This window comes from Salvelinus alpinus, chromosome 17 (genome assembly GCF_045679555.1).
Source record: "Salvelinus alpinus chromosome 17, SLU_Salpinus.1, whole genome shotgun sequence".
Classification (NCBI taxonomy): Eukaryota; Metazoa; Chordata; class Actinopteri; order Salmoniformes; family Salmonidae; genus Salvelinus; species Salvelinus alpinus.
In genome coordinates, this window is record NC_092102.1 from 28246278 (window position 1) to 28307225 (window position 60948).

Consider the following 60948-nt stretch of genomic DNA (forward strand, 5'->3'; position numbering starts at 1 on the left):
CAATGAAACAAATGTGTTTTTAAGGACAATAAATAGGTTTGGCTGTATCAGGTCAGGATAAGGGTCAGTGCATTTAGGGAATGGAGCAACAGGCGGAGCAACATGGCCAGTGAGTGGTACACAGCATGTAGTGGTGTATGATTCCATGCTTGACAGTAGGTCACTGTTCACACACACACCCCCCCTTCTTCTGTTATCTTTACCAGATTATGAAGCAAAAATCCTCCAATCAGCCTATCAGCAACTCCCCATTACTGTGATGCCAAATCAAATACTTCCCTTTAACGCTCACAGCTCTATCACATGATGACAAATCAACACAAGGCTATAGGAAACACGATTTGTTCAATGTTCCTAAATATTAAAAGTAGGTGAAATGGAATTGCAGAAAATGTCTAAATTGTAGAATTAACATGGGAGAATGGAGCCAGGCCCAGTCAATCAGAATGAGTTTTTCCCTACAAAAAAACTTTATTACAGACTGAAATACTCCTCAGTTTCATCAGCTGTCTGGGTGACTGGTCTCAGACTATCCCACAGGTGAAGTAGCCAGATGTGGAGGTCCTGGGCTGGCATGAATACACATGGTCTGTGGTTCTGAGGCCGGTTGGACACACTGCCAAATATTCTAAAACAACGTTGGAGGCGGCTTATGGTAGATAAATTAACATTAAATTATCTGGCAACAGCTCTGGTGGACATTCCTGAAGTAGGCATGCCAATTGTGCTCCCTCAACTTGCAACATGTGTGGCATTGTGTTGTGTGACAAAACTGCACATTTTAGAGTGGCCTTTTATTTTCCCCAGCACAAGGTGCACCTTTGTAATGGTAATGCTGTTTAATCAGCTTCTTGATATGCCACACCTGTCAGGTAGATGAATTATCTTGGCAAAGGAGAAATACTCACTAATAGGGATGTAAGCAAATTAATGCACAACATTTGAGAGAACTAAGCTTTTGGTGCATATGGAAGATTTCTTTTATTTCAGCTCATGAAATATGGGACCAACACTTTACATGTTGGGTTTATATTTTTATTCAGTATAGATTACTTTTTCTCATCCAAAATTCTGTCAAGACATTGACTTCAAAATATTTCATCCATCGGAGGCTATACAAAAATGGATTATTGTAACGTTCGTCGTCTGAAGATGAGGAATCATCGGACCAAAGCGCAGCGCGGTAAGTGTTCATGTTATATTTTTATTAAAACAGAACACTAAACAAAAATAACAAAGAGAATGAATGAAAACGAAACAGTCCTGTAAGGTGCAGCAACACAAAACAGAAAACAACTACCCACAAAACACAGGTGGGAAAAGGCTACCTAAGTATGGTTCTCAATCAGAGACAAAGATAGACAGCTGCCTCTGATTGAGAACCACACCCGGCCAAACACATAGAAATAGAAAACATAGAACAAAAACATAAAATGCCCACCACAACTCACGCCCTGACCAAACCAAAATAGAGACATAAAAAAGGAACTAAGGTCAGGGCGTGACAATTATATTCTATTAGCAGATTTAGGTAAGAACAATATGACCCCCAGACAAATACATCTCAGTGGCACTAATGCCTAAATACTTGCGATTAGAATACATATTGCTCAGCATTGTCCCAGGCTACCAGCCATATCTTTTATGCTGTAGTCGGATAAAAAGTTTGTGTAAAGCTGCAGATAGGATACACATAATATAATACATTTTACAAATAGGCTCTAGCTAGGTCATAACTATCCTGCTATACCGTGATTACGCAGTATGCGCATGCCTAATTTCAGTCATCAGCTTCATACGTGCAGTACCCTACTGTAATCAGATTATACCACAATCACACCATCTACCGCGCTATGGTCTATATCAACCGAGACAGCTGTATATATGTAGCCATGAAATATTTATTGCAAAAACACAACTACTTACACACAATACACGCTGTAACACAATACAATATTACTCCTCCAAGATCTTTAAATTATTTTTACTAACCCCCAAACAATCAAAGTCTAGCTCATCAACAATATCATTCCCCTAGGAATACTTAAACATAAAAACACTTTCTACCAAAAAACTCTGGCTTGTTACCACCCACAGCATTTTCTAAAAGATATGATATGAAAAAGCTGTAAGAGATTAAATGAATCCCCGGGAAGGGCCATTACCTGTTCTTGGCTTGGCCCCCTGACCAGCCTGGTGGCTTCTGTGGGGCCAAGGATGGGGGTCTTGACCCCGTCTGTGGTGGACATGGTCCTCTGGTCCTACGGACCTGGTAGTGGAGGGAAGTTGAGGGGCTGAAGGGCCGGTGGTGGTACAGCAGCAGGGAGAGACAGAGGCAGCTGATCCTGGCTGGATCCCACAGGGTCTGTGTGTGTTTGTGTGTCAGAGCTCCCATTCATCCCCTACCACCTCTGTCATCAACTGACACTGCAGGCCGCTGTGCAAACAGCCTATTGGACCGCACTGTTCAAACCAATCATTCACTAAGCAAATTAAATGGGATAATGCCGCTTTTAATAAACGTAGTAGACATCTCACCTCTTTCTAAGGTGTGCTAATGTTTTGTCTATAGTGATTACATAAACTCAGCAAAAAAAGAAATGTCCCTTTTTCAGGACTCTGTCTTTCAAAGATAATTCGTAAAAATCCAAATAACTTCACAGATCTTCATTGTAAAGGGTTTAAACACTGTTTCCCATGCTTGTTCAATGAACCATAAACAATTAATGAACATGCACCTGTGGAACGGTCGTTAAGACGCCAACAGCTTACAGACAGTAGGCAATTAAGGTCACAGTTATGAAAACTTAGGACACTAAAGAGGCCTTTCTAATGACTCTGAAAAACACCAAAGAAAAATGCCCAGGGTTCCTGCTCATCTGCGTGAACGTGCCTTAGGCATGCTGCAAGGAGGCATGAGGACTGCAGATGGGGTCAGGGCAATAAATTGCAATGTCCGTACTGTGAGGACAGTACTGCGCTAAGACAGCGCTACAGGGAGACAGGACGGACAGCTGATCGTCCTCGCAGTGGCAGACCACGTGTAATAACACCTGCACAGGATCGGTACATCCGAACATCACACCTGCGGGACAGGTACAGGATGGCAACAACAACTGCCCGAATTACACCAGGAATGCACAATCCCTACATCAGTGCTCAGACTGTCCACAATAGGCTGAGAGAGGCTGGACAGAGGGCTTGTAGGCCTGTTGTAATGCAGGTCCTCACCAGACATCACTGGCAACAACGTCGCCTATGGGCACAAACCCACCGTTGCTGGACCAGACAGGACTGGCAAAAAGTGCTCTTCACTGACGAGTCTCGGTTTTGTCTCACCAGGGGTGATAGTCAGATTTGCGTTTATCGTCGAAGGAATGAGCGTTACACCGAGGCCTGTACTCTGGAGCGGGATCGATTTGGAGGTGGAGGGTCCGTCATGACCTGGGGCGGTGTGTCACAGCATCATCGGACTGAGCTTGTTGTCAATGCAGGCAATCTCAACGCTGTGCATTACAGGGAAGACATCCTCCTCCCGGTACCCTTCCTGCAGGCTCATCCTGACATGACCCTCCAGCATGACAATGCCACTAGCCATACTGCTCGTTCTGTGCGTGATTTCCTGCAATACAGAAATGTCAGTGTTCTGCCATGGCCAGCGAAGAGCCCGGATCTCAATCCCATTGAGCACATCTGGGACCTGTTGGATCGCAGGGTGAGGGCTAGGGCCATTCCACACAGAAATGTCCGGGAACTTGCAGGTGCCTTGGTTGAAGAGTGGGGTAACATCTCACAGCAAGAACTGGCAAATCTGGTGCAGTCCATGAGGAGGAGATGCACTGCAGTACTTAATGCAGCTGGTGGCCACACCAGATACTGACTGTTACTTTTGATTTTGACCCCCCCTTTGTTCAGGGACACATTATTCCATTTCTGTTAGTCACATGTCTGTGGAACTTGTTCAGTTTATGTCTCAGTTGTTGAATCTTGTTATATTTATACAAATATTTACACATGTTAAGTTTGCTGAAAATAAACACAGTTGACAGTGAGAGGACATTTTCTTTTTTGCTGAGTTTATTTATGAAAACGTTCCTGTTCCCAGTCTGTAGTTAAAAAAAGATATTGAGCTAGCCAAAGTATTATGTTTGATCTCAATCTCTAGTATCAATGTGCATAATTGATTCAATTTGATCATAATAATTATTCACTTTACTGTTCCATTGCTGGGCCTTTTAGCAACAGTATAAAAATATCATAATTTGATCTGTTTCTGTCAATGTATCAGATTGACTAAACCTGTGCTTCTGAACCCTTCTCACTAGATGAGGCTGAGACACATCAACACTACAGCATGATTCACAATACATTTACATTTACATTTAAGTCATTTAGCAGAGCGACTTACAAATTGGTGCATTCACCTTATGATATCCAGTGGAACAACCACTTTACAATAGTGCATCTAACTCTTTTAAGGGGGAGGGGGGGGGGGGGGGGGGGTAGAAGGATTACTTTATCCTATCCTAGGTATTCCTTAAAGAGGTGGGGTTTCAGGTGTCTCCGGAAGGTGGTGATTGACTCCGCTGACCTGGCGTCGTGAGGGAGTTTGTTCCACCATTGGGGTGCCAGAGCAGCGAACAGTTTTGACTGGGCTGAGCGGGAACTGCACTTCCTCACAGGTAGGGAGGCGAGCAGGCCAGAGGTGGATGAACGCAGTGCCCTTGTTTGGGTGTAGGGCCTGATCAGAGCCTGAAGGTACGGAGGTGCCGTTCCCCTCACAGCTCCGTAGGCAAGCACCATGGTCTTGTAGCGGATGCGAGCTACAACTGGAAGCCAGTGGAGAGAGCGGAGGAGCGGGGTGACGTGAGAGAACTTGGGAAGGTTGAACACCAGACGGGCTGCGGCGTTCTGGATGAGTTGTAGGGGTTTAATGGCACAGGCAGGGAGCCCAGCCAACAGCGAGTTGCAGTAATCCAGACGGGAGATGACAAGTGCCTGGATTAGGACCTGCGCCGCTTCCTGTGTGAGGCAGGGTCGTACTCTGCGAATGTTGTAGAGCATGAACCTACAGGAACGGGTCACCGCCTTGATGTTAGTTGAGAACGACAGGGTGTTGTTCAGGATCACGCCAAGGTTCTTAGCACTCTGGGAGGAGTGCTAAGAACCTTGGCGTCTGATGGTTCACAGTATCAGTAGGATCTGATGGTTCACAGTATCAAAGGCAGCCGATAGGTCTAGAAGGATGAGAGCAGAGGAGAGAGAGTTAGCTTTAGCAGTGCGGAGCGCCTCCGTGACACAGAGAAGAGCAGTCTCAGTTGAATGACCAGTCTTGAAACCTGACTGATTTGGATCAAGAAGGTCATTCTGAGAGAGATAGCAGGAGAGCTGGCCAAGGACGGCACGTTCAAGAGTTTTGGAGAGAAAAGAAAGAAGGGATATTGGTCTGTAGTTGTTGACATCGGAGGGATCGAGTGTAGGTTTTTTCAGAAGGGGTGCAACTCTCGCTCTCTTGAAGACGGAAGGGACGTAGCCAGCGGTCAAGGATGAGTTGATGAGCGAGGTGAGGTAAGGGAGAAGGTCTCCGGAAATGGTCTGGAGAAGAGAGGAGGGGATAGGGTCAAGCGGGCAGGTTGTTGGGCGGCCGGCCGTCACAAGACGCGAGATTTCATCTGGAGAGAAAGGGGAGAAAGAGGTCAAAGCACAGGGTAGGGCAGTGTGAGCAGAACCAGCGGTGTCGTTTGACTTAGCAAACGAGGATCGGATGTCGTCGACCTTCTTTTCAAAATGGTTGACGAAGTCATCCGCAGAGAGGGAGGGGGGGGGGGGGGGAGGATTCAGGAGGGAGGAGAAGGTGGCAAAGAGCTTCCTAGGGTTAGAGGCAGATGCTTGGAATTTAGAGTGGTAGAAAGTGGCTTTAGCAGCAGAGACAGAAGAGGAGAATGTAGAGAGGAGGGAGTGAAAGGATGCCAGGTCCGCAGGGAGGCGAGTTTTCCTCCATTTCCGCTCGGCTGCCCGGAGCCCTGTTCTGTGAGCTCGCAATGAGTCGTCGAGCCACGGAGCAGGAGGGGAGGACCGAGCCGGCCTTGAGGATAGGGGACATAGAGAGTCAAAGGATGCAGAAAGGGAGGAGAGGAGGGTTGAGGAGGCAGAATCAGGAGATAGGTTGGAGAAGGTTTGAGCAGAGGGAAGAGATGATAGGATGGAAGAGGAGAGAGTAGCGGGGGAGAGAGAGCGAAGGTTGGGACGGCGCGATACCATCCGAGTAGGGGCAGTGTTGGATGAGAGCGAGAGGGAAAAGGATACAAGGTAGTGGTCGGAGACTTGGAGGGGAGTTGCAATGAGATTAGTGGAAGAACAGCATCTAGTAAAGATGAGGTCAAGCGTATTGCCTGCCTTGTGAGTAGGGGGGGAAGGTGAGAGGGTGAGGTCAAAAGAGGAGATGAGTGGAAAGAAGGAGGCCGAGAGGAATGAGTCAAAGGTAGACGTGGGGAGGTTAAAGTCACCCAGAACTGTGAGAGGTGAGCCATCCTCAGGAAAGGAACTTATCAAGGCGTCAAGCTCATTGATGAACTCTCCAAGGGAACCTGGGGGGCGATAAATGATAAGGATGTTAAGCTTGAAAGGGCTGGTAACTGTGACAGCATGGAATTCAAAGGAGGCGATAGACAGATGGGTCAGGGGAGAAAGAGAGAATGTCCACTTGGGAGAGATGAGGATCCCAGTGCCACCACCCCGCTGACCAGAAGCTCTCGGGGTGTGCGAGAACACGTGGGCAGACGAGGAGAGAGCAGTAGGAGTAGCAGTGTTATCTGTGGTAATCAATACAATGAAAACTTTACAAACAACTCCTGAATATGGGAACACAGATAGAAAACCACTCAAATGAAATGTACATTTTAGGTATATTGCAATATATGTATTCTTACACAGATTATTTTGTTAGCAATTTAATTTTAATTCTCCCAGTAAAACTGACATATATTTTCATTTACATTTTAGGCATGTAGTAGACACTCTTATCCAGAACGACTTAGCGCATTCATCTGAGACAAGCACATATTGTAACGGATTTCCTCTTCGTCTGAGGAGGAGTAGCAAGGATCGGACCAATGTGCAGCGTGGTAAGTGTCCATAATGAGATATTTAATAACTCAACAGAACACTGAACAAAATAACAAAAGTACAAACAAACAACCGAAACAGTCCCGTATGGTACTAACACAGGAAACAACCACCCACAAAACACAATAGAAAACAGGCAACCTAAATATGGCTCCCAATCAGAGACAACGACTGACACCTGCCTCTGATTGAGATCCATACTAGGCCAAACACATAGAAATATAACAACAGAACAAAACATAGAAAAACAACATAGAATTCCCACCCCAACTCACGCCCTGACCAACTAAAATAAAGACATAAAAAAGGAACTAAGGTCAGAACGTGACACATATCACTGTCATAGTAAGTACATTTTTCCTCAATACTGTAAAGCAGGGGTTTTAAACTTTTCTTGCCCAGGAACCCCCGCTCAGGCAAACCGGTGACCCAGGGATCTCCATCATATGTTAGCAAAAAACTTTTTCAGATGTCTTGTCTTATCAGATTAATTAGAATGGCAAGAATAATATTAAAGCAAATTTCCTGAAATTCTACACATCTTGCCATGCGGCGGAGTGAACATTTGGCAATTTTATAGCTAATTCCCTGCAATTCTACACATTTTGAAGGTCCCCAAGAATACAGCGGCCTCCATCATTCTTAAATGGAAGAAGTTTGGAACCACCAAGACTCTTCCTAGAGCTGGCCACCCGGCCAAACTGAGCAATCGTGGGAGAAGGGCCTTGGTCAGGAAGGTGACCAAGAACACGATGGTCAGTCTGACAGAGCTCTAGAGTTCCTCTGTGGAGATGCGAGAAACCTTCCAGAAGGACAACCATCTCTGCAGCACTCCACCAATCAGGCCTTAATGGTAGAGTGGCCAGACGGAAGCCACTCCTCAGTAAAAGGCACATGACAGCCCACCTGAAGTTTGCCAAAAGGCACCTTAAGACTCTCAGACCATGAGAAACAAGATTCTTTGGTCTGATGAAATCAAGATTGAACTCTTTGGCCTGAATGCCAAGCGTCACGTCTGGAGGAAACCTGGCACCATACCTACGGTGAAGCATGGTGGTGGCAGCAACATGCTGTGGGGATGTTTTTCAGTGGCAGGGACTGGGAGACTAGTCAGTAATGAGGGAAAGATTAACGGAGCAAAGTACAGAGAGATCCTTGATGAAAACCTGCTCCAGAGTGCTCAGGACCTCAGACTGGGCCGAATGTTCACCATCCAACAGGACAACAACCCTAAGCACACAGCCAAGACAATGCAGGAGTGGCTTCGGGACAAGACAACGCAGGAGTGGCCCAGTCAGAGCCCGTACTTGAGCCTGACCGAACATCTCTGGAGAGACCTGAAAATAGCCGTGCAGCAACATTCCCCATCAAACCTGATAGAGCTTGAGAGGATCTGCAGAGAGAATTGGAGAAACTCCCCAAATACAGGTGTGCCAAGCTTGTAGCGTCATACCCAAGAAGACTCGAGGCTGTAATCGCTGCCAAAGGTGCTTCAACAAAGTACTAAGTAAAGGGTCTGAATACTTATGTAAATGTGATATTTTTATTTATTTATATATATATATATATATAAAGTTGCACAAATTTCTAAAATCCTGTTTTTGCTTAGTCATTATGGGGTATTGTGTGTAGATTAATGAGGGGAAAAAACGATTTAATACATTTTAGAATAAGGCTGTAACCTAACAAAATATGCAAAAAGTCAAGGGGTCTGAATACTTTCTGAAGTACACATACACATACATACACATACACATACACACACACACACACACACAATTATGTCGTACTATATTTGTAAGGACTTCTTGGGGACCAACAAATGATTCCCATTCAAAATCCTATTTTCCCTAACCCTCAACCTAACCTCAACCTGTAACCCTAAACCTAACCCTAATTCTTGTGAGGACTTCTGGTACTCACAAGTATCGTAAAACGTGAACAATTTTTAGGTCCTTCTTCTGACACCGCCTTGTATAGAGGTCATGGAAGGCAGGGAGCTCAGCCCCAGTGATGTACTGGGCCATATTCACCACCCTCTGTAGCGCCGTGCGGTCGAAAGCCAAGCAGCTGCTATACCAAGCTCTGATATAGCCAGTCAAGATGCTCTCAGTGGTGCAGCTGTAGAACGTTTTGAGGATATGCGGGCACATGACAAATCTTTTTTTGTCTCCTGAGGGGGAAGAGTCATTGTCGTGCTCGCTTCACAACTGTGTTGGTGTGTTTGGTCCATGATAGATTCATAGTGATCTGGGCCCCGAGAAATTTGAAGCTCTCAACCCACTCCACTACAGCCACGTCAATGTGAATGATTGCGTGTTTGGCCCTCCATTTCCTGTAGTCCACGATCAGCTCCTTTGTCTTGCTGACATTGAGAGAGAGGTTGTTGTCCTGGCACGTGTCGCTGACCTCCTCCCTGTAGGCTGTTTCATTGTCGTTGGTGATCAGGCCAACCGCTGTTGTGTCTTAAGAAAACATAATGATGGTGTTGGAGTTGTGCCCGGCCACACAGTTATGGGTGAACGAGGAGTACAGGAGGGGACTAAGCTCGCACCCTTGAGAAGCCCTGTGTTGAGGGTCAACATGGCGGATGTGTTGTTGCCTACCCTACAGCCCGTCAGGAAGTCCAGGATCGAGTTGCAGAGGGAGGTGTTTAATCCCAAGGTCCGTAGCTTGTTGATGAGCTTGGAGGGCCCTATGGTGTTGAACGCTGAGCTGTAGTCAATGAACAGCATTCTCACGTAGGTGATCCGTTTGTCCAGGTGGGAAAGGGCAGTGGAGTGCAATAGAGATTGCATTATCTGTGGATCTGTTGGGGTGGTATATGAATTGGAGTGGGTCCAGGGTGTCTGGGATGATGGCAATGATGTGTGCCATGACTAGCCTTTCAAAGCATTTCATGGCTGCAGATGTGGGTGTTGCGGAGCAATAGTCATTTAGACTGGTTACCTTGGTGTTCTTGGGCACAGGGACTGTGGTTATCTGCTTGAAACATATAGGTATTACAGACTGGGCCAGAGAGAGTTTGAAAATGTCAGTGAAGACACTTGCCAGCTGGTCAACGCATGCTCAAAATAATGGAGCTGGAGGGAATAGCAGACATTTTACGGGCTCCTGACCAATTGGGCTATTTATTTATTTATTTTTATTTTTTATTTTGCGCTGATCTTAAGTTTTTCTATACATCGGCAGGAAAGAACAGCAGCATCGGGTAAGCTCAGTGGTGGTGGTGTGTGTCTCTTTGTTAACAACAGTTGGTGTGCGATCTCGAGGTTTTGCTCCCCTGACTCAGAATACCTCATGATAAGCAGTAGACCATACTATTTGCCAAGAGATCTTTCATCTATATTAGTCGGAGCTGTCTATTTACCACCACAAACTGATGCTGCCACTAAGACCACACTCAACGAGCTGTATAGGGCCATAAGCAAACAAGAAAATGCTCACCCAGAGGCAGCACTCCAAGCGGCCGGTGATTTTAATGCAGGAAAACTGAAATACGTCGTACCTCATTTCTACCAGCATGTCACCTGTGCAACTGGACATGAATTAGTGAAATAAATGTACGGTATGTCTAATTAAAGCAGAGGTCTCCCAGCTGATCAGCACATGCTCTGAGTACGTGTCTAGGTAATCCGTCTGGCCCTGCAGTCTTGTGAGTGTTAACCTGTTTAAATGTCTTACATCGGTGAAAAAACTGTAGTTCACCTTTACTCCGCACAAAGAGAAGAATAAAAAGCTCCCCCTCCATTTGGCAGATCTGACCATAAAGCTCTATCCTCCTGATTCCTACTTACAAGCAAAAACTCAAACAGGAATTACCAGTGACACGCTCATATATGCATATATGGTAGTTATTTCGCTAGCACAGACTGGAATATGTTCCGGTATTCATCCGATGGCATTGAGGAGTTCACTACATCAGTCAACGGCTTCATTAATAAGTGCATCGACAACGTTGTCCCTGCGGTGATTGTACGTACAGTACATATCCAGAAGCCATGGATTACAGGAAACATCCGCACTGAGCTAAAAGCTAGAGATGCCGCTTTCAAGAAGCGGGACACTAATCCGGACGCTTATAGGAAATCCCGCTACTCCCTTTGACGAACCACCTAAGAGGCAAAGCGTCAATACATGGATTACAAAGGGAAAACCAGCTGCGAGCTGCCCAGTGACGCGAGCCTACCAGCTGAGCTAAATGCCTTCTATTCTTGCTTCGAGGCAGGCAACACTGAACCATGCATGAGAGCACCAGCTGTTCCGGATGACTGTGTGATCACACTCTCCGTAGCCAATATGAGTAAGACCTTTAAACATTCACAAGGCTGCAGGGCCAGACAGATTACTCAGAGCATGTGCTAACCAGCTGGGAGACCTCTGCTTTTGTGGAGGGTTCATTAGATGTACCATACGTTTATTTCACAAATTCATGTCCATGGCCTCTGTTTCACTGCGTGTGTTTGTATGTGTGTGATGTACAAGGATACAACCGTGTGTTTGTAGGTGCCGTACGGCATGCACAACGTGTGTGTGTAAGCATCTGTGTGTGTGTACTCATGCAGGTGGATGTATTTGTCACACATCAGTAGATGTTCTGCCTGACGCACTCCTATTTGGCAGCCGTATGGTTGCACCCCCCGCTATGCAGTCGCCGTGGATTGTGAGAAATGGAGGCGGAGGGCGCCATGCCAAATGAGGCCCAGGGCCCGGTGGCCGCTAGCGCCAGGAGCAGCAGTACGACTCCCAGTAACACCAGTGTCACCACCAGCCTGGTCACCACGAGCAGCACTGGGAGGCCAACACTACCCTACATCTCTGTCTATACTGGGATCCCAGACAGACAGACTCTTCAGGTACACTAGTAGCCTACGCATGTTTTTTTCTATCTCTCAAAATCCTGTGCAGTATGGTGGTAGTTCAACCTTTGTCTGGTAGTTGCTGTTGTTTTCTTCACCATTGCAGCTTGTGAATTTGGATGTTTTGTTGCATCACAACATCAACAAAAATAGGATTGTGGAATAAAGTGACTTTTCAAACATGTAATGCTGCCAATGTCTTCAGAAAGCAATACTGTTGTAATAGGTGGTGGAGTTTGTAAAATGTTATGAAATGGTTTTGAAATGGATTTGATCCTCAGCCCTGCTCAGTGGTGCAGATCAATCTGAATTTGCCAGGTCTTTAGTAGCCATCTAGTAGCCAGTTTAAGACCTAAGTCTTAAGATCAGGGGTTGGAAGCGAACTAATTTTCCATTCGTTTCGTTCTGAAAAGAACGCTTATTTTTTGCGTTCTGTTCCGACCAGCAAAATAAAGTTCGAATCCCAAACAATTACCGGTTTATATAGTATATAGTATATATATTTTAAACCTCTGAAATCATTATTGTTTTTGCATTAAGCTCAACATTAAATTACTTCACCAATCATGCAGTGCTGATAGAGCAGCTTGCTATGGAGCGGGCAAAGTATAGCTCAGTGAGTTGTTTAGTTGGGTGATGGAAAGACAAGTGTAGGGCATGAGATGCAACAGAAATTTTTCTGGTGTGGAGAAGAGCGAGAGATGGTGGAGGAGGAGGGTTGGCTTGAAGCGCTGGGAATCTTGTGATGACATACATTATCTGAATTAGGCCCACAGAATTATACCTACGGAGGAGCGGCTTCTTTGGAAGAACTTTGAATGTCTTTGACTTCAGAGTTGGCTTAACGCTGGTCCAGAGCTAGCTAGCAAGCTAAGAAGCATGTGTGTACAAAGCGGCACCAGAATTAAAAACACGTCTTACGTTTTTGTAGTTAATAAATCCAATGTGAAATGTGCTAACTATAGTATCCATAATTAGCACTGAAAAAGTTAATCCATCCTTCTCTAATTAAAAATCTCTTTCCCTATCTTCTGAATCACATTTGTAATGTCAGTAGGTTACAGCTATGCTTTGGAGGGGAGGGGCAGGTAGCATACATGCACACACACTGGCAAAGATTTGCAGCTGTCAGGCAGACGCTGGAAGAGGTTTCTGATTGACAAAGGGAGGGCTTTGCATAGGCGCTTTGTTATATTTTATGTGGGACTGGAAAAAAAAGCGAGGAACGTACAAGAACGTTATTAAGCAGCGCTTGGAACCGGTTTAGGGAACAGAACTAAAAACTGGAAAAGAAAGACTTTTTTCAAGGAATAGAATCAGAACCGTTAAAAAAAAGAACATGGGAACAGGTTAAGATAATAATAATAATCATCATCATCATCATCATCATCATCATCCTTATCATAATAGCTTTGTGTACAGCGCTTTTCAGGTAAAAGTGCTTCACATAATAAAACAATAAAACATATATAAAAGTACTACAAAAAAACTAACAGGAGGAGGAAGGAGAACTAAAAGGAGAACTAAAATCATACATTGAAATCGTACATTAAAAGCATCTTTCTAAAAGTGTGTCTTCATCAGGGATTTTAAAAGAGGCACTGAAGCTGCAATCCTGATATCCTCTGGTAGACCATTCCAAAGTCTAGGGGCCCTAATTGCAAATTCACAGTCTACTTTAGTTTTCAACCTAGACTTTGGAATGGTCAACCTTTCCCTGCCAGAAGATCTCAGGCTGCGTCCTGGCTCGTAGAGAGATAAAAATCTGAGATATAGGATGGGGCTAAACCAAGCCTTAAACGTGATTAGTACAATTTTAAAATCTATTTTAAACATGACTGGTAGCCAGTGGAGAGAAGCTAAAATAGGTGTGATATGGTTACATTTTATGGTGCCTGTTAAAAGCCTAGCTGCAGCTTTTTTTTAACTAACTGTAGATGATTGAGTGATTTCTGACTGAGACATGTATGCAAAGAGTTACCGTAATCTAAGTGTGAGCAAATAAAAGCATGTATAACTTTCTCCAGATCAGTGACTGAAATAAAATACTTGACTTTAGCTATATATACAGTACCAGTCAATGGTTTGGACACAACTACTCATTCAAAGGTTTTTCTTTATTCTTACTATTTTCTACGTTGTAGAATAATAGTGAAGACATCAAAACTATGAAATAACACATATGGAATAATGTAGTAACCAAAAAAGTGTTAAACAAATCAAAATATATTTTAGATTTGAGATTCTTCTCCACCCTTTACCTTGACAGCTTTGCACCCTCTTGGCATTCTCTCAACCAGCTTCATGAGGAATGCTTTTCCAACCGTCCTGAAGGAGTTCCCACATATACTCAGCACTTGTTGGTTGCTTTTCCTTCACTCTGCGGTCCAACTCATCCCAAACCATCTCAACTGGGTTGAGGTCGGGTGATTGTGGAGGCCAGGTCATCTGATGCTGCTCTCCTTCTTGGTCAAATAGCCCTTACACAGCCTGGAGGTGTGTTGGATCATTGTTCTGTTGAAAAACTAATGATAGTCCCACTAACCGCAAACCAGATGGGATGGCGTATCGCTGCAAAATGCTGTGGTAGCCATGCTGGTTTGTGTGCCTTGAATTCAAAATAAATCACTGACGGTGCCACTAGCAAAGCACCCCACACCATCACACCTCCTCCTCCTTGCTTCACGGTGGGAACCACACTTATGGAGCTCATCCGTTCACCTACTCTGCATCTCACAAAGAACCAAAAATCGCAAATTTGGACTCATCAGGCCAAAGGACAGATTTCCACCAGTCTAATGTCCATTGCTTGGGTTTCTTGAACCAAGCAAGTCTCTTCTTCTTATTGGTGTCCTTTAGTATTCTTTGCAGCAATTCGACCATGAAGACATGATTTACGCAGTGTCCTCTGAACACTTGATGTTAAGATGTGTCTGTTTCTTGAATTCTATGAATTATTTATTTGGGCTGCAATCTGAGGTGCAGTTAACACAAATTAACTTATTCTCTGCAGCAAAGGTAACTCTGGGTCTTACCTTCCTGCGGCGATCCTCATGAGAGCCAGTTTCATCATAGCGCTTGATGGTTTTTGCAACTGCACTTGAAATATGAAAAGTTCTTGAAATTTTCCGAATTGAATTAATGTCTTAAAGTAACGATGGACTGTCATTTCTCTTTGCTTATTTGAGCTGTTCTTGCCATATTATGGACTTGGTCTTTTACCAAATAAGGATATCTTCTGTATAACACATAATTCTTTTTTTTACTACATGATTCCATATGTGTTTTTCCATAGTTTTGATATCATCACTATTATTCTACAATGTAGAAATAGTAAAAATAAATAAAAACCCTTGAATGAGTAGGTGTGTCTAAACTTTTGACTGGTACTGTATGTATATATATAAACTCAACTGCATTTATTTTCAGCAAACTTATCCAAGATGGCATAGCAGTGGGGATGTCTGTTTTGATTGTCTTGTCCCGTCCCTTGTATACATCGTTTTTCTAAGTATATACTTCGTAATTATTTGTATTATTTTTTAAATCTCATTTTCCATCTACGGACTGAACATACTCTCCTGCTAGCCAGCTAACTAGCTACTAGCTAGTAGTCAGTTAGCCGCTGCTAGCGGTCATCACCGTTAACCCGGACTGGCTGCCTCAGCCCAGGCAACTCCTGCCAGCCTGCACAGCGCGATATCTACCCAGAGCACATCGGACTGCTTTTCTCTACCACATCTCCGGATTCCTACTGCAATGTCTGAATCTTTACTCCGTCTAATGTCTCTGTCCCGAAGCAAGCACCAGTTAGGCTGGAGCTAGCCTCGAACTAGGCCCATCTCCTGGCTAGCCGAAGAGATTCCATCAAGCAATCCCTGAGCTTCAATTACCTCTTTTGCCAATTGGCCTGGACCCTTTGCTGCCGCCACGGAGCCCCGCCGATCCATCATGACTGGTCTACCAACGTAACCGTCCGAGGGGGTTTCTGTCCCGAAGCAAGCACCAGTTAGCCTGGAGCTAGCCTGGAGCTAGGCCCTTCTCCCGGCTAGCCGAAGAATTACACCAGATAATTCCTGGCCGTCAATACCTCTTCTGCCAATTGGCCTGGGCCCTTTGCTGCCGAAACGGAGCACCGCCGATCCATCACGACTGGTCTGCCAACGTAACCGTCCGAGGGGGTTTCAACAGACTCTCCTGTTGCGACCTTCCCCTGAGGCCCATCTGCTAGCCTGCTGCTAGCCCCGGGCCTGCTAGCTGTCTGAATCGCCGTGTCTCCAGCCCGCCTAGCTACTCACTAGACCCCATGATCACTCAGCTACATATGCCTTGTCCATTGCTGTTTTGGTTAGTGATTATTGTCTTGTTTCACTGTAGAGCCTCCAGCCCCGCTCAATATGCCTTAGCTAACCCTTTTGTTCCAGCTCCCACATATGCATTGACCTCACCTGGTTTAAATGGTGTCTCTAGAGACAATACATCGCTCATCGTCTGAGATCCCCAAAGAATGGAAAGCTGCTGCGATCATCCCCCTCTTCAAAGGGGGAGACACTCTAGACCCAAACTGTTACAGACCTATATCTATCCTACCCTGCCTTTCTAAGGTCTTCGAAAGCCAAGTTAACAAACAGATCACCGACCATTTAGAATCCCACCGTAACTTCTCCGCTATGCAATCTGGTTTCCGAGCTGGTCATGGGTGCACCTCAGCCACGCTCAAGGTCCTAAACGATATCATAACCGCCATCGATAAGAGACAATACTGTGCAGCTGTATTCATCGACCTGGCCAAGGCTTTCAACTCTGTCAATCACCACATTCTTATCGGCAGACTCAATAGCCTTGGCTTCTCAAATGACTGCCTCGCCTGGCTCACCAACTACTTCTCAGACAGAGTTCAGTGTGTCAAATCGGATAGCCTGTTGTCCGGACTTCTGGCAGTCTCTATGGGGGTGCCACAGGGTTCAATTCTCGGGCCGACTCTTTTCTCTGTATACATCAATGATGTCGCTCTTGCTGTTGATGATTCTCTGATCCACCTCTACGCAGATGACACCATTCTGTATACATCTGGCCCTTCTTTGGACACCACTTAACCTCCAGACGAGCTTCAATGCCATACAACTCTTCTTCCGTGTCCTCCAACTGCTCTTAAATGCAAGTAAAACTAAATGCATGCTCTTCAACCGATCGCTGCCCGCACCTGCCAGCCCGCCCAGCATCACTACTCTGGACGGTTCTGACTTAGAATATGTGGACAACTACAAATACCTAGGAGTCTGGTTAGACTGTAAACTCTCCTTCCAGACTCATATTAAGCATCTCCAATCCAAAATTAAATCTAGAATCTGCTTCCTATCTCGCAACAAGGCCTCCTTCACTCATGCCGCCAAACATACCCTCGTAAAACTGACTATCCTAAAATAGCCCCCAACACTCTACTAAGCAAACTGGATGCAGTCTATCACAGTGCCATGCATTTTATTACCAAAGCCCCACCACTGCGACCTGTATGCTCTCGTTGGCTGGCCCTCACTACATATCCGTCGCCAAACCCACTGGCTCCAGGTCATCTATAAGTCTTTGCTAGCTAAAGTCCCGCCTTATCTCAGCTCACTGGTCACCATAGCAACACCCACCCGTAGCACGTGCTCCAGCAGGTATATTGCACTGGTCATCCCCAAAGCCAACACTTCCTTTGGCTGCCTTTCCTTCCAGTTCTCTGCTGCCTATGACTGGAACGAATTGCAAAAATCACTGAAGCTGGAGTCTTATAACTCCCTCTCTAACTTTAAGCATCAGCTGTACCTGTACACAGCCAATCTGTAAATAGCACACCCGACTACCTCATCCCCATATTATTACTTACCCACTTGCTCTTTTGCACCCCAGTATCTCTACTTGCACATCTATCACTCCAGTATTAATGCTAAATTGTAATTATTTTTGACTCTCGGGCCTATTTATTGCCTACCTCCCGACTCTTCTACATTTGCACAGACTTTACATAGATTTCTCACCTTTTTTATTTTGTGTTATTGACTGTACGTTTGTTTCTGTGTAACTCTGTGTTGTTGTTTTTGTCGCACTGCTTTGCTTTATCTTGGCCAGGTCGCAGTTGTAAAAGAGAACTTGTTCTCAACTGGCCTACCTGGTAAATAAAGGTGAAATAAAATTAATTAATTAATTAAAAAACTTAACATGTGTGAATATTTGTATGAACATAACATGATTCAACAACTGAGACATAAACTGAACAAGTTCCACAGACATGACTAACAGAAAAGGAATAATGTGTCCCTGAACAAAGGGGGGGTCAAAAGTAACAGTCAGTATCTGGTGTGGCCACCAGCTGCATTAAGTACTGCAGTGCATCTCCTCCTCATGGACTGCACCAGATTTGCCAGTTCTTGCTGTGAGATGTTACCCCACTCTTCCACCAAGGCACCTGGAAGTTCCAGGACATTTCAGGGGGGAATGGCCCTAGCCCTCACCCACCGATCCAACAGGACCCAGATGTGCTCAATGGGATTGAGATCCGGGCTCTTCGCTGGCCATGGCAGACATTCCTCTCTTGTAGGAAATCACGCACAGAACGAGCAGTATGGCTGGTGACACTGTCATGCTGGAGGGTCATGTCAGGATGAGCCTGCAGGAAGGGTACCACATGAGGGAGGAGGATGTCTTCCCTGTAATGCACAGCGTTGAGATTGCCTGCAATGACAACAAGCTCAGTCCGATGATGCTGTGACACACCGCCCCAGACCATGACGGACCTTCCACCTCCAAATCGATCCCGCTGCAGAGTATAGGCCTCGATGTAACGCTCATTCCTTCGACAATAAACGCAAAGAGGACAAGTACATTAGAGTGTCTAGTTTGAGAAACAGACGCCTCACAAGTCCTCAACTGCTTCATTAAATAGTACCTGCAAAACACCAGTCTCAATGTCAACAGTGAAAAGGTGACTCCGGGATGCTGGCCTTCTAGGCAGAGTTCCTCTGTCCAGTGTCTGTGTTCTTTTTCCCATCTTAATCTTTTCTTTTTATTGGCGAGTCTGAGATATGTATTTTTCTTTGCAACTCTGCCTAGAAGGACAGCATCCCAGAGTCACCTCTTCACAGTTGACATTGAGACTGGTGTTTTGCAGGTACTATTTAATGAAGCTGCCAGTTGAGGACTCATATCTCTATGTTTATTATCCATCTTTCATATAATTTTGTTATTTAGCAGACGCTCTTATCCAGTGCGACTTACAGGAGCAATTAGGGTTAAGTGCCTTGCTCAAGGGGCCATCAACAGATTTTCCATCTAGTCGGCTCTGGGATTTGAACTAGTGACCTATTGTTTACTGGCCCAATGCTCTTAATCCCTAAGCTATCTGCCACACTGTTCCTCTTTCCCAACTAGAACTGACTTTGCTGATAACTTCTTTATTGAGGAGTAATGTACTTACTACGACTGTGATATGTGCTAAATGTAATGTAAAATCCTGCCTCCATATTTATTTTGCTCCTTCTCCCTCTCTTTCGTTTTTTCTTTCTCTCCCCTCATTCTTTATCTGTCATTATTTCTTTCTGTTTATCTCGCTCTCTCTTTCTATCCCTCTCTCTTTGCAGGTGATGCAACAGGCGCATCATAGACAGCCCAGTACTTGCAGCAGATGTACGCAGTCCAGCAGCAACACTTCATGTTACAGACAGCAGCCCTCCAACAGCAGCAGCAACTGAGCAACGCTCAGCTCCAAAGTCTAGTCGCTGTGCAGCAGGTGTTTGTGTGTGTGTCTGTCTGTATTTGTTGGAGCGTTAGTTGTTAAGAAGTTAATTAGAAATCGGGTGCATATTAATGACCTTAATAATAGGGGGTGCCCTTTGAGCCAAACAAACCTATTCAAAAACAAATCAAATCAAATTGTATTTGTCACATACACATGGTTAGCAGATGTTAATGCGAGTGTAGCGAAACAGTGTCATTTATAGCATTTATGGTTTTAAGGGACATTTCAAAACAAGGCATAGGTGGTGTGCGCTTGCTAGCTGACAGACTGCCAAAAATACTTCTCCGCGCTGCCTTCCTTCCCTCCATTTTTACCTGCGATGGCGATGCTTCCTGTGGGCTAATGTGGGGCTAATGTGTGGATGGATGGAGAGTCCTCTGTGCCTCTCTCTCTCTCTCTCTCTGAGAATGCCCCAGGCTTCCTGAGCTTTGACAGTGATGAATGTATGTATACCTGGGAGACTACAAGGCATATACCAGTGTCAAGGGACCCACAGCACACAGCATACGTCATATACAGTACCTTGTCAGAAAGAACGGGTTTTGTTTTGTTTGGGGAAATGAGGGAAGGTCCAGAAACAGGAATACAAAGGTCGGCCATTTCCTAAACACACAGAGATGATAGCTCTCGCAGTATGTCCAAGTAAACACATCAGTTGAATGGAGTCAATGTCCTTGCCTGTGTCTCTGTCTCTGTCTCGCTATCCTGGCGTTCAAGGCATCGACTTTTGTTTAGAAATCTGTGAAAAATGACAGTGACATAGAAATGGACCTCAATTGGATGACATTGAATTGAGAGTATATCTTAATAGCACAGGAGACTGCTGAGGGAGGACGGCTCATACTAATGGCTGGAATGGAGTAAATGGAATGGTATCAACCACATGGAAAACATGTGTTTGATGTGTGCGATACCATTCCAGTTATTTAATTCCAGCCATTTCTATGAGGTCGTCCTCCCCATTAACATTTTACTGCAGTGGGCTAAATTAGGGTCACAGTTTCTTGGTAGTATTAAACAAATCTACTTTGAAACAAAAGTATACATCTCACACACATGGTTATGGGCTTAAAAAAAGAGGAAACCTTTACCATGTCGGATATAGAGTTGAAATGTATTACATTTAGCATTTGCATCTCAACATTACACTTTATATATATCACAGAAGACTGAAATCTAACAAAATCGTTTGATTTTCAGCACTTCTTTTATTTGTATGTTTATTAATTATGAAATTATGAAAAATATGAATAACGTTACAGACATGAGGCCACTAGAGGGCAATATGGTCATTTGACTGAAGGAAAGGGCTACGGTGCCGCCGGCCGCCTGTGCCCAGTAGGGATGGTTAATAGTTAACCTCTCTGATCAGTGGTCAGTGAATCGCGTATCTATCCTCCTAACAACATTGATTAAAACAATGAACAGTCCAGCATTGACAGTAGTCATTATAGCAGTAACACTTCACAGCGGTATAATGCTTTATAACTTGCTATAAGCATGTATGAGCCCCATTATGGGGGATTCCAAGATGGCGTAGCAGTCGGACGTGTGTTTTGTCTTGTCCCGTGTAAATAATCGTTTTCCTCGTTTTTTCCGTTTATATTTTAATCTCACTTTCCATCTACGGACTGAATATACTCTCCTGCAACCCCCAACACCCAATGTGGTACGGATCTGCTATTTTTATACTTTAGAACCGGAACCCCCATCAGAAGCTAGCCAGCTAACTAACTACTAGCTAGTTATCAGTTAGTCACTGCTAGTGGTCTTTACCGTTAACTCGGACACCAGCCAGCCTCAGCTTGGTCAATACATGCCAGTCTGCACAGCGCGATATCAACCCAGAGAATATCGGACTGCTTTTTCTCTACCAAATCTCCAGATTACTACCGCAAGCTCTGGACCTTTACACCGGATCAGATAGCTAGCTGCAATCTGAGTGGCTACTCCTGGCTAACGTCTCTGTCCCGAAGCAAGCAACAGTTAGCCTTGAGCTAGCCTCGAGCTAGGCCAATCTCCCGGCTAGCCGAAGAGGTCCTCCGGCTAATTCTTGTGCTACAATACATATTTTGCCAATTGGCCTGGACCTTTTTTTGCCGACACAGAGCCCTGCCAATCCATCACAACTGGTCTAAATCAGCTACAAGCTAATTTAGCCATTTTTTGCCGCTGCTAGCAGCTTTTACCTTCTGCACAGACACCAGCCCTGTTATTAGCCTGGATATTACTCACCAATTTACCAGCATCGGACTGTCTCTCGACAACAACGCCGGATTCCTGCCGTAATCCCTGAGCCACTACTTCTGATCCTAACAGCTAGCTTGCAGCTAGCGCAGCTAGCGCCACTGCCACGAAGCTAGCACCAGTTAGCAAACACAATTCTACAATTCACAACCTCTCTTTCGCCATCGCCATCCGGCTTGGATTCTCTGTCGACACGACCACGTCTGGTCTGCAGACGAATACCCCACCCGCTGTGCCCTCAACCGGCCTCCGTCTGAGCAGACCCCCTCCGTCTGAGCAGACCACCCCCCGGGCTACTAACTTTAAACGCCGCGTGCTAGCTTAGTGGAGGCCTCCCTGCTCCATCTACGGCTGCCCCCTGGACACTATGATCACTTGGCTACATAGCTGATGCCTGCTTGACTGTCCATTAATTCACGGTACTCCATTCTGTTTATTTGTGTTTTATCTGTCGGCTCTGTGCTTTAACTCAGGATCTGTGTATAGTTAATCCGACCCTCTCTGCCTAGTCGTCGCCATTTTTACCTGTTGTTGCTGTGTTAGACTAGCACCCTGTTATTGCTGCTGTTATCTTACCTGTTGTTTTAGCTAGCTCTCCCAATCAAGACCTGCAATCACTTTATGCCTTATTGTATGTCTCTCTCAAATATCAATATGCCTTGCATACTGTTGTTCAGGCTAGTTATCATTATCATTGTTTTGGTTTGCAATGGACCCCGTAGTTCCACTCTCCGTACCTCTGATACCTCCTTTGTCCCACCCCCCACACATGCGGTGACCTCACCCATTGAGACCAGCATGTCCAGAGATACAACCTCTCTTATCATCACCCAGTGCCTGGGCTTGCCTCCGCTGTACCCGTGCCCCACCATACCCCTGTCTGCACATTATGCCCAGAATCTATTCTACCACGCCCATAAATCTGCTCCTTTTATTCTTTGTCCCCAACGCTCTAGGCGACCAGTTTTGATAGCCTTTAGCCGCACCCTCATCCTACTACTCCTCTGTTCCTCGGGTGATGTGGAGGTAAACCCAGGCCCTGCATGTCCCCAGTCACCCTCATTTGTTGACTTCTGTGATCGAAAAAGCCTTGGCCTCATGCATGTCAACATCAGAAGCCTCCTCCCTAAGTTTGCCTTACTCACCGCTTTAGCACACTCTGCCAACCCTGATGTCCTTGCCGTGTCCGAATCCTGGCTTAGGAAGGCCACCAAAAATTCTGGGATTTCCATACCCAACTATAACACTTTCCGTCAAGATAGAACTGCCAAAGGGGGAGGAGTTGCAATCTACTGCAGAGATAGCCTGCAAAGTTCTGTCATACTTTCCAGGTCTATGCCCAAACAGTTCGAACTTCTAATTAAAAAAATTAATCTCTCCAGAAATAAGTCTCTCACTGTTGCCGCCTGCTACCGACCCCCCTCAGCTCCCAGCTGTGCCCTGGACACCATCTGTGAATTGATCGCTCCCCATCTAGCTTCAGAGTTTGTTCTGTTAGGTGACCTAAACTGGGATATGCTTAACACCCCGGCAGTCCTACAATCCAAGCTTGATGCCCTCAATCTCACACAAATCATCAAGGAACCCACCAGGTACAACCCTAAATCCGTAAACATGGGCACCCTAATAGACATTATCCTGACCAACCTGCCCTCCAAATACACCTCTGCTGTCTTCAATCAAGATCTCAGCGATCACTGCCTCATTGCCTGTATCCGCCACGGGTCCGCGGTCAAACGACCACCCCTCATCACTGTCAAACGCTCCCTAAAACACTTCTGCGAGCAGGCCTTTCTAATCGACCTGGCCCGGGTACCCTGGAAGGATATTGACCTCATCCCGTCAGTTGAGGATGCCTGGTCATTCTTTAAAAGTTACTTCCTCACCATATTAGACAAGCATGCTCCGTTCAAAAAATGCAGAACCAAGAACAGATATAGCCCTTGGTTCACTCCAGACCTGACTGCCCTCGACCAGCACAAAAACATCCTGTGGCGAACTGCAATAGCATCGAAGAGCCCCCGCGATATGCAACTGTTCAGGGAAGTCAGGAACCAATACACGCAGTCAGTCAGGAAAGCAAAGGCCAGCTTTTTCAAGCAGAAATTTGCATCCTGTAGCTCTAACTCCAAAAAGTTCTGGGATACTGTAAAGTCCATGGAAAACAAGAGCACCTCCTCCCAGCTGCCCACTGCACTGAGGCTAGGTAACACGGTCACCACTGATAAGTCCGTGATAATCGAAAACTTCAACAAACATTTCTCAATGGCTGGCCATGCCTTCCTCCTGGCGACTCCAACCTTGGCCAACAGCCCCGCCCCCCCCGCTGCTACTCGCCCAAGCCTCCCCAGCTTCTCCTTTACCCATATCCAGATAGCAGATGTTCTGAAAGAGCTGGAAAACCTGGACCCATACAAATCAGCTGGGCTTGACAATCTGGACCCCCTATTTCTGAAACTGTCCGCCGCCATTGTCGCACCCCCTATTACCAGCCTGTTCAACCTCTCCTTCGTATCATCTGAGATCCCCAAGGATTGGAAAGCTGCCGCGGTCATCCCCCTCTTCAAAGGGGGAGACACCCTGGACCCAAACTGTTACAGACCTATATCCATCCTGCCCTGCCTATCTAAGGTCTTCGAAAGCCAAGTCAACAAACAGATCACTGACCATCTCGAATCCCACCGTACCTTCTCCGCTGTGCAATCCGGTTTCCGAGCCGGTCACGGGTGCACCTCAGCCACGCTCAAGGTACTAAACGATATCATAACCGCCATCGATAAAAGACATTACTGTGCAGCCGTCTTCATCGACCTGGCCAAGGCTTTCGACTCTGTCAATCACCATATTCTTATCGGCAGACTCAGTAGCCTCGGTTTTTCTAATGACTGCCTTGCCTGGTTCACCAACTACTTTGCAGACAGAGTTCAGTGTGTCAAATCGGAGGGCATGTTGTCCGGTCCTCTGGCAGTCTCTATGGGGGTGCCACAGGGTTCAATTCTCGGGCCGACTCTTTTCTCTGTATACATCAATGATGTTGCTCTTGCTGCGGGCGATTCCCTGATCCACCTCTACGCAGACGACACCATTCTATATACTTCCGGCCCTTCCTTGGACACTGTGCTATCTAACCTCCAAACGAGCTTCAATGCCATACAACACTCCTTCCGTGGCCTCCAACTGCTCTTAAACGCTAGTAAAACCAAATGCATGCTTTTCAACCGTTCGCTGCCTGCACCCGCACGCCCGACTAGCATCACCACCCTGGACGGTTCCGACCTAGAATATGTGGACATCTATAAGTACCTAGGTGTCTGGCTAGACTGCAAACTCTCCTTCCAGACTCATATCAAACATCTCCAATCCAAAATCAAATCAAGAATCGGCTTTCTATTCCGCAACAAAGCCTCCTTCACTCACGCCGCCAAACTTACCCTAGTAAAACTGACTATCCTACCGATCCTCGACTTCGGCGATGTCATCTACAAAATAGCTTCCAATACTCTACTCAGCAAACTGGATGCAGTTTATCACAGTGCCATTCGTTTTGTTACTAAAGCACCTTATACGACCCACCACTGCGACCTGTATGCCCTAGTCGGCTGGCCCTCGCTACATGTTCGTCGTCAGACCCACTGGCTCCAGGTCATCTACAAGGCTATGCTAGGTAAAGTGCCGCCTTATCTCAGTTCACTGGTCACGATGGCTACACCCACCCGCAGCACGCGCTCCAGCAGGTGTATCTCACTGATCATCCCTAAAGCCAAAACCTCATTTGGACGCCTTTCCTTCCAGTTCTCTGCTGCCTGCGACTGGAACGAATTGCAAAAATCTCTGAAGTTGGAGACTTTTATCTCCCTCAACAACTTTAAAAATCTGCTATCCGAGCAGCTAACCGATCGCTGCAGCTGTACATAGTCCATCTGTAAACTACCCACCCAATTTACCTACCTCACCCCCCATACTGCTTTTATTTATTTACTTTTCTGCTCTTTTGCACACCAGTATCTCTTCTTGCACATGATCATCTGATGATTTATCACTCCAGTGTTAATCTGCTAAATTGTAATTATTCGATTTATTGCCTACCTCATGCCTTTTGCACACATTGTATATAGATTCTCTTTTTTTCTACCATGTTATTGACTTGTTTATTGTTTACTCCATGTGTAACTCTGTGTTGTCTGTTCACACTGCTATGCTTTATCTTGGCCAGGTCGCAGTTGCAAATGAGAACTTGTTCTCAACTAGCCTACCTGGTTAAATAAAGGTGAAAAAAAAAAAAAAAAAAATTACAGCTATAGCTAAAGAGAACTAGTGGTTGCTCACAACTAGCCAAGTTAAGACTCCCGTATAGTTTCCCCCAACATAACATGAATTGGTTCTCCATCAGTATGAGGCCTGGCTGGTCAACATGGGCTCTTGATGGCTGACGTGTTAGTCCCTCCCTGGTGGCACACTCATCTTACATCTTATGAAGGTCTTTACACTCCATTAGAGAAGCGTGGGCTACACTTGGAGGCTAACACTGTCCATTACTCTGGCCTGTATTGGATTTTCCCTACGTAGTGGCAAATATAAGTAATAAAGTAAGTAGAGCCATTCAGAGCCAGAATAGTCCATAGAGCATTAGCCCGTGTCCTGTTTCTGTGGCCTGAGGCAGCTTACAAGTACACTCTCTGGACAGGACGCTAATCTATAGCATGGCCTACTTATAAGGGACAACATCAATGAATGTTTAGTATATTGCAGGGTGGCACAAAGTATCTATTGATGGATTTGATATTGGAACCATTTCATTTCCTACATTTCCCAGGCTACCATAGTGGCAGGACGACAGCGCTACAATCTGAATGGGAACCCTTCTTATATATAGGGCATGTTCATGAGGGGGCAATCTTACAAAACGTTCATCACATTAACATATTGTGCTGAAGAAATATGTTTGGAATTGTGTTAGTATAGTCATAACAGTACACTTCCTTCCTTCTCTCCCAGGTAAACCTGGCCACGCCTCCAGCAGCAGCCCAGCTAATCAGCAGAGCCCAAAATGTTAGCTCTGTCCCCACATGTATCCTCCAGCAGGCCATGCTCCTGGGCAATGCCTCCAGTACCGCCCTCACCACCAGCCAAGCTCAGATGTATCTGCGGACTCAGATGGTAAGGAAATGGCACACATGCACACACACTCCACATTTCTCATTCCTATTTCACCTAGGTCAATAGTCATCTCCTCTCCACATGACTAGATGGGCACCCTTCATCTGAATAGTGATGGAAAGTTTGGATATGGCTTTATTTTCTGAAAACTTTCCTTCCTCTGTCTACTCCATCTAGTTTATGTTTCCATATGATTCAATATGATGTTTTCCTTCATGTGGCCAGGGTATAGAACTGTGGCACAGCAGAGGCTAATTTAGGTGGAAAACAAAACTCAAGACTTGAGTGTCAGTCATATTTTTCCTGGTAGAAATACTGAGGTTCCTCGTATGATTTTTGGAGTAAGGTTTTTTTTTGACAACGTTGCGATCTGAAACCATCAAGCGCCACTGAGTTGCTATCCATCTTAGATCAGAGTAACACAATAGGTACAATGCTGCACATGACTGGCTTTTTTCAAAATCAAATTGCTGCCATGGAAGAAAATGCCTTAGCCATGTAGTACATGGAGTGCGAGATCCAGTTGAAAGAGCTTTGTTACTGTTGTTATTTTTTGTCTTAGCACAGTGGGATAACACAACCTTGGCTGAGGGCTTAGCTGGTCCTGATTTGGAGCAGTGTTAGTGCCAATATTTGTTGTTCTTTGTCCCCCCAGCTCATCTTCACCCCAACTGCAGCTGTTGCCACTATCCAATCAGAGGCCTCCGTACAGTTCGCCATCAACCAACAGTCTAATAGTGCACAGGTAGTATTCACCCCACAACATGCACATCCATGTGCACTCACAACCTCAATGAGCACACATACTGTATGCACAGACACAGGCACACACATTATCACACAACACACATCCTCACCACACACATACCATGGACACTATATTGTCATTCTAAATCCCCTGATTCCCACAGGTGCAGAACCTTGCCATCTGTAGCCAGCAGGAGGCTCCCTCCTCCTCCTCTCAGCTCCAGGGCCTGTATCTCAAACAGATGTCTGGAGAGGCCCAGCTCTCCCTGGCTGCCCAGCTCAGGAGTCTCACCCTGGGGCCACAGGGAGCCCAGCTGGGGCCCCTGTAGGCCCCTTCAGAGGGCGGGCAGAAGGGTGAGGGCCACATGGAGCTGAGTGCCCACCTGGTGAGCGTGAGACGCATTTTGACGGCTGTCAGCAGTCAACCCAGGTAGATAACATTCAAAGCACCCTGGTCATGACTTCCATGCTCAAACGCATTATTAGGTTAGCATAACAGAGAAGCATAGGTTTTCATAAACATGATAACTGTAGTGCATGTAGCTGCAGCCAGAGCTGCTATTTCTGTGCCATGCTGAACATATTTGGAGAAGTGTTAAGCAACATGAGTGTCCACATTCAAAAGAGAATCATTCTGCTGTTGATTTTTTACTTTTGTGATATAGACATCGAATTTCACACCCAGTTAGGGCAAGTCTAAAGACGTGTTCTTTCATCATTTTGTCAAAAGGCACTTTCATAACCTCGTCTCCGCTATAGGGCCTTTTGAGTTCTACAGTATTTCCTAACCACATCACCAGGGAGTCACAGGGCTGTCTGTCAGACCTATCCAAAGGCTTTTCTGTAAATGTAGGCCAGCACTTCATTAGACAGACAGCCCTATCCACGTGAACCCACTAACAGAGGAAATGGGTTATTATTACAGGACTTAAAGGGGAAATGGCCTAATCAGACAGAAAGCCTCAGCCAGACCCCAGTAACAGCTCCTATACTGAGCAAAGATGGCAGAGATGAGTCTTAAAAGTATCTTAATGGCAAGAGTAATAACAGCTTCAAAACACAGCAGCAGCAGCAGTACACTCAGCATAATTTGAATATGAAGAGTTCCTTGACTATAACTAGATTTCCAATAGTCCATCAACATCAACATTCAACCTCTACTGCCTGTGTGCAGTATGCAACACTATGTGCAGACAGTGATCCAATTCCATCCTTCAATCTTGGTATTGGTAGAATTCTTTAGAAATGTTGACAGTTCTGTGCTGAACCTCTCCGCTCAATTTTTTCCTCATGAGGATCTAATTAGAAGTTGGGATAAAGGGGATCTCCCAAACACTGTCTTACACAATCACCTCCTTCCTGCAGCAGTATAGCTTTAAGAAGCTCTAAGCAGAACCAGACTGTTTCCGTAGTGAAGCCAAAGGTGAGGAGGACAAGCTTGCAGCGGAGGCCTGACCCATGGGTCTCCACAACCGAGCTAAGGTACTCCTAATCAGCTACTCCCAGATGGGGGTTGGCTGAGTGCACGCCACTCAGCGCAACACATCTTCCTCTCTGCCACCATGTGCGCACAGGAATCCCCCCCCCCCCCCTATCTCAGGGACCAAAATCAATAGATCAGAGGCAGGATCCTCTGTTTTCGATAAAAATGCATGCCACGATAGTTGCGCTACTGTTTTGCTAAAAATCGTTTGGTGGTATTTCCTTTTGATTTAGTTTGGTGGGTTATTTTGACAGGCTCAATTGGTTCATGTACGGAACATTGTGTGCTGGATTCTATTATTTATTGATATGTTTAAAACCAAAAGTAGACTGCGGTCTGGACCCAAAGTCGCAATATTGAATTGGATGCAAAACAGCCTGCCTGCAGCTAGACAGTGGTATGTGAATATTGGTCTGAAGGTGTTCACTTAAAGGTGTACTCTCAAACTTTTGGATACTTTCAGCCAGTTGTTTTGAAAGTGGTGCTCACAAGGAAAAAATGGTCCACAAAAATTGTAAAATTGTGTACTTTGTTATCCATTACGTATGATATGCTACAATTCGTATGATACATTATGAATCCAATTCGTACGATATGTTACGAACTTAAAGGGGAATTTCACTCTGGGGGAATCTGGCCTTGTTTTCATCATGTCTGGGGCATTTATTTGTAGGACAGTGAAATGTGTTACACACATAATTGCCCAAGAGGAAGGTATGTCTGGGCTTCGTGCACTGATGATGGCTTCAGGTGTATTGATGGGGGGGAGGGGATGAGATCTAAAAATAAATGTAGTCCTGCTTTATGGCATTTCGCGAAGGCTCTATGTTATACTAATTGCACTATACTTTTTTGTGCATGTAGATATGATTGTCCTTGTTCGATAGAGCCATTGGACGTCTTTCAGCGATATTCTGATTCATTGCTAAATATACAAGCAGACCATTTTTCCCCCAGTCTCTGAAAGCCTACAACTTGTGTTGGGCGGTGCTTCGTGGTCTGGCCCCCATCCCTCCCCCAAGGCGGGCCTTTTTGAAAAGGAGGCGGACACTAACAACAAAATCGTTTGGGCAAAACTGAAAGAACTGACCAGACGCAATGGCTTCAAGTGGTTCCTCTTATCAATACGAATTCGACCATGGAGCATTTTTTTATAGGGATGCACGATATATTGGTGAACATATCGGAATCGGACGATATTAGCTAAAAATGACAACATCGGTATCGGCCGATGTCTAGTTTAACGCCGTTGTGAAAAACCGATGTCAAAGCTGACATGCATACATATATAACGTAGGTACATGACGTTATGACGCCACGTAAAATTTTGCGCTGCACCTGCAACACAGTATTCCTAACCTAGCCCACAATGTCTGCTGTGTGGATCGAGCAGTCAACAAGTCGAGCAGTCATATGAAAGAGTAAGAACATTTCAGTGAGACAACAAAGACAAAATCCATTAATGCCAAGATAATGGAATTCATTGCCCTTGACAATCAACCGTTCTGTCGTGGGTAATGGCTTTCGCGACTGGTTAAGCACCGGTACACACTAGATACCAAGTGCGCTATTGTTCAGATTTTGCCCTGCCGGAGTTACAGTAATAGCTCACTGCTATTAGCTTCACGACATACTATGGAACGCCATTTGGGTCTTTGTGTATCGAAAAAGATACATGTCAAATAACACTATTTGACGTGTTAAATTCGCTTTTAATTTGACACATCAAATAACAGTTATATGATAGATTGTTGGGTGTTTTGAATTTGCATGTGCAAGCCAAGCCCCACCACTACTATCAGTAGCACTGTCAAAGCTGTACAAAAAAGTCTGCAAACAAGCAAACACCGGCCACAAACAATGTGTTTACAATACCGCGTTGGTAATGAAGCATTATTTGTTTGACCACAACTTCTGGGGTAGCTAGCTAGCTTTAGCTTGGTACCTAGCTAGCACCAATACAACCAATCTGAAAACAATGACCAGTAGAAACTGCAGTCATTTTCACTAATCTTAGCAATGATTTAGGAATCCTTTTGAGTAAGTATTAGCTAGGTAGCCACTTGTTGTTTGCCAATTGAAATGTAACTTTAGTTCATGAAAAATAAATAGCTAGGCAGCTACTTAACCCTGTTGTCCAAAGCTAACGTTATAAGCAGCCAGCTAGCTTCATCTGGCTAGTGAGGAGTGACCTGACCGGGTTATGTGTTGTGAAGCTAGCCACAATAAGGATTAGGCACAATAGTGGAATTGCGGTTTGCCTTCAAAATAAAAGTACCTCTTTGAAAGTGATGCAGAAGGTTACAATTGGTGGAATCATGCCATATTTAGACTAGATAATGTTAAACAAGGTTGGAATGTGAAGCAATGAAATGGGGTATCAGTATACTCGGTGACACCCACAGAACACAACTGTGAAAAGCTTGCGCAAATATTAGCGTTGTAACTCTTATTGCGGGACTGTGACTGTGTGAAATCACCTCCCCAGTCAGCCTATTGTGTGTATTGACATTCATATTGCACTGTACAGCTTTACCTAAGGATTGGGAATCAATGAAATGGGGTAACAGTCTACTCAAAACCCAATATATTTTTTTCCCAACGTCCTCCTCAGAGTTATCAGGCTTTAAAACATCCACGCAGTATTGTTTTTCCTCTGGAATACTGTTCAATATACAGAGTAGGTTGACAATAAATGTGGCTCAATTCACAGTTGTTTCAGAGTCCCGCAATAAGAGCAACGATGCTAATGATCTCTGGGTGTCACTGAGTAGACTGATACCCTATGTCATTGATCCAAAATCCATAGGTAAGGCTGTACAGTGAAATAAGTATGCCCCCAATGCAATTCTAAAGTATAATACATCCAGTGTGATTTCAACAGATTTTTGTCAAATTAACAAATGATTGCCTTTTGTTGATTTTTATATAACAACATTCCAACTTCGTTTAGCATGATCTATTCAATTATGTGAGTGGTGATCCTAACTGACCTAAGACAGGGAATTTTTATTAGGATTAAATGTCAGGAATTGTGAAAAACTGAGTTTAAATGTATTTGGCTAAGGTGTATGTAAACTTCCGACTTCAACTGTATATCAAATCAGTTCTCTAGGTTTAATTATTACGTGATTAAACTAATCATGTAAACATTAACTAGGAAGTCGGGGCACCACGGAAAATGTTGATTACAAAGTTATAATTTTCCGAGTGTAACTCTTCAGATATTTTAATATCTGATCAATTAGTCTTCTATTAATGAATTCTGAATCGTTACCCTATTAGTCTCATTCCAAACGTCAGAAAATTCATGGTTATCTGCACAAACCTTAGTTTCCATAATGAATCAACAAAATACAAATTGGCTTAATTATTTATTTACTAACTAACTAAATAATCACACAGAATTACATAACAAACAAACAGTAGGTATTGGTTACGAACAATGATAGAAAAGTCCCTAGTGGGTTAAGCTGATATGACGGCTTGGTAGTCAAAGGAAAGGGGTGGGGACTGAGAAAGAGCGGAAAAAAACAAATGGATTCATTGCACACAGTCTCTAATTATATTAATTGAAATGCTAATCCTTTGCACATGAACGGCCGCTCATTCGAGAATAATTGCAATGTATCTATATTTACGCTTGTATCTCGTTGTTGTCTTCTCTGTTGGAATCCTCGATCATCCTGTAGGGTTCATCAGAGTCTCTGGTTAACTTTCCCAGAAGTCACAATAGCTTTCGTGGTTGTAGGTGGTTGGAATGGATACTTCAGAGTACCAATCGGAAATGTTCCAATAGATAGATGCTTCGGCGGTTGTCGGTATTCTTGTTCTAGATTTACGTAATTTCTAGCTGCAGACTAGTAATTTACGTCTAAGATTTGCTCTTATTCTGTAGCGATCGATAGTCTCAGAGTTTATCCATTCCAAACTGTATGGTCTGTATGGTCTCCGATCTTGTAGTTTTAAACCATTTCACACGTAGCTTCAGCTACATGTTTTCTAGTCTAATGTGAATTTCATCAGGAGTGGGTTTTATACACTTCAGTAGAAAAGGCCGGTTCCATGACGCCTCCGTAATAAAATCAAATCAAAGTTTATTTGTCACTTGCGCCGAATACAACAGGTGTAGACCTTACAGTGAAATGCTTATTTACAGGCTCTAACCAATAGTGCGAAAAAAAGGTGTGTGTGTGTGTGTGTGTGTGTGTGTGTGTGTGTGTGTGTGTGTGTGTGTGTGTGTGTGTGTGTGTGTGTGTGTGTGTGTGTGTGTGTGTGTGTGTGTGTGTGTGTGTGTGTGTGTAGGTAAGTAAAGAAATAAAACAACAGTAAAAAGACATTTGAAAATAAGAGTAGCAAGGCTTTATACAGTCACCGGTTAGTCAGGCTTATTGAGGTAGTATGTACATGTAGGTATGGTTAAAGCAGTGCTTCTCAATTATTTTCTGTTACGGAAGGAGTAAACATTTCGCGCCTCCCAACTCTGCCGCGACTGTAAATAGTATAATTTGTCTATAAAATTGTTATAAGTACACCTCTGCATAACATTGTATCCTTATTAACATTAAAGAAAACAAAAAAAAGAAAAAAGAAAGAAATATAGATCAACTTACAACAAAGAATAACTTTATTAACATTGTTTTTTAGTCTGTAACAGAAAAGACTTAAAGAGCATCAATTTGCCTGAAATTTAAAAAAAAATTCAATCCTTATTTAAACTGTAAACATTTTTTGACCATTTGATACTGAAAAATTAAATATAATCAATAAATAATAATAAATTCAAATTGATCAGCAACATTAACTCAGGAGCACAATATATGAAACACTTTGACCTATAAAACAAAAATGAATAAAACAATTTGTGCTGATTTTTTAAAATCAAAATGAGGAAGTCAGGATTAATGGCTGCAATGAGCACGTTTTGCAGAGCACAGCTTTTCGAAGCGGGGTTTGAAGCATGATACTGCAACTCTCAGCTCCTGCTCAATGTTTAGCTGGGACCTGTACTTGGTCTTCAGTGCAGCAACAGCAGAGAAGCCAGTCTCACAAAGATAAGATGTTGCAAAAGGAAGAAGAATACCCATGGCCCTCTGCTCTAAGAGTGGATACTGCCTCTACACTCAGCCAGAATTCACTCAGTGTCTGTGATGTGAACCTCAGTCTCAATGTGGAGTCAGACGTCATATCAATGAACTGGTTCTCCTCTGCAGACCTGAAACCAGTTGGAGCTGGTGCATTGAAAGGATCTCTCACCCAGTCATATTGGGAACTGTTTTCAGGGAAGTACTTTTTAAAGAATCCCATCAGTGATGAAATATGCTCCTTAATATATGGAATCACCGAGGTGGCATCATAGTCAGTAGTGTCAACAAATTCATGCAGGTTCTCGAATGAATCAGTATTTCCTTCATCAAGTCGCCTGCCCCACATTGCAAGCTTTCGAGTGAAAGAGCTGATCTTGTCTGTGACCTGAGGGAGGTGTTTATCTTTCCCTTGAAGCTGTAGATTTAGTTAATTTAGCTTTCCAAATATGTCACTCAGGTAGGCCAGTTTTGCCAGGAAGTTCTCATCACTAAATTTTTCTGCGAGGTCATACTTGTGCTCCTGCTCCGAAAACATTCTTATCTGCTCTCTGAGCTCAAAAACTCTGGACAAGACGTTTCCTCGTGACAGCCACCTTGCTTCACTGTGAAACAGCACAGCTTGATGTTCAGCTCCCATCTCCTCACAGATAGCAGAGAAGACTCTTGTTTTTAGTGGTCTGGTCTTTATAAAATTGACTACACCTACAATGTCAGTCATAACCTCACTTAATTCAGAGGAAAGGTTCCTTGATGCCATTGCTTCTCTGTGTATAACACAGTGTGTCCACTCAGCATTATGTGAGGCCTTCTTGATGAGTGCCCAAAGTCCTTTTCTCATCCCTGCCATGGTCTGTGCACCATCACTGCAAACACCAATGCAGTTCTCCCACTTTAGCCCATTCTCAGTCAGGAAGCAGCCCAGCATTTTGAATAGCTCTTCAGCTGGGGCTCTGTCTCTGACATATTTACAAAAAAGTAGATCCTCACACAGGGAGTTTGTCATGTCAAAACGTACATAAGCGATAAACAAACAGTCTTTGTTGCTGTCAGTTGCTTCATATAACTGTAAGGCAAAACGTTTCTCTTTGAGTTTATCTACCAGCTGTTCTTTAAGATCGTTAGCAATGTCATTTATACGTCTGGCGACAGTGTCATTGGACAGAGGGATAGTTTTTATTTTTGCAGCACTTGCGTCATCCAGCATGACAGAGACCATGTCTAATGCTGCAGGCAGTATCAGCTCCTCTGCTATGGAGTGTGGTTTTTTGCACTGAGCAATTTGGTAAGCCACCTTATATGATGCTAACAGTGCTCGCTGGTTTACTGAAGTAGCATTCACAAAGCGGGACGATTGTTGGCAATATTCGGCACGTTTTCGCTGAAAAAACTCAAGCGACTTATCAGCGTGATTGGGGTGTAATGTCTTTAAGTGACGCCTTAATTTATTTGGCTTCAGGCTGTCCGCTGCCAACATTTTTAGACACAGTAAACATACCGGTCTTTCCTCGTCTCCCACCGTAGTCACAGAGAAGCCAAGCGCTACGTACGCGTCGTCATATTTCATCGTCTTAGCTTTCGGGAGACTTACGTTTGTCTCATTATCTCCGTCTCTCCGCCTTTCTTTTCATCCCTGTTAAATATTTTTCCATGGTGTCTCTTAAGGGTTTGTTATCTGCACTTCATATCTCCTGCTCTGTGCTGTGTGCTCTTGTTCGGTGCAAAAGAAACCTACTCCGGCAAAACAAAAGCATGTTCCCCGGGGTCATGCGGCAAAAAAAAAAGCATGTTCCCCGGGGTCACACGCCCCCAGGGGGGCGCGCCCCACTATTTGAGAAGGACTGGGTTAAAGTGACTATGCATATATGATGAACAGAGAGTAGTAGCGTAAAAAGAGGGGTTGGCGGGTGGTGGGACACAATGCAGATAGCCCGGTTAGCCAATGTGCGGGAGCACTGGTTGGTCGGACCAATTGAGGTAGTATGTGCATTAATGTATAGTTAGTGACTGCATATAAGATAAACAGAGAGTAGCAGCAGCGTAAAAGAGGGGTTGGGGGGGGGGGGGGCACACAATGCAAATAGTCCGGGTAACCATATGGTTACCTGTTCAGGAGTCTTATGGCTTGGGGGTAAAAACTGTTGAGAAGCTTTTTTGTCCTAGACTTGGCACTCCGGTACCGCTTGCCATGCGGTAGTAGAGAGAACAGTCTATGACTGGGGTGGCTGGGGTCTTTGACAATTTTTAGTTTCCTGGCTTTGTCATGCCATCTTCACGACTGTCTTGGTGTGTTTGGACAACTCTAGTTTGTTGTTGATGTGGACACCAAGGAATTTGAAGCTCTCAACCTGATGTCTACGCTCACGTGGGCGTGGCCATTGATTTGGTTAACCGTATATGAAACCCCATACTCTCATTTAGAACGTTAACATCACATTACATCTTTTCACAAATAGCTTCATGTTTAATCACATATGTTTCACAATATTTAGATGTAAACCTAACAGCTGGGAAATGTACACTTGAAGAGATGCAGTTATGTGTGTTTCCTGTCCTTCATGAGATCACCAAATGAAACACACTCGTCATAACTGTCCCCTATGTGTCCACGGACCATTCTCAAAAGTAGAAATATTGTTTAATTCTCCCATTTTGGGGTTTAGGAGTTTGGCCAAGAGAGGGTCTTTGTTCTCTTAGACTCTCTCAATGCTGCATGCCAGTTTCTACCAGGTATTTATGACCTGTCGTAAAGTCATAAAACTGTGGAGCGAGAGAGCGAGAGAGGGGGGGGCTATGATCCTCCCCCCAGGGCACGTCATGACAGTGTGTTAACTATTTAACTGTAATAGAATGCTTAAAAGGATGCAAAAAAAAAATTATATCGGTTATCGGTATCAGGTTTTTTTTTTTTTTTTTGGCAAGAAAAATATGACCTGTCGTAAAGTCATAAAACTGTGGAGCGAGAGAGCGAGAGAGGGGGGGGCTATGATCCTCCCCCCAGGGCACGTCATGACAGTGTGTTAACTATTTAACTGTAATAGAATGCTTAAAAGGATGCAAAAAAAAAATTATATCGGTTATCGGTATCAGGTTATTTTTTTTTTTTTTGGCAAGAAAAATATCGGATATCGGTATCGGCCAAAAATGTCATATTGGTGCATCACTATTTTTTGATGTTCTATATTCAAACAGAATACAGAGAAGAGGATTCGAAAACAAAGAGTTGGATTTAGCTAATGTTAGAATCTCAGCTACAGCCGATCAGTGGTGGAAAAAGTCCCCATCGTCAAGTAAAAGTTGAAAGTCACCCAGTAAAATTCTACTTGAGTAAAAGTATTCGATTTTAAATATATGGCAGGGAGAGATGAGGGGAGTGGTGATTGAAGGGAGATATCTTGCAACCAGCTGGCTCCACCCTCGTGCCTTATATGGACTTCCTGACCCAACGAGGCAAGCCTGTGCATCATTAAGTCATGGAGTGCTTGGGGATAAAAGAGTAAGCGGGCTGCACTTATTGGGAGAGGATTGAGAGTGTTATGGAGAGTGTGAGAAGAGAGAATTAGCTGTGTAATTACCCCCCCCCCCCCCCCCCCCACTGGTTGCTGAATTCCCCCCTTTCCTACAGTGTGCAAATCTCCCTAATAAATTGCTTATTTGTGTTCTAGTTGTGCTTTGTGTGCATTTTTGGTTATTGAACTTGGTAATGTGGAAACCCCACCCCCCTTGAGCCTGTTACATGTGGTGGAGAATGCGGGCAAACCAAGCTCAATAACTAAACAGATACGGAACACAATGGAAGCATTGGTGAAACAGCTGGTGGAGGTGAACCTAGCGCAGCAGGCTATGCATTGGTAGCTGCTGGAGGAACAGCGTCAGCAGACCGCTCTCCTGTGAGCTGAACTCAGCCAGCTGACAGCCGCCCAGGCTGGCATGGCTGCAGGCGCAGTAGTCTGCTGCTACTCTAACCTGGTGGTCCCAGCGCGCACGACCCACGTGGAGTTCCAGGTCTCAGGCAGCCTCTGGAACTGCCGATCTGCGGCCAACAAGGCAGAGTTCATCTCAGCCTATGCTTCCCTCCAGTCCCTCGACTTCTTGGCACTGACGGAAACATGGATTACCACTGATAACACTGCTACTCCTACTGCTCTCTCCTCGTCTGCCCACGTGTTCTCGCACACCCCGAGAGCTTCTGGTCAGCGGGGTGGTGGCACTGGGATCCTCATCTCTCCCAAGTGGACATTCTCTCTTTCTCCCCTGACCCATCTGTCTATCGCCTCCTTTGAATTCCATGCTGTCACAGTTACCAGCCCTTTCAAGCTTAACATCCTTATCATTTATCGCCCTCCAGGTTCCCTTGGAGAGTTCATCAATGAGCTTGACGCCCTGATAAGTTCCTTTCCTGAGGATGGCTCACCTCTCACAGTTCTGGGTGACTTTAACCTCCCCACGTCTACCTTTGACTCATTCCTCTCTGCCTCCTTCTTTCCACTCCTCTCCTCTTTTGACCTCACCCTCTCACCTTCCCCCCCTACTCACAAGGCAGGCAATACGCTTGACCTCATCTTTACTAGATGCTGTTCTTCCACTAATCTCATTGCAACTCCCCTCCAAGTCTCCGACCACTACCTTGTATCCTTTTCCCTCTCGCTCTCATCCAACACTTCCCACACTGCCCCTACTCGGATGGTATCGCGCCGTCCCAACCTTCGCTCTCTCTCCCCCGCTACTCTCTCCTCTTCCATCCTATCATCTCTTCCCTCTGCTCAAACCTTCTCCAACCTATCTCCTGATTCTGCCTCCTCAACCCTCCTCTCCTCCCTTTCTGCATCCTTTGACTTTCTATGTCCCCTATCCTCCAGGCCGGCTCGGTCCTCCCCTCCTGCTCCGTGGCTCGACGACTCATTGCGAGCTCACAGAACAGGGCTCCGGGCAGCCGAGCGGAAATGGAGGAAAACTCGCCTCCCTGCGGACCTGGCATCCTTTCACTCCCTCCTCTCTACATTCTCCTCTTCTGTCTCTGCTGCTAAAGCCAATTTCTACCACTCTAAATTCCAAGCATCTGCCTCTAACCCTAGGAAGCTCTTTGCCACCTTCTCCTCCCTCCTGAATCCTCCTCCCCCTCCTCCCCCCTCCTCCCTCTCTGCTGATGACTTCGTCAACCATTTTGAAAAGAAGGTCGACGACATCCGATCCTCGTTTGCTAAGTCAAACGACACCGCTGGTTCTGCTCACACTGCCCTACCCTGTGCTTTGACCTCTTTCTCCCCTCTCTCTCCAGATGAAATCTCGCGTCTTGTGACGGCCGGCCGCCCAACAACCTGCCCGCTTGACCCTATCCCCTCCTCTCTTCTCCAGACCATTTCCGGAGACCTTCTCCCTTACCTCACCTCGCTCATCAACTCATCCTTGACCGCTGGCTACGTCCCTTCCGTCTTCAAGAGAGCGAGAGTTGCACCCCTTCTGAAAAAACCTACACTCGATCCCTCCGATGTCAACAACTACAGACCAGTATCCCTTCTTTCTTTTCTCTCCAAAACTCTTGAACGTGCCGTCCTTGGCCAGCTCTCCTGCTATCTCTCTCAGAATGACCTTCTTGATCCAAATCAGTCAGGTTTCAAGACTAGTCATTCAACTGAGACTGCTCTTCTCTGTGTCACGGAGGCGCTCCGCACTGCTAAAGCTAACTCTCTCTCCTCTGCTCTCATCCTTCTAGACCTATCGGCTGCCTTTGATACTGTGAACCATCAGATCCTCCTCTCCACCCTCTCCGAGCTGGGCATCTCCGGCGCGGCCCACGCTTGGATTGCGTCCTACCTGACAGGTCGCTCCTACCAGGTGGCGTGGCGAGAATCTGTCTCCGCACCACGTGCTCTCACCACTGGTGTCCCCCAGGGCTCTGTTCTAGGCCCTCTCCTATTCTCGCTATACACCAAGTCACTTGGCTCTGTCATATCCTCACATGGTCTCTCCTATCATTGCTATGCAGACGACACACAATTAATCTTCTCCTTTCCCCCCTCTGATAACCAGGTGGTGAATCGCATCTCTGCATGTCTGGCAGACATATCAGTGTGGATGACGGATCACCACCTCAAGCTGAACCTCGGCAAGACGGAGCTGCTCTTCCTCCCGGGGAAGGACTGCCCGTTCCATGATCTCGCCATCACGGTTGACAACTCCATTGTGTCCTCCTCCCAGAGTGCTAAGAACCTTGGCGTGATCCTGGACAACACCCTGTCGTTCTCAACTAACATCAAGGCGGTGACCCGTTCCTGTAGGTTCATGCTCTACAACATTCGCAGAGTACGACCCTGCCTCACGCAGGAAGCGGCGCAGGTCCTAATCCAGGCACTTGTCATCTCCCGTCTGGATTACTGCAACTCGCTGTTGGCTGGGCTCCCTGCCTGTGCCATTAAACCCCTACAACTCATCCAGAACGCCGCAGCCCGTCTGGTGTTCAACTTTCCCAAGTTCTCTCACGTCACCCCGCTCCTCCGCTCTCTCCACTGGCTTCCAGTTGAAGCTCGCATCCGCTACAAGACCATGGTGCTTGCCTACGGAGCTGTGAGGGGAACGGCACCTCCGTACCTTCAGGCTCTGATCAGGCCCTACACCCAAACAAGGGCACTGCGTTCATCCACCTCTGGCCTGCTCGCCTCCCTACCTCTGAGGAAGTACAGTTCCCGCTCAGCCCAGTCAAAACTGTTCGCTGCTCTGGCACCCCAATGGTGGAACAAACTCCCTCACGACGCCAGGTCAGCGGAGTCAATCACCACCTTCCGGAGACACCTGAAACCCCACCTCTTTAAGGAATACCTAGGATAGGATAAAGTAATCCTTCTAACCCCCCCCCCCTTAAAAGAGTTAGATGCACTATTGTAAAGTGGTTGTTCCACTGGATATCATAAGGTGAATGCACCAATTTGTAAGTCGCTCTGGATAAGAGCGTCTGCTAAATGACTTAAATGTAAATGTAAATGTAGTCTCTTGTCCCAAACCCAGTAGGTTTATACTGAAGCTGACAGAGGCTGACGACATCGAAGCTTACCTCCAAGCCTTTGAGAGGATGGCGGCTACGGAGAAATGGCCCCATGAGCAATGGGCCAGCCTGCTAGCACCCTTCCTGTCAGGCGCAGCACAGAAGACCTATCAGGATCTGACGGCTGACCAGGTGATGCATTACGAGGGGAAAAAGGAAATCCTGAGCCGGTATGGTTACACCCTAATTAGGCTGGCCAAGAGCTGGCTAACTGCTGAACCACTGACGCTCACCCCCATTGAGAAAGTGGTCATAGATACATTTCTATGCTCTATCCAGTTCAAAGCTAAAAAGTTAGCAAGCTAACCCGCAGAGCGCAGATCAGCTGGTGGAACTGGTGGAAGGTCAACAGGTGGCTTTGGAGGTCCTGCGCAGCGGACAACCACGGAAGGCTGAACCCTCCACTCGCCCAATGGAGCGGAAAAGGGCGGAGGACAACGGCGGGACCCCGGCCAAAGACCATGCCGGGACCCCCAACAACAGCCAGCTCCCCGAGACGACGCCCCTTCCTGAACCTGGACAACAGGAAGAACTACAAGTGTAGCGAGCCGGGACACAGCACCTGGAACTGTCCAAACCGCGATGTCCCGATGCCTTAGCCACTGAGGTAGCCACCGGGAGTCTCTGCGGCTTGCTGATGGCATGCTGGGCTAAGAAGAGTGGTTCTTCCCCTGTCACCCCGGTAAGAGCCAACGGAAAGGACACCACAGCACTTTTGGACTCCGGGAGTATGGTGACCCTGATCAAACCTGACTGACACTGTGGCCATCACGTGCATACACGGTGAGACCAAGGACTACCCTACCACACTCCTCCATCTACAGACCACTAAGGAACAACACACAGGGCCAGTGGGAGTTGTCCCCGAACCTGCCTGTGCCGGTCCTTATTGGGAGGGATTTCCTGATGTTCCGCCAACTGTGGACCAGTATGTCCGGAGACGTGGGGAACCAGAAGGGAGGAGGAAGCCGGAGAGGTGGGAGGGATGCCAGAAGGAGGGATGCCCGGATGTGTGGATTCCAGGAAGTGGACCCCCAGGCGTCAACAGAACCCCTCTCGGAGGGTGACTCGGGTGAAGCAAGACTGGAGGAAGGTGTGGCGAGTCTGGAAGACATGTTCCCGATGGACATTGAGGTGGTGCCAGAGCCCACCTCTCTAGCGGGCCGGTTCGGCATGGCCCAATTGGAGGATCCTAACCTGGCCGGCGCTCTACAGCAGGTGGCCGTAGTGGATGGAAAGCCCATGGAGGGGGTAAGTCAGATCACCTACCCCCATTTTTCTATAAAGAAGAAATTGCTGTATCAGGTCATGAAGAAGAATGACGAATGTATGGCATTGTAGTTGGTGCACCGTCCCTTTGTACAATCTGCCCTGCAGTTGGCGCACTCCCACCTTCTTGGCCCTCACCTAGGGGTGGAGAAGACCTTAGACAAGATCAAGGCATGATTTTACTGGCCAGGTGTGAAGAGAGCAGTGGAAGATTACTGCCGCAGTTGCCTGGAGTACCAGCAGGTGTCTTCAAAACCACACTTTATCAGCCCCTTAATTCTCCTACCCATTATTTCAGTCCCTTTCAGCAGGATCGCAATGGACCTGGTGGGACCTCTACCCAAGAGCATCCGAGGGCACCAATACAGCCTGGTAATTCTGGATTATGCAATGGCCCGCAGTTCTCAAGTTCCTAATTCTGATCGTTCGCTTACGACTGGGGATTCCAACACAACACCTCCAGCCCCAACTACCCAAGGTCCAACGGCTTAGCGGAGAGTTCAGTCAAAATTGTCAAAGGTCTGATGAAAAAGGCACACGATGGAAAGGAGAATTTCCATCGTAAAAAGTAAAAAGTCTGATCTACCGCAGCGCACAGCTGCAGAACGGACAAATGTTGATGGGACGTTGCATCAGAACCAACCTACCCATCCATGAGGACATGCTAACACCCAGAGGTACTCACAGGTGGGGGGGGCACATTTCACTCGCAAAGTGAAAAACAAAGACAAACAAAAACAGCGACATGACAACAGTGCAAGACATTTCTTTGAACTGAAACCTGGAGATCATGTATGACTCTGAGATATCACTACAGGAACCTGAATGCAGCAAGGACACATGCAGAGAGAAGTTGCACTGCGATCCTATGAGATCCAAACGGAGCATGGATCACAACTGAGACGAAACTGAGTGGATCTAAGGCTTCAGCCATTCACGTAAGAGACTGAGGATCATCAGGAGGATACTGCTGAAGTGTCTTTACCAATGGAGAAAAGAGTCAGAACAACCCTGAGTGACAACGACCACTGTCCAACTGTTTCAGTATGCACTTCAGCAGAACAACCAAAAAGGACTGTCTGCAGCCCCAGAAAGGCTTATTGAGAATTGCTAAAAAATAAAAAAGCACCTGGACTTAATGTTTTCATTTATGTGAAAACAAATAGAGCCCCAATAGAGTATTGTTGGACAGAATGTGTTTAGTTGAAAAATAAAAATGTTTATTTGCTCTTAAATGATGAGAGCGATTTTGAAAAGAAAAAGGAAGAAATGTATGTTATTGAAAATGGTATATTATGCAGGTTGAGTAAACAAATGTGAGATTTGATATGTGACATGTTTAGTTAGAGAGAAAATGTGTTTTTTTAAAGGAAGGAATATGTGTTCATATGTGAAGACTACGTTACCCAGCAATCTATGCGAGGATGGGGGTAGTTAGAAGGCATTGGATGGCTACACAAGGATATTGCTAGCTGAAGTATCAGTTTATTAAAAGCAGTTAAATCTTTATCCCCAGATGTTTGTTTTCGTTAAGTTCCATAGACCATGACAATGTGTTAGGCCTCAGGGCTTCTATTGTTTGGTTTATAAACACTTTGAGTTTGAGTTTATTTTATTTTTACAGGGACAGTGCACATTAATCAACATTTCAGTAAAAGTGCCGGTTTCAGGCAGCCGGCTAATTTTCAACCGCAGTCCCTGGGCAGGTTATTAAAAACAATTACAATATAGACAAGCATTGAGCAGTGAGCACAAGCAGAGCAACATAGGACAAGCAAGACATATCATACAGACAGAGCAACATAGAACAAAAAGCAGCAAACAAAATTCATAAAAGCAACAAAGTGTTTCCACACCTCACAAGCTACAGACAACAGTTTCTATGAGCAGAAGCCTCAGTCCAGGCTTCACCGACTAAAGCCAAGACTTAACATGCCCTGGGGTGTCTGTCTGTTTGGGAAGTTATTGTTGTGGTAACCATCGTACAATATACCTGGGGCTTTATAGGCATACACACTTGAGGCCAAATCCTAACTCAATGTGCTCAACTTATAATTGTGTACAAGGACTGTTTGTAGTTTATTGTTCGTTTTGTGAAAGAAACCTGACATTTCTTAGTTTAAAGCAAAGACTAATGTTGATTTGTGTTGTTTTTACAGAGTACACATAAATCCAGACACACCAGATCCTGCAGCAGCATAAACAGCAGCAGTTTGTTCCAGCATCACCAGACCCAGCAGCTTCCTCTGAGGGGCCAGGCCCTAGTGCTGTACACATCCTCCATCCACAGCCACTCTCAAGCCCAGATGCTACAGGCCCTGTTTATCCAGCACCAGCACAAGCAGGGCCCTGTCCCTGTGTTGTCCAAATCCCCTGTTTATGCTCCTGTTCCCAGCCAGCAGGCCACTATCTCCACTATCAGCTCCCAGATCCTTACATACAATGTGCCAGACCCAGGCTGCCCCTCTGCCCAATGCTAAGCTAGGGAAGCTGGCTGCAGTCAACCTCCAAATCCAGCCAACAGCTTCTGCCCCGGACTCTCAGCTGGTTCAGGACAGTGCCAGCAAGGAGCTGCCCACATCTGAGGTAGTCACGGAGAACAGTTTCACTTCCCTCGTACAGCAGCCAACAGCCCCTTGTACTCTTGAGGTCATCACTACTGAGCAATACCCATCGGACCCCAGCAGCCACACCACACACACTGGAGGTAGATATTACTGTATATTTTATATTTCACATAAGGTTGCATCTCAAAGTCATTGGACTTATGGACGACCAGAAGCCCTGACGCTGTTCAATTTGATACAGTAATGTGAAGGTCCACCCACATGGCAGAGAGGGGTTCACACTCCCTCCCTCCCTCCCTCAGACTCACTCCGTCTGTAGGCCTAGGCAGCCCAGGCACAATGGCCATCCCCACTCCAGCACTCCCCTCAAGCGGAAGACTAAATCTGTCACGCCCCAAAGTCCATTGTTCTGCCCTGCCACTTGGGGGAACGCGACAGCTTTAGCCATAATTAGGGGAGAGGGGCCGGGCTTTGTCATTCTCCCCATGGGCTAGGGGGAAGAAAGGAGCACTTGTAATGTCTGGCAGGTGTATACGCGCAAGGCCCATCCACATTCAAACATGAATAATATACAGCAGTGGAGGCTTCTGAGGGGAGGATGGCTCAAAATAATGACTGGAACGGAGCAAATGGAATGGCATCAAACACATGGAAACCATGTTTCATGTATTTGATACCATTTCACCTATACTGCCCCAGCCATTACCACAACCCTGTCCTCCCCAAAACTTGCCACCAACCTCCTGTGATATACAGTACTTTCAAGAGGCCAGGAGGCTGTTACTCAGCATATACTGAAGTGTCCAACAGTGCCACTTGGCTGCTTTGAGTTAGAACACCATGTGATCAGGGCACTCCTCCTCTAAGTGGTATTATTAGGTGGTCCATATTATAGCCTTGATCTAGCAAGACCAGTGGTGCCTTGGACTAATTCTCAAGGGCCAGCATGTCTGCTTGTCTGACATACAATGAACATTGTCTTTACCATTTATGTCATTTTTTTATATAATGATAAGATATGAAAACATTAGAGGCCCTAACTCTAGGGCCATAGCTCAAAAGTTGAGAAAATCCATATTTCAACATTTCCCATTCCAATGATTTGTCTCTAAATCAAGGAAAATTGTATTTTTACATAGACTTTCACTTCTGTTTTGCCAATTATATTTCTCAAATAATGTGGTAGATTAAACTGGAAATGAGTGGGAGGTGAAAGTAGTCAGCCAATCCAACCAATCAGAGAGGAAGTCCGTTTGAGATACTCGCCGCCATTGGATCACATTCCAAATAGCACGGGCCAATGGTGGGGGCGCTTTATTTCCTATTCACTTCCCGCATACAAAGGGATTAAAGAGTGTACTGTGTATTTTCTGCAGGGGTAATAGCGACCGAACAAACAGAAGAAAGCACGTTAAAACGTTGGAATGATTGCATTGCTTGTGTAACTTCTACTAATGTGACGGGTGCGTATTTCCACGGAATATTTGAGTTTTTTGAGCACATGATTTGTTTGCTTCATGCTGCCTAGGCAGAGAGGATATGAAAGGAAAGGTTGTTTGGAGCAGTGGAACAAAAGGGTGTTCTTTCGCTCCGTGTTGACCATTGTCAGGGCGTTTGAATCAGTTATCAGATCCCCTATTTGTAATTTCTTGTGGCAGGTTTCTCAATTTAAATTAGTGTTCAAATGTGGTCACATTTACTCTTCTTTGCTTTTTGTTATTGATTAACAATACGAATTTGGGATAATCAACTTGCATAAAATCATTTAGTTGTTACAGTACACATTCATTGTATGAAATACAACTAATTGTTTTTTTGTTGGCCTAGGTGTAGAATTAAGTGGGAAGAAAAGTAAACAAACAATTTCCAAAGTGGTCCTGATATTCTGCTGAAATTATTCTCCACTGCATAAAATGTTAACAGATTAATCAACGACATGAGTGGTCATTCACTTTTAACTATTTTATTTTTGTATACATCAGTACCGACTCTTGCATGATGTCAGTCATTTGACATATCAATATATAATTGTATTTACTCGCGTTCGAATATTATTATTCCCAGCAGGTAAGGGAGACGCTGAGGGGCTGAATGCGCAACCAGGTGCAGGCTCGCTTCCAGTCATGACCTCGGGGAATGGGAACAATGCGCCCACGGTGACCGGCAGCACCCCTCATAATGGCGAGAGCAAACCGCCCCAGGCAATAGTGAAACCCCAGATCCTCACCCACGTCATTGAGGGATTTGTGATCCAGGAGGGAGCCGAGCCTTTCCCAGTAAGTAGTAGGATAATGAAGAAGCTTTCCACCCACTGGGCACATGGCTGTTCAGAAACACACAAAATATGTAAGGTGGGCTTTCAACTGAACCATAAGGACACAGTTAGCCCTGTCCACGAGAAGGAGTGCACTTCCCTCTAGTGGACAACATTTGACTAAAAACTCCATTCTGTACTGTTCAGCATTTTACTATGGGGGTAAAGCAGCATGTCTAAAGTGTCTGTCCTTTCAGGTGGAACGTCCGTTGTCGTTGCTGATCGAGAACCTGAAGAAACACAAACAGCAAACACATTCCGACTCCGAGAAAAATACCTCCTCCAACAGCACCACAGACTCTGAGATGGAGGACTTATCACACCAAGGTAAAGGGCCGCCTGGAGGACATAGGGCTGCACAATGAATCAAATTCACATCAAAATTGCAATATTGACATGTGCAATATCCATATTGAAAGATCGTATCGCATGCAATATTTTGTTTACTCCGTTTGTCGCCTCTCCCTCTTCTTGCGGCTGCTTCCCACACATACAAAGCCCTGCCCACTGTCACTCAAGCAGTGCAGTTCTTCCTCGCTGTTAGATTCACTATAAATTTGCATGATGTTCTTATAGGTCAAATGCAGTCAACAGATTGTCCCAAACAAGAACGATTCTACATTTTGTTTTAATGTAAATGGCTATTTTTATGACTCCAGTTCATCCAAGTATTGGTCACACATACAGTGGGGAGAACAAGTATTTGATACACTGCCGATTTTGCAGGTTTTCCTACTTACAAAGCATGTAGAGGTCTGTAATTTTTATCATAGGTACACTTCAACTATGAGAGACGGAATCTAAAACAAAAATCCAGAAAATCACATTGTATGATTTTTAAGTAATTAATTTGCATTTTATTGCATGACATAAGTATTTGATACATCAGAAAAGCAGAACTTAATATTTGGTACAGAAACCTTTGTTTGCAATTACAGAGATCATACGTTTCCTGTAGTTCTTGACTAGGTTTGCACACACTGCAGCAGGGATTTTGGCCCACTCCTCCCTACAGATCTTCTCCAGATCCTTCAGGTTTCGGGGCTGTCGCTGGGCAATACGGACTTTCAGCTCCCTCCAAAGATTTTCTATTGGGTTCAGGTCTGGAGACTGGCTAGGCCACTCCAGGACCTTGAGATGCTTCTTACGGAGCCACTCCTTAGTTGCCATGGCTGTGTGCTTCGTGTCGTTGTCATGCTGGAAGACCCAGCCACGACCCATCTTCAATGCTCTTACTGAGGGAAGGAGGTTGTTGGCCAAGATCTCGCGATACATGGCCCCATCCATCCTCCCCTCAATACGGTGCAGTCGTCCTGTCCCCTTTGCAGAAAAGCATCCCCAAAGAATGATGTTTCCACCTCCATGCTTCACGGTTGGGATGGTGTTCTTGGGGTTGTACTCATACTTCTTCTTCCTCCAAACACGGCGAGTGGAGTTTAGACCAAAAAGCTCTATTTTTGTCTCATCAGACCACATGACCTTCTCCCATTCCTCCTCTGGATCATCCAGATGGTCATTGGCAAACTTCAGACAGGCCTGGACATGCACTGGCTTAAGCAGGGGGACCTTGCGTGCGCTGCAGGATTTTAATCCATGACGGCGTAGTGTGTTACTAATGGTTTTCTTTGAGACTGTGGTCCCAGCTCTCTTCAGGTCATTGACCAGGTCCTGCCGTGTAGTTCTGGGCTGATCCCTCACCTTCCTCATGATCATTGATGCCCCACGAGGTGAAATCTTGCATGGAGCCCCAGACCGAGGGTGATTGACCGTCATCTTGAACTTCTTCCATTTTCTAATAATTGCGCCAACAGTTGTTTCCTTCTCACCAAGCTGCTTGCCTATTGTCCTGTAGCCCATCCCAGCCTTGTGCAGGTCTACAATTTTATCCCTGATGTCCTTACACAGCTCTCTGGTCTTGGCCATTGTGGAGAGGTTGGAATCTGTTTGATTGAGTGTGTGGACAGGTGTCTTTTATACAGGTAACGAGTTCAAACAGGTGCAGTTAATACAGGTAATGAGTGGAGAACAGGAGGGCTTCTTAAAGAAAAACTAACAGGTCTGTGAGAGCCGGAATTCTTACTGGTTGGTAGGTGATCAAATACTTATGTCATGCAATAAAATGCAAATTAATTATTTAAAAATCATACAATGTGATTTTCTGGATTTTTGTTTTAGATTCCGTCTCTCACAGTTGAAGTGTACCTATGATAAAAATTACAGACCTCTACATGCTTTGTAAGTAGGAAAACCTGCAAAATCGGCAGTGTATCAAATACTTGTTCTCCCCACTGTATATTTACCAGATGTTATTGTGGGTGTAGCGAAATGCTTGTTTTCCTAGCTCCAACAGTGCAAAGTATCTAACAATACACCAATCTAAAAGTAAAATAAAGTAATTAAGAAATGTATAAATATTAGGACTAGCAATGTTGGAGTGGCATTGACTAAAATACAGTAGAATAGAACACAATACATACATATGAGATGAGTAAAGCAGTATGTAAACATTTATTAAAGTGACTAGTGTTCCATTATTGAAGTGTACAGTGATTCCATGTATATAGGGTAGCAGCCTCTAAGGTGCAGGGTTGAGTAACCAGGTGGTAGCCGGCTAGTGATGGCTATTTAAGTCTGATGGCCTTGAGAGAGAAGTTGTTTTTTGGTCTCTGTCCCAGCTTTGATGCACCTGTACTGACCTCGCCTTCTGGATGATAGCAGGTGAGCAGGCCGTGGCCCGGGTGGTTGATCTTTTTGGCCTTCCTGTGACATCGGTGCTGTAGGTGTCTTGAAGTGCAGGCAGTGTGTCCCTGGGGATACGTTCGGCAGACCGCACCACCCTCTGGAGAGCTCTGCGGTTTCTGTACCAAGTGGTGATACAGCCTGACAGGATGCTCTCAATTGTGCTACTGTAGAAGTTTGAGGGTCTTGGGGGGCCAAGCTAAATTTCTTCAGCCTCCTGGCACTATTGCGCCTTCACCACACTCTGTGTGGACCATTTCAGATTTTCAGTGATGTGTATGCTGAGGAACTTGAAGTTTTCCACCTTCTACACTGCGGTCCCGGCTATATATATATATATATGGGTGCTCCCTACTCTGTTTCCTGAAGCCCACGATCAGCTCCTTCATTTTGTTGAGGGAGAGGTTATTTTCCTGGCACCAATCTGCCAGGGCTCTCACCTCCCCTGTAGGCTGTCGTCATTGTTGGTAATCAGGCCTATTACTGTTGTCGTCTGAACTTGAGGATTGAGTTGGCCACGCAGTCATGGGTGAACAGGGAGTACAGGAGGAGGCTGAGCATGCATCCTTGTGGGGCCCACGGTGTTAGGCATCAGCGAAGTGGAGATGTTTCCTACCTTCACCACCTGGGGGCGGCCCGTCAGCAAGTCAAATCCCGATTGCAATATTTTGTTACTTTTTTTATAATAATGATTTTGCCCTTATCGTGCAGCCCAAGGAGGACATCTTGCTTGGCCCACTCTAAACCCAGAACTACAAATTTCTCATAGTGTCATTGGCTACCTGGCTTAATAATCTCACTTTTGCTGGAATTTCATTGGCTCATTGTTGGCACAAATTGGCACTTTAAGTGCCTTGATATTTGGCACATACTGTACGAATGTCTTGTATACCTTTTTTATTTATGTGTCAAATCAGCCAAATGTCTGAGCCATGTAACCATGCCACTCACTGCCTGCCATGTCAACTGGGATTCAGTGTTCATACCAACCATATTTTTTACCACTGCATCCCTGGTTCCCATTTGTTGATGTGTATCTGTTTTGCTGGGCAGAGCTGAAGCAGCAGGAGGAGCCCACCCTGACGTGTGAGCTATGTGGCAGAGTGGACTTTGCCTACAACTTCAAGAGATCCAAGAGGTTCTGCTCCACAGTATGTGCCAAACGGTAAGGCCTGGGTAGAGAACATGCTGGGACTGAAATCTGAGGTGTATTCATTAGGCACCAAATGGAAGGACACAGACTGCAACAGGGAGGGACTATTTGAACCAATTTTCTTTTCCCATTGTAAAACATTTTGCTACGGTGTGGTCTAATGCAGTGGTTCACAAACTGTAGGGGGCGTGCCCCCTAGTCCAGCTTTAAACTTACTCTTGAAAGTTGCAATAGTAGAATGTGCAATTTCAAAATTGGCTATTGCATCATTTCCTCTTGTCATGTTAGTCATTGTATACGTTAGAGCTATTTAACTTATCAGAAATGTCCAGATCAACTAGCCCATGACAGCTGTTTTTATTTTTTGTCAATTTTTTTGTCACTCAAATACAGTATCAGTTGAATACACTATAGAATTGGCAAAATGTATAGAATTGCAAGAAGAAAAATGTGTAGAATTGCACTAAATAACCTTCATACTTCCAAAACTCAACATCAACAAGTTGTCATGAACAGTGCTTGTGCCCATAGAAATAGGCATGGTGGAAGCAGGATTTTATCCAATGCTGGACGGGGGGCCTAGAGTGAAAAAGTTTGGGAACCCCTGGTCTAAATAATACAACTCAGGCTTTCTAAATGACATGTTTGTCAGCAGTTGTTGCTGTAGTAATTATAGCAGTAGTACACATGTATATGTGCAGAAATAACAAATAAATGGCTTGTTCTTTACTTTAGCCTATAATTTCTTTCTCTGACAAATGTAGACCCACAATTTAATGGCTTGCTCAGCTTCTGACATACTTGATTACCCAAGCTACTTGTTGATACATTGTCCATTCTCCACCCCCACACACAATTTCATTTTTGTGCAGGTATAATGTGGGGTGTACAAAGCGAATGGGCCTCTTTCCAAATCGACAAACCACCATGGAGAAACTGAAGAAGCAAAGAATGTCAGATGGAAACCAACAGAACTCAAGTTCAGAAACCAAAAAACGGGTGAAATGGCACTGTTCAAAATATAGAGAATAAATGCATAATGACTTTAAAAACTGATTTCCATTGATGCCCTCTTTGCAAGGCAGGTTGAAGCAGACCTGTCCTATATGATCACTTAAAAGCTAAACCCTTCCTGTGTTTTCAGATTCCCACCACTGGCCAACAAACTGGGGGTGGATCGTTGACGTCCAGCCACCCCTCTCACGGGGAGTCCAGCCAGTGTTCGGACATGTCTAGCTATGAGGGTCCTCCTTCGCCCCCTCTGTCTGCTGCCAGCTCCGGTGCTCACAGGCCTCAGGTGGGTAGAGGGCCCGAGCACGTGGAAGGCTGTGGACAAAATCTGCCCCTCACCCAGCACTTCCTGCCCAGCAATCCATCCAAGTGGAACGTGGAGGACGTCTACGGGTTTATCTGCTCCCTGCCAGGTTGGCACTGCCACATTTTCCACGTACCCCAACAGATGCTTAATATCAGCCAAAATGGCAGAGTAGCAGGCACATACAGCAGTGGTCACCAATTTTGGTATTGGAGATGTGCAGGCTTTTGTTTTAGCCCTGTAGTAAAACACCTACTTCAGCCAACATACTTAGTTAAAATCCAAATGAAATCAAACTTTATTTAGAGGTTGAAGTTAACGTTTATCTTGCACATGATACAGCAGGTGTAAAACAGTAGAGTGAAATGCTTCCTTCCAAGCTCTTTCCCAGCAATGCAGTGGCTGTTTGATTTGTTCCCAGGTTGCCTGGCGATAGCCGAGGAGTTCCGCTCGCAGGAGATCGACGGCCAGTCCTTGCTGCTGCTGAAAGAGGACCACCTTATGGGCACAATGAACATTAAACTGGGGCCCGCGCTCAAGATCTTTGCCCAGATCAGTGTGCTGAGAGACTCGTAGCCCCTCTCTGGAGTCGCTACACACTGTCTTTTCCTGCAATGTTCTCTGGACCCCTCAACTCAGACCATGCTCAAGCCTACTGCTGTTGCAGGTGCGTTCCAGGGTGGTGGCGGATGGACGAAGCTTGTGTCTGTCCCATAGAAGATGATGGTCCACAGGATATTGACAGCGCTATTGAATTTTAGAGCTTTGACTCTGGACTGTCTCCAATGCCAATGCAGGAACTGTTAGCTACTGTATGAGTTGTACTGTGGATGTTGTACTGTGCACAAGTAGCTCACCCAGCCAGACTCCAAGTGGACAACAAGGTGGTACTTAAGTACAGAAATGCCATTACTAGTAGTCAGTTTCTAACAATTGTGAGGTAGTTGCATCGTATAACTTTTCCATAGATAATATATTTTTGGTTCTTGACTGGAAGTTGGTGTTTAGAGCATTTTGGTCTTGGTGGAAAGTGATTGAAAACCTGCCTAGGACTGTATTTTACAGTTCATGCCTTGAAATGTTGTAATTAAGTGTTTTATATATATTATATATACACACACACACACACAAATCTCTAATCCGTAACTCCCAGTCCGTCCATCCGGATTGTATAATGTGTGGATATCTGTAAAGAAACCCTCACCTACAGTGGGGAGAACAAGTATTTGATACACTGCCGATTTTGCAGGTTTTCCTACTTACAAAGCATGTAGAGGTCTGTAATTTTATCATAGGTACACTTCAACTGTGAGAGACGGAATCTAAAACAAAAATCCAGAAAATCACATTGTATGATTTTTAAGTAATTCATTTGCATTTTATTGCATGGGATAAGTATTTGATACATCAGAAAAGCAGAACTTAATATTTGGTACAGAAACCTTTGTTTGCAATTACAGAGATCATACGTTTCCTGTAGTTCTTGACCAGGTTTGCACACACTGCAGCAGGGATTTTGGCCCACTCCTCCATACAGACCTTCTCCAGATCCTTCAGGTTTCGGGGCTGTCGCTGGGCAATACGGACTTTCAGCTCCCTCAAGATTTTCTATTGGGTGCAGCTCTGGAGACTGGCTAGGCCACTCCAGGACCTTGAGATGCTTCTTACGGCGCCACTCCTTAGTTGCCCTGGCTGTGTGTTTCGGGTCGTTGTCATGCTGGAAGACCCAGCCACGACCCATCTTCAATGTTCTTACTGAGGGAAGGAGGTTGTTGGCCAAGATCTCGCGATACATGGCCCCATCCATCCTCCCCTCAATACGGTGCAGTCGTCCTGTCCCCTTTGCAGAAAAGCATCCCCAAAGAATGATGTTTCCACCTCCATGCTTCACGGTTGGGATGGTGGAGAGTTTAGACCAAAAAGCTCTATTTTTGTCTCATCAGACCACATGACCTTCTCCCATTCCTCCTCTGGATCATCCAGATGGTCATTGGCAAACTTCAGACGGGCCTGGACATGCGCTGGCTTGAGCAGGGGGGCCTTGCGTGCGCTGCAGGATTTTAATCCATGACGGCGTAGTGTGTTACTAATGGTTTTCTTTGAGACTGTGGTCCCAGCTCTCTTCAGGTCATTGACCAGGTCCTGCCGTGTGGTTCTGGGCTGATCCCTCACCTTCCTCATGATCATTGATGCCCCACGAGGTGAGATCTTGCATGGAGCCGCAGACCGAGGGTGATTGACCGTCATCTTGAACTTCTTCCATTTTCTAATAATTGCGCCAACAGTTGTTGCCTTCTCACCAAGCTGCTTGCCTATTGTCCTGTAGCCCATCCCAGCCTTGTGCAGGTCTACAATTTTATCCCTGATGTCCTTACAGAGCTCTCTGGTCTTGGCCATTGTGGAGAGGTTGGAGTCTGTTTGATTAAGTGTGTGGACAGGTGTCTTTTATACAGGTAACGAGTTCAAACAGGTGCCGTTAATACAGGTAATGAGTGGAGAACAGGAGGGCTTCTTAAAGAAAAACTAACAGGTCTGTGAGAGCCGGAATGCTTACTGGTTGGTAGGTGATCAAATACTTATGTCATGGAATAAAATGCCAATTAATTACTTAAATCATACAATGTGATTTTCTGGATTTTTGTTTTAGATTCCGTCTCTCACAGTTGAAGTGTACCTATGATAAAAATTACAGACCTCTACATGCTTTGTAAGTAGGAAAACCTGCAAAATCGGCAGTGTATCAAATACTTGTTCTCCCCACTGTATATTCACCAAAATATCCTCAGAAAACAATTGCATCCTTAAAAAATAAAAAATAAATGTTTGTCTGGTATTTTCTCTAAACAACCAGTGTTTTGAGGATTGTAAATTGGAATTACTTTGTTCACTTTCTCAATATTCTTTCTACTTCTGTGAAGGCCATTTTCAAAGGGACAAGCCATTACAAAATGTAATTGTCCTAACTGGACTCAAAGTAGTGTCCCTGGCCTCCAGAAATCAGGGCTAATGGAAATGGATTTACTGTTATGAACTCTGTGTGAAAGCAAGAAAAAGTAACTCATTCCAACTTTGAATTATTCTGTGTGATGTACTATTAGAGGTTTAATTTGGCAGGAACATTGTGGAGGGACGTTCAGTTTCCCTCACCTGTTGTGGATGAAATACCTCTGACATTTTGAATAGATTGGTGGGTTAAAATGATAAAGGAATTGATTTACCAGACCATCACCATTCCCAATAACATTTGGTACTCAGTATTGAATTAAAGGGTTAGTTCACACAAGGAAAAGCAGACGTTATTAGATTTAAATCGCTCTGAATTTAGTTTTTTTGGTCATCACCGCAACATGTCTAGTAGGCATTTATAGACTTTATTGAAGCCTGTTGTAACGCTTAAACCAAAGCAGCATCATGTTTATCTGATGTTTAGTATTAGAAACTCACATTGTGTTTTTCAAGTTCTAAACTTGGTGGTTGAGTATTTGTATTTATGGAACTAGTTCTCTCATACCACATTTTGTACTTCAAAAATAAAACATTTAAATGGTATGTGTTTTACTCTTCTGCACCAGACCATACTGTCATTTATTACAAATGTATTCAATTGTGACAAATCCAGATGGAAAAATCTGACTGTTTGTGAATGTTTCATTGAAATACATTTTGAGTGGTGTATCCCATACAAATAATCAGTTAATAAGACCTATTCAACTGGCTGATTTTAAAAATAGAAACATCTTTCACAAATATGCTCCTCTACTGTATAAACTTGAAAAGCCATGACCGATGTACAAGAGTACGAAGCTTATCAAAATAAGACGTGAGAAAACAGCAATTGAAGATCAATATTTTTCAATCAGACATATTATGGAAGAAGCTGACAATTTGTATAGAAAAATGAACTATATCTAGAATGTCTTAAGGTTGGCAGCTGTCTATTTCAACAGCCAGTACAAGCAGCAAACATGCAGATATCAGTCATGATGGGCAGTCACAAATGTTGTTCACAACCATTCAAATTACCACTGAATATTCTTAAGTATTTACACAAGCATACACTATTTATCGGTGCTCACAAGATTACAGTAAGAATCCACATCAACAAATGGACTAGACAACACTATTATCCTTTTGAAGAGAAATTTGAAAATACCAATATTTTCAGCCAATCGATCCTCGGGTTACCTCCTCTTCTCGTGACTCCCTCAAACGTCCTTTAAAATTAGTCTGGGAGCTTAGTTGCTAATCAGCATGGTTCCCAACCTGGACCCCAAGCCGTGGATCCCTGATCCAGTTTTAGTCATGAGTGCCCCTAGTGGAAAATGTTATGGAGTGCAGCTTCAACTCACCTAGCCTGGCACAAAGGCATGAATTCTTCGGTTAGAGAGGACTTGGCACACACAGCCACTGTGTTGGTCTTTGCCAAATGAGGATTCTGCACCAAACGAGGATTCTGCTTAACGGTCCCTTCACTTCCAGAGAGAATATGAAGTCTCCTTCCTATGGAGAAAATAGAATACAAAAATGGATCATTGCAGCAGCTAGGCACCATGTGCATAGTAGTGCCCAGCTCACTCTCTAGGAGTGCTTTTGGAAAAACCGCAACAGAGAAATACAAAGCATTTGGAAAGTATTCAGACCCCTTGACTTTTTCACATTTTACGTTACAGCCTTACTCTAAAATGTTCCTCATCAATCTACACACAATACCCAATAATGACAAAGCAAAGACAGGTTTTTATATTTTTTTGCAAATTTATAAAAAATGAAAAACAGATTATTTGTGTAAACACTCAGACACTTTGCTATGAGACTCGATAATGAGCTCAGGTGCATCCTGTTTCCATTGATCATCCTTGAGATGTTTCTACAACTTGATTGGAGTCCACCTGTGGTAAATTCATTGACATGATTTGGAAAGGCACACACCTGTCTATATAGGGTCTCACAGTTGACAGTGCATGTCAGAGCAAAAATCAAGCCATGAGGTCGAAGGAATTGTCCGTAGAGCTCAGAGATATGATTGTGTCGAGGCACAGATCTGGGGAGGGTACCAAAAAATGTCTGCAGCATTGAAGGTCCGCAAGGACACAGTGACCTCCATCATGCTTAAATGGAAGAAGTTTGAAACCACCAAGACTTCCTAGAGCTGCCCCCCCAGGCCAAACTGAACAATCGGGGGAGAAGGACCTTGGTCAGGGAGGTGACCAAGAACCCAATGGTCACTCTGACAGAGCTCCAGAGTTCCTCTGTGGAGATGGGAGAACCTTCCAGAAGAACAACCATCTCTGCAGCACTCCACCAATCAGGCCCTTATGGTAGAGTGGCCAGACGGAAGCCACTCCTCAGTAAAATGCATATGACAGCCCGCTTGGAGTTTGCCAAAAGGCATCTATAGGACTCTGACAATGAGAAACAAGATTCTCCATGATCGAACTCTTTGGACTGAATTCCAAGCGTCACGTCTGGAGGAAACCTGGCACCATCCTTACGGTGAAGCATGGTTGTGGCAGCATCATGCTGTGGGGATGTTTTTCAGCGGCAGGGACTGGGAGACTAGTCAACGGAGTACAGAGAGATCCTTGATGAAAACCTGCTCCTGAGTGCTCAGTAGCTCAGACTAGGGCGAAGGTTCACCTTCCAACAGGACAACGACTCTAAGCACACGACCAAGACAACGCAGGAGTGGCTTCAGGACAAGTCTGTGAATGTCCTTGAGTGCCTAGTCAGAGCCCAGACTTGATCCCGATCGAACATCTCTAGAGAGACCTGAAAATAGCTGTGCAGCGAAGCTCCCCATCCAACCTGATAGAGCTTCTGCAGAGAAGAATGGAAGAAACTCCCCAAATACAGGTGTGCCAAGCTTGTAATGTCATTCCCAAGAAGAGTCGAGGCTGTACAAAGGTGCTTCAACAAAGTACTGAGTAAAGGGTCTGAATACTTACGTAAATGTGATATTTCCATTTTATTTATTTTTTATAGATTTGCAAAAAAAATCCCAAAACCTGTTTTTGCTTAGTAATTATGGGGTATTGTGTGTAGATTGATGAGGGGGGGAACTATTTAATCCATTTTAGAATAAGGCTGTATCGTAAGAAAATGTGGAAAAAGTCAAGGGGTCTGAATACTTTCCGAATGCACTGTCTATACTCATTGATTTGAGGTTTCCAGGTTTCTGCTCTGTTGTCTGCGGGAAGAGGTAGCCATTTGCATAGTTGATATGTAGCTACCTGATGGCTGTTTCACTTAGTCTTTTTCCTCTAATTATTTGAATGCTTCTTTGTGGACGCTGTTCAGGTGAACTCTATACCACACAGGCTACCATCTAACCCGACAATACATTTACTTGTGTCTCTCACATCAATGTACTCAAAATTATCCCATATGGGGTTTTGTCATTATTGACCGAACACTGGTGGTTTAGGGTTTGCTGCTGCCATTGTTCACGCTCTGTGCGCCCTTTGGCTACCTTAACTACCTACCAGATTTCTTCACTGTTAGCTAGTGGTAATCTACTATTTTTTTTATTTTATTAAACAGTAACATGCAAAACACAAAAAAAAGAACACCCAGAGGGATTACCAAATCAAATACAGACATGTAGGGATTACATTTTTTTGACATTTTGTTTTGCATACGTTTTAATGATTATAAATGGTTTTCCAAATCAGATAATAAAAAAAGGGGCTTTTTTTTCATACATTTTGATTTGTGTATGAACATATTTCCTAATAAAATAAAGAGATTTATGACATACTGACATTCAATTGTGGAATTAGTGTTGTAAAATAATATGTCAAACTTAGATATTTCAATGGTTGTAAACCTTTTGTTGCCAAGATAGAGTTTCACATCAGTCCAGAACACCTCACCATGTAAACAACTACAAAATAAGTATTCAATAGATTCAGTTTCTAGTTCACAAAAACTGCATTCACTGGTAACATCAGGTATATATTTAGAAATCAAGCTATTACACGGGAAGAATCTATGGATAATCTTAAAGTAGATCACCTTTACTTTATTGGTCACTTTAAATATGTGTGGAGTGAGCCAAACACGGCACCATTTCACATCAAATGATGAAGCCCAACAAAGTATAGCAAAAGGAATAGAATTCCTGTAGAAAATATCCCTTAATAAACAATTGTTGAATTGCTTATCTAGTAAACCTATGCCATTCACCTCGATATTGCTTACAATATATGTTCCAGAATATGCATTATCCCAATCAGAGGCAGCTGTGTATCGTTGTCTCTGATTGGGGATCATACTTAGGCGGCTCTTTTTCTCACCTTAGATTGTGGGATCTTGTTTTTGCACAGTTGCTGTCTAGCCCTGCAGAACGTTACGTTCAGTTTTGTATTTTGTTGTTTTGTCGGAGTTCAGTATTAAAAATCATGAACACTTTCCACGCTGCGCTTTGGTCTCATTCATCTAACGACGGACGTAACAGAAGATCCCACCACAAACGGACCAAGCAGCGTGGTCAGGAGGAGAGGACACGATGGAAACCCGAGAGGCAGCCCCCCCCAATTTTTTTTGGGGGGGGCAGATGATGTGGTCATCGGTGCTGAGGGGTGAGTCCGAGACCGAGGAGGAATTATTGGACCGTTTGAGCGAGGAGTGGTTGGCAGTGGAGAGGGATGAAAGAGTTTGGAGGGGTTGGAGTCTGGAGCAAGACAGTCGCTTTGAGGAGCGTGTGACCCTTCCCATGCTTTGTGGTTACACGTACTATGTCTCCGGTACGCATCCACAGCCCGGTGCGCTCTGTGCCAGCTCCCCGCATTTGCCGTGCTAGAGTGGGCATTCAGCCAGGATGGATTGTGCCGGCTCAGCGCTCCTGGTCTCCGGTGTGTCACTTTGGCCCAGGATATCCTGCGCCCGCTCTGCGCAGCAGTTGCCGGGCTAGCGTGAGCATCCAGCCAGGACGCGTTGTGCCAGCTCTACGCTCCAGACCTCCAGTGCGCCTCCTCGGCCCAGGATATCCTGCGCCGGCTCTGCGCACTGTGTCTCCGGTGCGCCTTCACAGCCCAGTGCGTCCTGTGCCAGCGCCCCGCAGTTGCCGGGCTA

At 45.0% G+C, this 60948-nt stretch overlaps 1 protein-coding gene and 1 pseudogene across 1 annotated transcript; both read left to right on the forward strand.

Moving 5' to 3' along the window:
• Positions 1 to 11813: 11813 nt before the first annotated feature.
• On the forward strand, positions 11814 to 56424 carry LOC139541851 (polyhomeotic-like protein 2; annotated as a pseudogene).
• On the forward strand, positions 38468 to 41452 carry LOC139542685 (uncharacterized). The gene is made up of 2 exons (XM_071348431.1): positions 38468 to 39987; positions 40193 to 41452. The coding sequence occupies exon 2, from the start codon at positions 40555 to 40557 to the stop codon at positions 41302 to 41304; it is 750 nt and encodes a 249-aa protein (XP_071204532.1). The 5' UTR covers positions 38468 to 39987; positions 40193 to 40554; the 3' UTR covers positions 41305 to 41452.
• Positions 56425 to 60948: the final 4524 nt, after the last annotated feature.

Excerpts from the sequence above, each read along its gene's own strand:
- LOC139542685 (XM_071348431.1), top strand. The coding sequence starts at position 40,555 with ATGACGGATCACCACCTCAAGCTGAACCTCGGCAAGACGGAGCTGCTC.